This window comes from Nicotiana sylvestris, chromosome 1 (assembly GCF_000393655.2).
Source record: "Nicotiana sylvestris chromosome 1, ASM39365v2, whole genome shotgun sequence".
Lineage (NCBI taxonomy): Eukaryota > Viridiplantae > Streptophyta > Magnoliopsida > Solanales > Solanaceae > Nicotiana > Nicotiana sylvestris.
The window spans coordinates 53,744,521-53,816,609 of record NC_091057.1 but is presented as its reverse complement, the minus strand read 5'-3'; the positions used below and the strand labels follow the sequence as shown (position 1 = coordinate 53,816,609).

Genomic DNA, 72,089 nt, shown 5'->3' with positions numbered 1-72,089 from the left:
TGAAATTAGGAGGTCCTCATTTTTTGTACTCAAATATTTATAAGGCTTTAGATCTTTCAAATGAGGAATTTGCTACACTTGCAGATGCAAAAGCCTCAATTAAAATCAATGCTCAAACAATTTATAATGATTATCAACTTGCCTTAGAGCATGCTAGGCCAAATGTTCCAACCCCTACTTCGTCTAGTTCGCAATCGTCTAAAAGAGTTGCGGGTTTAAAAGCACTTAAATCTTGGACGGAGTTTAGGAGTTCTCAAGGTGATAATTATGATGAAACTTCACATCTAAATGAGCTTCAAGTTTATTTGTCGCAGGGACTTGAAAAGGAGAATCCAGACGGCACTTTTGATCTTTTGGAATGGTGGAAGGCAAGGGAAAAACATTTTCCGATTCTTGCAAGGATGGCTCGGGATATTTTATCTATTCAAGCTTCAACTGTTGCATCAGAGAGCGCTTTCAGTCAAGCAAGACTTCAAATAGGTGATCATAAAGCGTCAATGAGGGAGAGCTTGGAAAAATCTGTACTGTTCAGAGATTGGATCCGCTCGGAAAGAAGAAACTTTGGAATTGCGGAATCACAACCGGCGATAGATGAAGCTTATGAAGAAATGGAGGAACTTGCGGAGGATGCTGCTTCGCCCGGAAGTGGTGATGAACAAGCTTCTTTTCCACCACCACCAACGCAACCTCCTCCGAACCTTGAAGGATTTATGAAATTTGTTAGAGATACAATGTAGATTATGGTGTAACTTGTACTTTGGCATATCTTCTTTTAGTTTTTTCCCTTTTAATGGTGGTATTAGTACCTTGTTGTGCTCATTCCATTGGGGGAGGAAGACTAAGAAAGATATGTCATTTTTGGTAATAAAAATTATAAGACATGCCCTTGAATATCTTTTTGCAATATTTTTTTGTCTTTAACTTGCAATTATTTATAAGCTATAATATATATACATAACATACAATATATACTACAAGAAAATATATAAGGTAATATATATACATAACATAACATACTATATATATATCTATACTACAAAACATTATAAGAAATTATATTTGAAAATATATATACATAACATACTATATATAGTATACTATACTAGTATACTATATATATATATTATATATACTATACTAGTATACTATATATACTACAAAACAAGATTTTTCAAAATTCAAAATGAGGGCCCCACCCCCAATGACCACCAACTGCCATATTGCACAAATAGCCGGGGTTTTTTTCAATTTACAAAACTAACCTTCTCTAACACTATAAATACCCCCTCCCTCTTCTTCATTTCAATACTCATTTCTCAATCTAAATTTCTCTCAATCTCTCAATCTCCAATTTTCAAGACTTCAAGTCTCAATCTTAATTTTCAAGTTACATCATGTCTCGTTCGGAAAGAGTGCGCTTATTTGTTTCGCACTACTATGAAGTGCTTGAAGAAAATGAAGAAGGCCAAATATTAGAGTGCAAGAACTGTGGAAGAGTCTTAAATTTTCGTTCAGGGTGTACCACAGGCATTTTAAGGAGGTATATAACGTATTGTGTTGGTGGTATTTATCCGCAAATTCGTCTTTAAGATTTTTCAACAATGTGTTATTTTAAAATTATTAGACGTATTTATGCTTCATGTTGTACTTTCTTATTAATTTATTATGCATGGCAATTTAGTTTTACTATTGTTTTGTTATTTTACTTTTTCATCAAGCACTTTAATAATTAGATTTCTACATATATACTACATATATATTTTTTATATAGCCATGATATGGTTTACAAGAAATTGCCTTAAACAAAAAAAATTTAAAAAAAAAAGCCCGGAAATAAAAAAGCCCGTTAGGCCCGCTAAGTCCACGAGCCCGACCCGTTTAGCCCAGGACCATATGGGCCTAGGCCCGTCACGGGCTGGTTCCACCCGTTGAGCCCACGAAGTCCGGGACCGTGAGGCCCGGGACCGCCAGAGCCCAGGCTCGCTAAGCCCAGGCCCGTTAAGCCCGGCCCATTTAGGCCCGGGCCTGGCCCAGAATACAGCATTAGTACCAGATCATCCAATCGAGTCGACTACTAATGTAGTGCGTCCAAATGAATGGAGAAGCGAGCTTGAATATCCTCAAAAATTCATCATAGGGAATCCAAATGAAGGAATGAAAACCAGAGGAGCTCTCAAAAAGAAAGCAAATGTTGCATTAATCTCTCAGGTTGAACCAAAGAAGATAGAGGAAGCTCTAAAAGATTCAAGTTGGGTTCAAGCAATGCAGGAAGAGTTAGATCAGTTCGGTAAAAATCAGGTGTAGAATCTGATACCCAAGCCTGAAAATATTTCTGTAATCGGAACAAAATGGGTCTTCAAAAACAAATTGAACGAGGATGGAAAGGTCGTAAGGAATAAAGCCAGACTAGTTGCCCAGGGATATTCACAACAGGAAGGAGTCGACTATGACGAAACATTCGCTCCAGTAGCTCGCTTGGAATCCATACGAATTCTTTTGGCATACGCATCATTTAAAGGATTTAGGTTGTTTCAGATGGATGTCAAAAGTGCCTTTTTGAACAGATTTATTGAGGAAGAAGTATACGTGAAACAACCGCCTGCGTTTGTAGATTCAAAGTTTCCCTACCATGTATACAAGCTCACTAAGGCACTATATGGACTGAAGCAAGCTCCACGTGTTTGGTATGATAGACTTAGTTCTTTTCTTGTTGATCATGGCTTCACAAGAGGTAAAGTAGACACTACCTTGTTTATTAAAAGATCATCAGAATGTAATCTCATTATTCAGATTTATGTTGATGATATTATATTTGGTAGCGCTAACCCTCTTATGTGCAAGGAATTTTCAAATCTTATGCAAAGCGAATTCGAAATGAGCATGATGGGAGAGCTAACATTCTTCCTTGGACTCCAAATTCAACAATCTGAAGAAGGAACCTTTATATGTCAGACCAAATACACAAAGGAACTTATTCAAAAATTTGGCATGAGCAATGCAAAATCCATTGGCACACCAATGAGTCCTTCAACAAATCTAGACAAAGATGAACAGGGAATCCCTGTTGATGAAACTAAATATCGTGGAATGATTGGATCATTACTGTATCTGACGGCAAGTCGACCAGATATTATGTTTAGTGTGTGTAAATGTGCCAGGTTTCAGTCAGCTCCTAAGGAATCTCATCTGACTGCAGTGAAGAGAATCATTCGATATCTCATTGGGATTGTATCTCATGGACTATGGTATCCTCGCTCTAACTCTTTTAAATTAGAAAATTTTTCAGATGATAACCTTGTAGGTGATAAGGAAGATAGAAAAAGCACAAGTGGTACATGTCAATTACTTGGAAAGGCATTGATATCCTGGAATAGTAAAAAACAAGCATCAGTTGCATTATCTACTACTGAAGCTGAATACATTGCCATTGGACAATGCTACGCACAATTACTGTGGATGTCCCATCAACTGGGTGACTATGAACTTTCTTTTAAACCTATACAAATTTTTTGTGATAATTCAAGTGTTATTTGTCTTTCAAAAAATCTCATCAAGCATCACTTTATTAGAGATCATGTTCTTAAGGGAGACATAGTAATATCTTTTGTTGGAACTACTGATCAGTTAGCAGATATTTTTACTAAGCCATTATTAGAGGATAGCTTTTGTGCTTTAAGAAAATTACTTGGTATTACTTGCTTAACTAATAACCTATAGGACCTATGTGTACTGCAGATACTTTTACAGGTGTAATGATTGTCCTTTACTCATGCATTAATTACGCCTCCGTTTTTCCCTCTCTTTTTTCTTCTTTCACATCAGTTCGGCGTTCAAAGTTGGAAAGCCAATCATCGCGTCCCTTCAACTGACGCCTTTTCCTTTTCTGTACTCAACCGTCAGAAGTTTCTCTTCTTAAGGCGGAGAACCCCTTTCAGTCACTTTCATCTCTATCATCTAGAAAACCCTTCTCCAAAGCTCCGATCAAACCACTTTCCTTCAATGGCCAAACAACCCAGGAATCCCTCTGCTTCCACCAGAAAAAGTACTCGCTCCAAAGCAAAAACCCCTTCTATGCCCCCAGAACAAGTAGACCTAGGGTCCGACCACTATGAGGGTTTCGTCTCTTCACAGGGAGATTTCTCTGATCATTCTCAAAACTTAGGAGAAAAAGCCCTAGGAAAACGACCCATGGAAGACCCCCCCTGTTTCCTCTACCCCAAAGAAATCCAAGATTGATCTTTCTAGCTCTCTAGAATATGACCTAAATTTCTGGGATTCTCCAAATAGGGATTTCTTCGTTACTCTGAAGGACAAGCCCGTTGTTCATGGAAGGGTAGTCGACCTTGACGACATGGAAGCCCTCAATTGTAAAGTCAAAAACCTCTTTGTTCATCAAGGGTGGGCTAAGTTCCTCTCTATTCCTCCGCCTAAGGTCTATGAACCCCTGGTAAAGATGTTTTATGCTAATCTCCGTTCCAGTAAACCTGACAGGTCGGAATCCTTAGTGTTAGGTAAGCGCATTGTTCTTGATTGTGCCCTGTTTGATTCGCTCTTTCAGTGTCGATGTTCTGGTTTTCCTATGCTTTTCAAAAACACCTGGCCCGATGATTTTGAAATTTTTTTTGACCAAGCCAAACAGTGTATTGCTGAGTATCCCTCTGACTCCCTTCCCAACCAGTTAGGTCCCAATGATGTTAGTTTCGAAACTCGAGTTCTAGCCCACATTGTAGCAACTACTCTGCTTCCCCGCACTGGTTCCTTTTCAACCTTCTCTCAAAGAGACACTTTCTTAGTATACTACCTTGTGACCAAACTCAAAATCAAGTTATCCTCCTGAGTCATTAATTTCATGATTGAAAGTGCTGAAGATCCCACCAGTCTACCCTATGGCATGGTCATCACTCACATTCTGGAAGCGCATCAAATTTCCCTATCCAACTATCCCTTCATTACTGTTTCAAAGTCTTACAATTCTAGAGCTTTTGCAAGTATGGGATATGTGAGTGTGAAGGGCTCCTGGGTTAAGAAGCACGAAGGTGAAGCAACTGTAGAAGGAAAGCTGTAAATTTCCTCCCATCAAGGAAGAGCAACGGCAGGCAATCTTATTCTTGGAAAGAATCAATCTCTTTCCAAGGATCAAATCTCTTGGGTTGTCAAGTCTCGTCAGCAAACGGTCTTCACCAAAGTATTTATACTCAGCATCAAGCCTTAGACAAATATACTTTGATCGAACCAAAAATCCTCTCTTTATTCTACTGCAAACAAACATTGTAGTTCTCTAAGATCTGTTGTGTAACAAGTCAGAGAAAAAAGGAGAATACAACACATTGTATCAAAAGAGACGAGTGTTATAGGAATTGAGCTATCACGTCATTTCCATTGTACTCGGAGAAACGTATTTTCTAAAGAGAAATCCCTTGCAACCCAAGGGGACTAGACTAGGATTCACATTGAATCCGAACCAGTATAAAATTCCGGTGTCTTTAATTCCTGCACTTACTTTCTGTGTTTTATATTTTGCTATTATAACCGTTAGGTTATTGCATCTAGTCAACTAATTGGAGAAACTAATGTATGATGATTTCATTCTTACATTCCAAAGTATGGAAAAACAAAGGAGGTCCACCTTTTATCTCAAATCTAAGCTTTTCAATCTTATTTAGTTCTGAACTAGATCCCGCTTTATCCATTAGGGGGTAAAAGACGACTAGCTTGCCACCACAATATCATTCAAATGAAAAACATACACTATGAATTTCTAAACCAAGCCTCGAAGCTGGACAGTGATTGCAACCAAAAAGAAATCATACACTATGAATTGCTAAACCAAGCCTCGAAGCCGGACAGTGACTGCACCCATTTCATGAGGAGTTACACAATTTTTTTCCCTTTTTAATAACGGTGGTGATCGGGCCAACTTATTCGAACCTCGACTATTCCACCGGGTATGTACCTCCCACCAGCACAAGTACCGAGTAACTTTGTCCACCAAGGCTAAGACAAATGGCTAGAAACCTAGAATTTTGGTGACCGCTGGGATTTGAACCTTGGTCTCTAAGGTATGTATGTACACACTTCATTGGCCACGAGGCCACACCTCTGGGTGCATGATGAGTTACACGTGTGTAATACTAACAATCAATTTTAACCTATTTTCATGTCCATATCTTTATAGATCCAGGCTCAAAATCCAGGAACTTTAAAAAATGATACAAAGATATCTTTATATCTTTATTGGGTGGTTAGGTTCCTGGAGTGTGCATACAATACTTGAACCTAGGTTCGTGTAATTTTCTGCACCAAACTGGAGGGTGGACTACTGGTCCCTGCTTGGTACACTTTTTTTCCTCGTGGCTTATCTAAAGGATTACTTCTTGTCCAATCCATAAGGACAAACAACCCCTTGAATGTAGCCTCCTGACAATGCATAAATCCTTTTACCCTTTTGCTTTATTGCCATCCCAACTGCCCCCCCCCCCCGGAAAAAAAGAGGCTCCACACGATGAATAAATGTTTCCTTTAACCCTTTCTCGTCCACCAAACGCCTACCCCCTAGCGCCCCATCCAGTGACCCCTTCCTCCATGTCAACTTTCCTTTATGCCTGGCTAATTTGCAAAATGGACCATCATCGACAATCGATGGTCATCCGCCCCTCTTATACCCCACTTCCAACTTCCGTGGTCCAAAAATATATTAATGGAATATTTTGTAAATTAAATAGAATTCTTTTCAAATGAAGGGATTATTTTTATATTCAATAGCAGGGTTGCGAGTGTCAGTCTCACAATATTAAGTCCCTAGAGCGGTCCATCCTATTGGGTCTCACCAAATAAAATCCTTCAGCCTTCACTAGAATCCAACGATGTTATAACCCATCATCCACAAATCACCTTATTTCAGCCCAACAACATATAAACAACCTCATCACTTGACATACCGTAAGGCCCCTTAATTGACAAGTGATATCAGATGTCATTCACTTGAGAAAATGTCTCAAAGGCATCGATACATACAACAATATTGATTCCACTATCTACCTTTGAGTTCTTCTTGCAATGGGAAAAATCATCAGATAATTAAGACATTTCATAAACCCCCACCTTTTTCAGGGAGAGAGAGGGAGAGGGAAAGAAAGACAGTTGATTGTGGAATCTATTCTCAATGTCTTTGTCCCTCTCATTGCCCTTAACATATATCTAGGTTAGTAATGTAAACCCGGTCAGAAGTTTATCCAACTATACCTAACTTATTGGTGTGTATGGCCTAATACAAATCTACAAGAGGTAGCCAGCTTCTAGATTCAAACTATTATTATCACGCACCAAATCCAGCTCTGGAGAAACCATGATTTATCACCAAACAAATTTGAAAGCAAGTTATGGCTTGAAAAACTTGCTATACTACTTACGCCGCTTACTTGAGAATGTACAGTAATTTGGAATACACGTGCAACATCCATGATATCCAGTGCAGTTGTTGCAAACTTCACAATGTCAGCTCCAGATGCCTGTATTCTTGCTACTAGATTGCCGAGCTCCTCAGATGATGGTGTATTATCATAGTTGTGAGAAGAAACAATAACTTTGCATTTTGCTGATTTATTTCCATGTAGAGCAGTATTGAACTCGTCAATAGCCTAAAGGAGTGGGAGAAAAAGAAACAAAAAGCATAAGGAAAGCAGCAATTATTATTTATTGATCAAGTGTCCGTTAAAGCAAAAAGGAAGAAGCAATGAAGACTAAAAATACAAAGAATGTCAACTTAAAGCTAAGCAAAGGTTTAGATATCATATATTTAACATTTATATATAATAACCAACAGGAAGTGATCCTTAATTTGCAAAATTGATCAATGTTCCTTCATGCAAGATGCATCACAGGCCACACATTTCAACAAAGACATTCAAAGTCTCAAACAAAGCTGCACACCAATTAAGATGCTTTAAATTTTCTACTATTTAAGCCAAGTTTCTGGAGATACGAACTCAGGTAACCAGATTGATTGGCCTTGCATTCTTATTCTTCTGCTTTAACTGAACTCACATTTGAGGACAATTAGCAGCAGCTACCCAGGGACAGGCCATCATTTTATATTCTATTTTATTTTCTGGGATAAGGTGGGAAGGGCCATTTTGTTTTAGAATCAATACCTTTAGCTCAACATCAATGTAATCAGCTCCCAACTCCATTGCTACTCGAAGTGCATCCAGTCGACTCACTTCATCACCAGCATACTGACCCCCTTCCCAAGTGGGCCTAGAAATGTGGGCAACATAGAAAAATTTTAGAATGCACTTTTCAATGTCTAGAAGTAATAGAAACATTATTTGAAATGTAATAAGAGGAGAACTATAAATCAGGAAGTAGAGCTATAATTATAAAAATAAATTGCAATTATATGTCCCTTCCCCTGACCCAACATATAGCGAGAGCTTAGAGCGTTTGACTGCCCTTTATGGTAAAAGAACAAATATTTGTTATCACTTGTTTGCAACAGCTGCGAAAAATTCTATTATAAGTTTGAACTCAGAGCTAGTCAAGCACAGAATATCTTGCATGAAGACATAGAAGTGTAAGGTCGAAACTGTTTGATAGTGATTACACCAAAAAGCAGCACATGCTTATACTGTTTGTGTTATTGAAGTGTGGTTCACAAATTTCCATGTGAAAACATACATCATAAAACTGAAGAAGCACAGGTTGTTGACGAACAAGAATATCAATAAAAATAAAGAAAATGGCTCATTTAAATTATACTAAGCCAGAAAGAAAAATTAATATCTTTCTGAGTTCATGCAATTGGTGTTCTGGAAAAGCCAGTGATGAGAAAGTCAACTGGTCAAAACTTACATAGAAAAGATCCTAGTGCCATTAATGTCTTCCCGAGTGCACGGACAAATTAGATAAAGTAGCAAGCAACCATACCCCTCTGCCTTTAGGATGGTCTAAGCTAGATTTTAGTGCTCCTTATGCGTGTATCTACAGGATATGTCAGATATTACATTGCTAATACTTACCCCCTGCCTCACACCAAAAATATAGCTGCAAATTGAAGAACATACAGTGCACTAATCAAAAGTGAAGAGGGATCAACCAGGGGAAAGTATTTTCATTATTTTTCATCCTAATTTTAAGGCAAAGCTTGCAAGTGGGGGCTGGTTCTGCGCTCTAATTTGTTGCAATTCAAACTGATGACAAGTTTTAATTGAAAGAAAAGAGATCGCATCTTTTTTTTTCTTGGATAACCGAGAAATCCTCGAGGGCCCGTGGCGCACGGTTCAAAGCTCAGTAGACACTAAGCCCCCTCCCCAGCCCTTATCCACTTAAATACCAGGCTTTTGTTTGTGGCAGAGTTCAAACCCGTGACATGCACCTAACCTGCACATCATGAATTGTGCTCTTACCACTAGCCCAAAGCCCTGGGAGCAAAGATTGCATCTTAACAAATAGGGATGTAACCTTCCATAGCAACAGATAAAAAATATACATTTTCAGTATGAATTTGAACAGAAAAAGGCTTCAAAACAAACTGGAGGATGGAATGTTATAAAACTTCATTGTAAAAATTGGCTAGAGATTCGGTGGAGATTCGACATATCAGTCAATTTCTCTTTTAAACCGATGCATTACACTTCTTTATGAATACAAAATTTTGAAGCTATAGCATTTCTTCCAGCCAAAAGCTGACTACACTTGGCTAATCTTATCAACCTAAGCAGAGGTCATGCTTAAGGCCATTTCATTAAGGATCAGAGCATAATCAGGTAAGTCTCTTGTTCAGTTCCAGAGTCCTTTTCTCTCGATACGGTAAACCCCCGCCCCCCCCCAAACCCCCCAAAAGAAACTCTCCTCGGAATGGGGCGAGAATGGTTTTTCCTCCTTGTCCCCTTGGTGACTCAAACTCTCCACCTCATGATTGGAGCCTTGGAGGTGGAGAACCTTCTCCACTAGCCTATACCTCCCTTATCAAATCAAAAGTTTGCTACTGTATGCTACATATCTCTCCCCCACTCATTTTCAATTTTTCTGTTTCAGCTTGCAGTAAGAAGTCCTGAATCCTTAAAATTAATATTGCTCAAGCTTATTCTCCTAGTTATTTTTGGATTTCCAAGCAAATCAAGAGAAGAAGATAGAATCTTAATCATCACTATTCAGCTTCCAGCTATCACAAACAAAAAAGAACTACACACACGCACGCACACACACAAAGGAACAAACTTTAGCAACCCAATTCAGATATGACATTCACTAGTGTAAAAAGATAATAAAGAGACAAACTTTGGAGCTTAAATTTGGAATTAAAACCTGTAAGTGAAAAGGGTAGGCAAAGGGGACTGTTTGATAATAGTATCGATATCTGATTGAGGATTAAAGCTTTTCAAGCTATCCAATCGAACTTCCACAAGATCAGCACCACTAATTTTAGCCTTTTGCATTAGATTCAACATTTGATCCACTGTGTCTGCCATGATTGGTGCACAAATTAGTGTTTGGTTCCTCCTCATTGCCTCCCCCTCCATCTTCCTCACCCCTGAATCCACTACCTGAAAAAATAACTCAACACCAACAATTCAAGAATCTCAAAAAGAGAATTTCAACATAAAAAAATGTTCTTTTTTTTTCCTCGCCAAAAGTATAAAGGCAATGTGGGTTGGTACAAGTCTAACTAAGTTAGGTGACTGAAGGAAGGTAATCCAATTTCAAATTCTTTATTCCCCTTTTCTTTCCATTTTTTTGAAAGACCAATTTTAAAGGAAATTCAAAAATAAAGGAAGTTGTTAAAGAAAAATGAAGGACTCACCAACTCCATTAGCAACCAACTTGTAGAGCACAAAAATGGAAAGTGTGGACTCAGCAGCCAGCTTGAAAAAGTCAAGTGACAGAGGTATATCGATATATACAAGTGGAGAAAAGAGAAAGAAAAGAAGAAAAAAAAAAAAATATATATATATATATATATATATAGAAAGGGATGAAGTAGATGTAATGTGTGGTTTTTCTTTAGCTTTATATGATTATCGTGGGGATAACTGTAGAGGGTTGGTGAGGGATGAAAGGCTACTACTCTACTCTTCTATTTTTTTCTTTTTCCCATTTTTATGATTATTATATATATGACCATAAATAATCTCCTTGTCTATTACTATTTGAGAGTTGAGACCATTTAATTGAACACAAAGAGTATTTGGTAAAATTAATCTGATTATTTTGAGAAATATTTTTATTTAGATGAAATTTCAAAAAAAATACTTCTAAATAGTAGCAATTTGTAAATTACTTGAGAAACATTTTTGTCAGCATTTAGAAGCCGTTGGCGTTTGACCAATCCTCACCGAAGTACTTTTATACAAATGTGAAAAATTTATTTAAAATGGATAAATAATTTGAATTATTTATTATGAGATGCTTTAATTAAGTTCTAAATATCATATTAACTAAAATTAAAATTACAAATTAGAGAGAAGGGCATGTTTATGATACTTTGATCGTGAATGTGAGATCCATAATGCGTAAGTTTTTTTTTTCCAATATGTTGGGATAGTTTAGTAAATATAAATTTTTGTAGATGGTAAAAATTTAAAAATTAATTTTGCTTCGGGTTTTCTTTTACATAAAATATAGCTTCCGCATAATTTTAGTTACAGATTTGGCCAAATATCTTGAATTCTCCAAAGTAAATAATATAGCTTTTTTGGGTAATAAAAGACTTTAAGTGAATAAGAATGGGAGAATTACACAAAAATACAGTCCAGCTATATACATTGCAGCAGAATAACCCAGTTACAACTTTATAAATAGGAAACTATATTACTCTCAATGTTTAAGGTTTGATTTAATTACATTTAGTATACCTAATTACCAATTCTATACCATAATGTGTTTTAACTGTACAACTAATGTACCGTATATCACTCCTTAATTAACGCCACCGTATACTCCTCCAAATCCCCACCTCCCACGTTTCTCTCTCCCAAACCCACCCCCCACGTTAATGAATTTGAATATGAATATCATCAAATCATCCACTTCTTTAAATAACAAGAGCACAAAACCAAGAAAGAATGGCAGCAATATAAGTAGTACTCAAAATGCAGAGGAACAACAAAACAATTGCAGATACTTAGGCCTAAGGAGAAGGCCATGGGGTAGATATGCTGCGGAGATAAGAGATCTGAATACGAATAAATTCAAATTTGGGTTTTCAAAAATCATTATTCGTTTTGATTGGGAGTTGTTGTAAATAATTGGGAATATATTTTGGAGTTTATATCTCAATTTTGAAGGGTTTTGGCTGAATTTCAGATTGAAACTCGAAGAAGAAGAAGAAGAAGAAGAAGAAGAAGAAGAAGAAGAAGAAGAAGAAGAAGAAGAAGAAGAAGAAGAAGAAGAAGAAGAAGAAGAAGAAGAAGACATATTGCAGAAATTGTAGATAAATTGTAGATTGTTTTTTGCAGAAGATTTGTAGAAGTTTTAGTCGTTTTTGATTTGTGAAAACAGAAAACAAAGCATCTACAATCAGAATACAAATAATCTACAATTCATCTACAAAATATTTATAAACTTGGTACATTGAATTTTAATATCCTAATTCTCATTCGATTGTAATTTAACTGGGATTTTCGACATAATTGCGTTTTTTGCAGAAGATTTGTAGAAGTTTTAGTCGTTTTTGATTTGTGAAAACAGAAAACAAAGCATCTTAGAATACAAATAATCTACAATTTATCTACAAAATATCTACAAACTGGAAACATTGAATTTTTATATCCCAATTCTCATTCAATTGTAGCATAATTGTAATTTTTGACGTAATTGCGTTTTTTCAGAAGATTTTTAGCCATTTTTTATTTGCGAAAACAAAAAATAAAGCATCTACAATCAGAATACAAATAATCTACAATTTATCTACAATTTCTGCAATATGTCTTCTTCTTCTTCGAGTTTCAATCTGAAATTCAGTCAAAATCAAGTCTAATCTTCACCAAAAACCCCTCAAAATTGAGATATAAACTCCAAACCATATTCCCGATTATTTTCAACAACACCCAATCCAAACAAATAATGATTTTTGAAAACCAAAATTTGAATTCAAAGCTTTCAAGCTTTTTAATGGTTGTCAATGGTGGAAAATATCTGGAAGAATATTTACTTCCATAATTGTAGCACGCCTAAATAGGAATATCTGGAAGAACATGTAGTTCCAGATTTGTACGCACCTAATTTGGAAGGAATCAGCTCCTAATAATTGGTATTTAATGAATGGTATATATTTTGTAGAATAATTGTAAACATGGCGGGTAAATATGAAACTATGCACATTTTTGGTAATAAGGTTTCATATATGGTATAGGAAGGGAAAAATCTCTTTTTTTATTATGCAAATCTTTAAGCACGAAAATTCGATGATTTTTTATTCTTCTTCCCCAAGTTTGTATATATTCCTATTCCATCTACAAAAAATTCAAATTCATATATAGTGCAATTTGAAAACCTTAAATTTTCTTCTTTTCCAAGTTCCAAATAGCATAAATAAAAAATAAAAATTGAAAAAACTATTGCACGTTCATGATTTTGCAAATAAATCAACAAGAAAAGTCGATTTACGATTTATACATAGATTGAACATATACAATTTTAATTTTAGATTTAACTGTACATGTGCATTACATGTATAATGATGTATAACTTTGTATAAACTTGTATATACAATCTCTAATAATGTATATCAGAAAAATAAGACAAATAAGAAAAAAAGAAGAAAGTGTCAAATATCTATGGAGGCCTATTATACGCGTACAATGTATATACACACTTATACATTAAAAATATATCTAATTTATACAACGTTGTACGCATATATACACACTTATACATATTTATACAATATTGTATAAGTGTGTATAAACACTACCTATATAAATTTACAATAGAAAACACCTTATGTCCATCACCACATTATAATTTTCGGTGGTTGCTGGTGTTGAATTTTTCTGGTGAGATTTGGCATTCAAATCTAGGCTCACCAATAGCAAAGGATGAAGCAAAAATTAAGAGAACTACGAAAATATGAGACGAGGTCGCCGGAGATGCTTTTTTAGGCAAGATCTGATAGTTTTAGGCCGGATCTGATAATTTTTGGACTAATATGCCAAATTTTATTGTAGTTCCTTAACCTCCTTTTGTCAATAAGCTCAAAAATAGAAATCTAATTGATATAGAATGTGAGGATTATCACGAGTGTGTACAAAAAAGTTTTGTAATTTTTAGGGAGAACAAAGAGAGAGGTGAGTGAAGAGAGATTGAGTATGCTGGGAAAGAAGAAAGAAGAAAAGGAAAAAACCTAGAAATATGTCTTTAATAATGGGCTAAAGACTGAAAAGTTTCTTTCAAATTATATACAATCTGGGCCAAACTGGGTAAAGACTTCAAACCTAGGTCATTTTTAGTTGGGCTGATGTGCCAAGTGATTAAATATGTAATTCTTTCAATAATATATCATATAAATGAGAACGTATAGAAATAAAATGTTTTTTTTATAAAGTCCAGCGCACTGAACATTTAGATTTAGGTAAGGCTATGCATAATCCGGTGAATACCGAATTACCGTACCGAAATCAAATATTTTGGTATTTGGTATTCGGTGTGGTATTTGGTTTAAGTTTTAAAAAATAAATTGTATTAGGTATGATATTTAGTATTTTAAAATGAAATACCGAAATATCAATACCGTATCGAAATATATTATATTACACAATACACATATTTTAATTATAACATAAATATAAAATATCTAAAATTTTACTTTCCTTTATTCTCTGAGTTCATCAATTAACTCTAAGCATGTAACAAGACATTTCTAATGATTAAATTTATTCCTTTATGTACAGTTTTCTCTCTCTAGTTTGATATTTGCTGGTTTTGGACTAAACTTTTGTCAACAAGCGCTTACTTATTCGTACTTTTGAGTACTTTAATTAAGAATATTATGGCTCTATGCACTAGTTAATATTCAAATCGAATAAACCGAAGTTTTTGAACCAAATAAACTAAGATCGAAAGGAAAAAAATTGAACCATACCGAATTTAATTAGGTACGGTAGTGGTATAACATTTTAAGAACCGAATATTAAAAATATCAAACCAAAATATTTAAATACCGTACCGTACCGTACCGACCGATGAACACCCCTGATTTAAGTGGACAGTTTACTAAATCGAGAATGGGTCCGATATGGAAAAAACACACAAAGTTTGGGGACCATTGACCCAAGTAGCTGTCAACTGACCGATTAAGGCAACAAAATTCGCGCTTATTTATTGGTCAAGCCCACATCCAAAGTTGAATTGAGGGGAAAAAAGGCAGAATAGCCTAGGAGACACTTGTACTTGTTTCGGTTTGTCATTCCGATCCCTACACACCATAAAGTTTCATCCAGACACCTCAACTTAATCAAAACAAGCCTTTTAAACCCTTCTGACCGTTGACCGAACTTATGTGGCATTGATATGGCTTAAGTAGATAAAATAAGTGATTTACACGCACATTAGGTGCGTGAGCTGATGATTTTTCTTTATTAAAAAAATAAAAATTAATAGATAAATAAATAAATAAATAAAATACTAGTAGCTATTCTAGTATGAAAGAAGACTCCCCCTTCGTTCTGCCCCACCCTTTCTTTTTCGTATCCATCCCCCTTCGTTCTGCCCGCCCTCTTCTTCAGTCCCTTCCCCTTCGTTCTGACCCCCCCCTCTTCTCCTCCTCTTCTTCGCATCCCTCCCTCTTCTTTCTGCGCCACCCCATCCCTTCTTCTTCTTCAGTCCCTTCCCCCTTCGTTCTGACCCCCCGACTCCGCTTATTCTCCTCATCTTCTTCTTTAGATCCCCCTTTTCCCCCTTTTCTTCATCCCTTCTTTCATTAGATTTTCTCCTTGATGTGTATTTCTTCTTCCATCATGTCAGCTTCCCCTTCTCTATGCCTCCTCCATTTTTCCGGTGGTTTTAGCTTTCAAATTTTTTCATACCTCTTCCAAATTGGGGTAGAGGAATAAGTCAAAATTCAAAAGACTTAATTCTCTGTTCATGTATTTCTCATGGATAGATAATTTTCTTTAAAAGAGGAGTGAAGGAAGTGGTGGTACTCATGATAGAGGAGTCATGACAAGTGGGTTATTCTTTTAAGAAGGTTGAGTGGGTAGGTTTGAAGAAGGGAGGAGGGATTTTCTTTAATTTTAATTTTAATTTTTTACTTTTTAAATTTTATTTTCTGAAATTATAATTTTGTTAAATAATATTATTTTGGCATAAAATCTGATGTGGATGCTGATTTGTCATCCACGTCAAGCAAGTGAGCATCACACGATTCCGGAGGTGTTTAAAAATCTTGTTTTGATTAAGTTGAGGTGTCTGGATGAAATTTTATGGTGTGTAAGAACCATAATGACAAATCGGAACAAGTACAAATGTCTCCTAGACTATTCTGCCAACAAAAAAAAATCCAACTTTGCATTACTCATTTCGGTCTATATTATTCAAGAAGTCACGTTGTATGTATTTTTTTTAGAACCACCGTTTATATTTTGACCTAATTAAAAAAATTGATAAATCTTTGCTGCTAGAATTTTAAAGTCGCTACCAAAATTTTAAACCACGAAGCTAGAATTTTCTCATATGAAATTTTTCGGCGATTGCCATATTTTTACAAATCATAGTGATCACCGCTATGAAATATTTTGGCCATTGCCATGCAAATCCTGTCATCACAGTGTTATAAACGGCGTTCTTGGGGCGAGCCCTAGGGCAGGTACACCAAGAATACCCGAGGTGATGGAGGGAGGCGAAAGTCTCAAGAAGCATTACACCTAGCAATTCGGTGTATATACCCGGGCGTTGAGGTGCATTTTGTAGTGAGGCGTAAGCCCCAAAAACTTTTTTAAATTAAAACAAAATCTGTTGACTGAGTCCTTCATGTAATACCCAAATTCTCAAAAGTCAGCTTGTAATTACTCAAAAGTTTAAAAAAGGAACTGAAAAATTTAAAATTAAAAGTTAAGACCTTATTTATCAATAGATGCCCTAATTTATTCCAATTCTTTATCTTGTCCGCTAGTCTGTTACTATCTCACAAAAGCAACGAATATGCAATTTTTTTCTTGCAAATACTAAGAGAACTCCATTCTCTTCATAGCAGCAAGTTCAAAGTTTAAATTACAAGTTAGTCACCCTTTTTGTTCCTCTATGTAGAAAACTTTATTCTTTTCAACTCAAGTTACTTGTGCTTGTAAGTAGCTTACAATGGATTATTTTGACCAGTTTTTTGTGGGGATGGAGCACATCTATATATATTTTTTACATATTTATAATTTTCTTCAATTTTTATGCAATTTTACCTATTTGTAAATATTTACTGCAATTATATTATTTTATGAAATATTAAAAATTAAATACCCATGGGGCTTAAGCCCCGTGCCTCGGGGCTAACGCCTCGCTGAGGCATATGTAAAATGCCTCGTCTTACGCCCGTGCCTTTTAAAATAATGGTCATCACCACATGAAATTTTTTGGCCATGGTTCTGTTTTTGTGGCACCTTATCAATAATTCTGGTGATTGGAGCACTTCCCAAAATTTTGGCGAATGCTATTTTCTCAAGACTTTTTTTTATTGGGGTCAAAAAATTAATAATGACACCAAAATATCATATTTCATTCGACTATATTATCAACCCTTTAGGTCTGTGCACATCTCTTAAACAAGATTTTAATAGTCTTAATTAAAAAAAATATTTATCTAAATTATCCTTTATATTTTGTTTAAATATTTCATTTACAATTAACATTTCACTAAAATAACTTCTCATTTTTTAAAACAAAAATAGATTCAACTTGAAAGCGATTAATATGTGGAGCCGGCGGGAGTACATTTTAGGTGAAATTGCCAGGGAAACTAAGTCATTACAAAAACGAGATATTTTACATTATATATAGATGTATATAAGCTTCATAATTGGAAGAAAGTCGAATTCACGATTCTATATTAGCGGTATAAAAGACTCTTAGTAGAATATTACTGCACAAGTAATCTTTTATAGTAATATATACGAATTTACGTATAAGTATATAGTCTTTATTATTTCAAAAACAAAATAGTACCATAGTTTAAGCTGAAAACCGTTACATGAAAAGAAATTATTCGTAAACTTGACATAGCAAACTAAACTAGCGATGGAGTTCACTTTCTTTAATTAAACAACTGGTGAGAGAGCATTCTGATGCAAGAATAATGGGAATGAGTGACGTTGTTTTATAACCGGTACATAAATAATGATGTAAAAATTTAATTACCTTTCTCTTTTCATGCATTATTCGCGGAAAAAATGCCCGAAGAGTGGAGGTGGAGCACGATGGTTCCTGTATACAAGAGCAAGGGTGATATCCAAAATTGCAATAACTATCGGTGTATTAAGTTGCTTAGCCTTACTATGAAAGTTTGGGAGAGAGTGGTAGAGCCAACGGTGAGGAGGAGTGTGTCTATTTCCGAGAACCAGTTGGGGTTTATGCCGGGACGTTCGACTACATAAGCCATCCACCTTGTTAGGAGATTGATGGAACAATATATGGAGAGAAAGAAGGACTTGCATATAGTGTTCATCGACTTAGAAAAGGCGTACGATAAGGTTCCGATGGAGGTTTTGTGGAGATGTTTGGAGGCTAGAGGTGTTCTGGTTGCCTACGTTAGGTTGCTTAAGGACATGTATGAGGGAGAAAAGACCCGACTGGGGATGGTGGGTGGAGACTTAGACCATTTTTCGGTTATGATGGGGTTGCATCAGGGGTCGGCACTCAGCCCTTTTTTGTTTGCTCTGGTGATGGATGTACTGACGCTCCACAACCAAGGGCAGGTGCCGTGATGCATGTTATTTACAGATGATATTGTATTGATTGACGAGACACGAGACGGTGCGAACGCGCAATTAGAGGTATGGCGGCAGACCCTGGAATCTAAAGGTTTCAAGTTGAGCAGGACTAAGACAGAATACTTGGAATGTAAGTTCAGTGGAGAGACTCAAGGAGGGAAAGGGTAGGTGAGGCTGGACTCACAGATCATCCCTAGGACAGGGAATTTTAAGTATCTTGGGTCTACTATTCAGGGGGGTGGGGAGATTGATCAAGATGTCACCCATCATATTGGGGCGGGATGGATGAAATGGAGACTCACTTCTGGTATTTTGGGTGACAAGAAGGTGCCACCGAAATTTAAGGGTAAGTTCTACAGAGTGGTGGTCAGATCAACAATGTTGTATGGAGCTGAGTGTTGGCAGTCAAGATCACTCATGTCCAGAAGATGAAGGTAGCAAAGATGAGGATGTTGAGATGGATGTGCGGCCACACCAAATTAGATAGGATCATAAATGAGATTATTCGCGACAAGGTGGGTGTGGCCCCTGTTGGGGACAAGATGCGAGAAGCGCTATGGTCATGTAAGGAGGAGAAGCACAGACGCTTCGGTAAGGAGGTGTGAGAGGTTGACATTGGAGGGCCTACGGAGAGATAGAGGTAGGCCAAAGAAGAGGTGGAGAGAGGTGATTAGGCAAGACATGGCGCAACTTCAGCTGACCGAGGATATGACCTTTGATAGAAAGGTGTCACACCTCTTTTTTATACTCTGAAAGGGTATATGCAAGTTTTTTCAATTAAAGTGACAATAATCAAAACGAGATTATTTATTTCAAATTCAGAGTCACCACTTGGGATAATTTATGGTGTCCCAAGTCACCGATTTAAAATCCCGAATCGAGGAAGCTTGACTCTTATTTATGGTCTGCGAACACAGAAATCCAAATAAAAAATTCTGTTAACCCGGAAGAAGGTATTAGGCACTTCCGGATTCCGTGGTTTTAGCACAGTCGCTCAACTATTATTAATTGGCCCAATTATCTGATTAATTGCACATTTTAAACCTATGTGCACTTTTAACTTTCTAACCGCTTTTAATATTTTTTAGGAAAATTCATGATTGCCATACACTTGTTTGTTTTTGGAAACACATCGTAAACCACACTACATGAAATACACCCGCGGTTCACGACATATTTATTTTTATTTAACATTATTGGAAATTGAAGCTGGGTCACATGAAATGTGCACCCCGATTTGAAAATTATATATCGCAACTACGTTACGGGAACCGTACCCGTAGCTATGATGATTTATTATCGACGCGCCTCAAGCAAGCTACGATATTTATGAATTGGCGATTGTGAGCGAGAAGGCCCGAGATCATGGGATACTTTTACTAAAGAGATTCCTTGCACTTCGACCCAGCCCAATGCCTAACATGTAAGTAATTGATCGCTAATGCGCTGGACCTTTCCCAACTCCCATAGCCCAGCCAACATTCAAAATAAGTTAGTCACATTATTTTCACGCAGAGCCTATAGTCGACCACAACAAGAACATAATAACTGAACAATAAACAATGTTTTGTATGATTCCTATCTTTAACATATACACTCAATTTTCCTTCAGCTAAACAAAACTTCCACATAGCACATTTAAGTACCCCAAATCACACCTCCAGTACCAAATCGACTAGTAAGTTCAGGATAGATCACAAACGAATTTGTGCAATGCAACCCATGATATAGCTCTTTATGACACAAAAGCAAACAGGATTTCCATCAAGTAACTCAAATATATATATGCATGTTTCAATCCCAAACTCAACCCCTGCTCTCATATGGGCACAACTTAATGAAAGCATTTTTTTCCTAATGGAATGTAATGAGAAACAGTAGCCCAATTTACTTCTCTTTATCAATCAAGAGATGGAGTACATCACAAATAGAGATACTAGGCAGAGGTTTTTCTATAACAACAAACACTTAAGGTTAATTAGAAACTTGATTCATACATTTCAAATGAGCACACATTAAAATCTGATTTGAAGCAGACATAGTCAAGAATGATCCTAACACTTCAAACAGACTTCTCGTTTGAAAAAACCCAAGGAGAAGTCAGTAAAGGCAACTTCAAAAGGATTCAACTAATCACTCTCAGAATCGGCTCGCAAGCATTAAAACAAGTTGTGATGTTTTTATGGAAAGTTCTTAAAGAGAAATAATGAAAAAAAGTACTTAATGGTACTTAGTATAGTTAAGCGTCATATGACATGCTGCAGGGCTTCAACCCTTCAAAATTGGTTTTAAACAATTCAATGTTCTATTCTACTTAACAGTGAACTTATCACATTTTCAAAGACAAACTCACCCCTGCTGATTTCTTCTGACTGATCAACAATCGCAAAGCCCAGTAAAACTCAGTTAGACACACAAACTACCTAGTAAATCAGAGCTACTGCGGACCAATAAGTGCAGAATTTACACTCAAAATCGTGCAAGTATGCTGCCCAAACAATGCAAAACGGGGCAGATTTTCAGCATGCCTAGCAGCTCAAGCAATTGTCCAAACTACAGCAGGTATCAGTTCAGTTTACTGCTCAAATGGGGGCTAATTAAAGCTAAACAATCATGATAAGTCTGAAACATGCAGAGATGCGTTTGGTACAGACACACATGAATAGCAGCTTAGATTCCAGAGAAATCAGAGTGCGAAACAATGTGATTGATTAGATATCCATGCTGCCAAAGGAAGAATTCAAACAAATGAATGCAATGAACCTCATCTTAGACACTACCATTTGATTCACATTTATCAGTCAAACGAGATGGAGCATAGATTCATCATATAGTGCTACAACAGCCACAAATCCAACCAAATTCAAAATCCACTTGAACACTCGTAGAAAATCGACAGAAGAAAACGAAGAAGAAACCAACAGCCAAAATAAGATAACCAACTAAGAAGAAATCAGTAAACCCAATGGCATATATTAATTTAACTCATAATAAATCAGATTAAGTAAAGGGAGAAGAAAAGAACCTGTTAATTCGAAATTCTTTTAATAATAGTAGAAGAATACAATGTTTTGCTCCAAAATTCCACCTGAAAACAGCAATAATATCGAGCAGAAATTGCGAGCCAAATCGAAACCGTGAAACTCGGACAGAAACTCGAATCGGCACCAGAATTCCGAACCCAAACACAAACTCAAATTTAAACTTCAGTCAAACTCCATTTTTAACAAAAATTTCGAAATTGAAAAAGAAGAGACAGACCATTTTATTTTTCTGATATCGAAACAAAAGAAAAAAAACTGAAGGGATTTTTTATATTTTCCAAGAAATAGACTAGAAAATCAGAAGAAAAATCTTGAAACTCGACCTTCACCCTAGAACTTTACCTCTCCAATTTCTCTCCAAAAAATCCTTCTCCAGAACCCCTTTTTTCTTCGAAAATTCCTCTACTTGTCAGGCAAAAACCTGATGAATGAAGGGCTGAGATCAATTGAAATCGATCCTACCTCCCCATTCATCCAGCATATGCCTTCTAGAGGCTTCCAACACGTGAGAACAGAGGTGAGAATGAGGGAATATTCGGGCTCGTACAAAAACGGTTATGTGTCAGTCCACGTGGAAGGAGGGAAGGGAATATACCACGTGATTGGTAAAGGGAGGGAATTTTCCGGTGGCTTGGGGTGGTTGTTCGCGGCAGAGAGGCGGAGGAGATAGGGTGGGCGCCTTTTGGGGTTATTGTAGAGATTAGGTTTAGAGTTACCCAAAAAGGGGATTTTATATTGGGCTGGGATTTAATTAAAAGAAATGGGTCGGGTCATGGGTTGGTCCGGTTGGGTAGGGGTGTTGGGCTAAGGGTGATATGGGCGAAATATTTGGGCTTCAGAAATCTAACTTGGCCCAAATTCGGGTTTTATTCAAGGTTTCCCCCCTTTTTTTATTATTTTTTTTTATCTTTTCTTGATTTTTAAACTACTAAATTTAATTAAAAATCCTAGACTAAAATTTAATTTGTAAAATTATATTTTTTAACCTAAACATAAGTAATTAACTTAAAGTAAATGCAAGGAAATTGCTATTTTGGGATTAAAAGCTAAAAATGTGAAAAATGGCCAATTTTTTTTTTGATTTTTTGTCTATTAATGCAATTAATTAACAACTTAAGCTTACAAATGCAAATATCAACCTAAAAATGCAATGCATGAAATTTGAATATTTTAGGGTATTTTCCTAATTTTTTTAAATATTAAATATGCACCAAATGTAATTAAATGCAAACAATTACCCAACAATTACTATAAATTCCTAAAAAATAAAAAACACTTAAAAGAAAATTCATTTGTGACTTTTGTAGGAATATTATTATTCGGAAAAAAATTACGTGCTCACAAAAGGTATGGAGGTCGAAAATTAGGGTAGTAGAGTAGGTAGTCTAGAGTTTTCATAACAGTAGTATTGGCACGCAGTCTCGCTTTCCGTTGGTAGTAGATTTTTATGACTAACCATTGTTTTCTTTCATTGTTGATCATCTTACTATCCTTTGTTTTTATTCTACTTTTATATAGCTTTTTGCACTACAACAAATATAGTATTTAGTTACGAAATTATTAGCTACGACACAAAATTCGTCACTGGTTATTCATTTTTCGTGACAAAAATTATATTTCGTCTTTAAAGATATGAGCTATGCACTTTTAGTGACGAAACATAAAATTTCGTGGCGAAAGTTGCGTCCAGGAAAGTTTCCCATCAAAAAATGAGTTGGCGCCGTTTATTGTGTAGTATTAGCCACAAAAGTAAAATTATTCGTGACAAATTAGTTTTGTCATTAATGTTGCACACAATTTATGACGAAAATTTATTTGTCTTAAAATTAGTTGAACTTTCGATACAAAAAGATTTCGTCACTAAAAATGTATTGCCAAATAGTGACGATTCAAAATTTGTAATTAAATGATCTAATCTTTAGCCATAAAATTGTATACTTTTTTGTGACCTTACTTTTTGTCACTAAAAGTATAAACAATTAGTGACAATCATTTTGTTGTCTCTAATCAACCTGCAATTTAGTGACAGCAAAGTTTTATCACAAAATATACTTAAAATTTGTAGTTGAATAATATGACTACTATTAAGCAGCTTTATAGCTAAATAATAAACAAAAAATTAATATAAGTTGGAGTTGTGATCCCAAAAAGATTAATTATAGACAGCTAGCAAGCCTAGGCTTTGCAGCGGTGCTGGATGTTTTGTGGATTTTTGATGAACTATTTACTATCAAGGTGAAAATTGAAATAAATTACAATTGAAAGCATATTAATGAAGAAATTGACCAACTAGGATTTCAAATATAATATGAGAAGGCAGTAGGACAACTAATCCCTCCATGTTCCATTGTTAGTTATTGCCCAATTGACTGCCTAAACTATTTAAATAGATATTATAGTATCAGATTGAATTTTATACATTGATATGTCCAAATATCTAATGAGCCTATCGTTAGTTACGCTTTTCTAAACTTAATGAGATGCATTATGTGACGACCCGGTTAGTCGTCTCATGAGTTACCGCTTTATTTCCTCCATTTCAGCTTTTTTACGCTTCGTTATCCGTGTTTTATGGGATCGAGATGATTAGTTCGAGTTCGGAGAGGATTTGGTAAGAAATGAGACACTTAGTCTCTTTTAAGAAGGCTTAAGTTGGAAAAGTCAACCGGATGTTGACTTATGTGTTAGAGGGTTCGGATGTGAGTTCCGATGGTTCGGTTAGTTTCGGGAGGTGATTTGTGACTTAGGAGAGTGATCGGAAGTGATTTTGGAGGTACGGTGTAGAATTAGGTTTGAATTGGCGAAGTTAGTATTTTGGCGAATTCCGGTTGATAGATGAGATTTTGATCCGAGCGTCGGAATGAAATTCCGAGAGTTTCTGTAGCTTCGTTATGTCATTTTGGACTTGTCTGCAAAATTTGAGGTCATTCGGACGTGGTTTGGTTGGGTTTTTTATCAAAAATGGAATTTGGAAGTTCTTGAGATTCATAGGCTTGAATTCGATGTGATTTGATGATTTTGGTGTTAGTCAAGGTATTTTGATGATTGGAACGAGGTTGAATAATGTTTAGGATGCGTTGGTGCTTTTGGTTGAGGTCTCGGGAGCCTTGGATGTGTTTCGGGTGAGTTTTGAGCGAGTACGGACACTTCGGAACTTAGAAAAATGGAGGGAGCAGCAGTGTTGGCGCGGACTGCGCTCCTTTCCGCGCTGAGCGCGCTGGCCGCGTCAAAGTGGCCGCGGCCGTGAAGACTGCGCAGGTTGCTGGTCCTACTTCGAAAGCTCATATATTTTTATCCACAAGGAATTTTGAGGTAATTCAAACACGAAAGTTGTAGACCTTCGTGTCTAGTTTCCAGAAAGGTAAAGATATCATAATTTGGACATCTATAGCGAAAGTTATGGCCAAAATACTAAAGCCTGTCCATGCAGAGCAAGACCTGCGCGGCCGCGGTCGTTTTTGTGCGGACCCCGCTGGTTTTGCGCGGACCGCGGTCATTTTTGTGCGGTCAGCGGTGTCGGAATCCGAGGGGTACTCTATAAATACGAGGTTTTGGGTTTTATTTGATATTTTGACCTAGAGAGCTCGGATTTTGGCGATTTTTCGAAGGTTTTTCAAGAAATTGGTCGGGGTAAGTGATTCTAACTCAGATTTGGTTAGAGTACATGAATCTATCACTGAATTCATCATTTAATTCGTGATTTGAGATGGAATTTGGGAAGAAAATTGTGGAACCTTTCAAAAATGTAAAATGATGATTTGAAGGACCAAATGGTATCGGAATTGGATAATTTTGGTATGGTTAGACTCGTGAGGGTATGAGGATTCTGAAAATGTAAATTTTGCCCGATTCCGAGACGTGGGCCCGGGGCTCGGATTTTGCTAATTTCGAGATTTTTGATATTTTTCGAATGTTTTCGCTTGGGCTTTGTTCCCTTAGCATATTGTGACGTATTCGTTCTGATTTTGGATAGATTCGACGCACGTGGAGGCCAATTCAAGAGGCAAAGGCGTCGTGAGCTAGAGAATTAGCCAGTTCGAGGTGAGTAATGGTTGTAAATGATGTTCTGAGGGTTTGAAACCCTGAATTGCACATCGTAGTGCTATATTGAGGCAAGATACGCGCTGGATGATGAGCGTGGGGTTTTCACTACTGGGGATTGTGACTTGGTCCATCCCGATTGATGATTTTACCGAATATTTGACTGAAATTCATTTGTTACCATCATGATTTGGGCTGATTGCCATATTTGGGCTTCGTGCCAACTATTTGAACCCCTTCGGGGATTTTTATCACTGTTTCCTCACTACTTGACTTATTATTTGAACTCAGTCCTGTTGCTATCTACTGCTTTACAAACTCAGCCACTTTTACTCAGTTTTGAAACTAAAATGATATTTCTACATCATGTTTTGGCCTGAGGACTACTGTTTTACTAATGCTCAAGGGGCTTATGATGATTTCTGGACTGTGTGAGGTCGAGGGCCATATGTGAGGATATGCTGAGTGATATGAGGCCGAGGGTCTGAGATACTATTTATGTCATGCGGTGGCTTGAGTGATATGAGGATATGCTGAGGGATGATGCCACGAGGTGGCTTGATATAGCACTTGGGCCGTAAGGGGCTCATCCGGAGTCTGTACGCCCACAGTGAGCGCGGGTACCCATGTGATTTGAAACAGTGGTAACAATGACACTGTTTGATGAAAGTTGGTGAGGTAACAATGGCTGACCACTATGCTGAGTGATTGTGAGGTAGCCCGAGGGGCTGATACTGTACTGAGAGTGAGCCCGAGGGGCTGATATTGTACTGAGAGTGAGCTCGAGGGGCTGATACTATGCTGAGCGATTGATACTGTGCCCGAGGGACGGATTTCTACTTGTTAATTACCTGTTAAATTACCTGTTTTACTTGTTTTAAAAAGAAATATCATTTGATTTCTTCACTGATTTACTGCTTTAAGTGATTTTACTGCTTGATATGGAATTGCTTTGTGCCTTTACGTATTTTCATACTTTCAGCCATTATTTGTAATTATTACTCACTGAGTCGGAGTACTCACATTACTCCCTGCACCATGTGTGCAGATTCAGGCATAGCAGAGTCCGCACCTGAGCGTTGATTCCTTCCAGGCTAGGTAGTGATTTGGAGTTACGAGGTAGCTGTTGACGTCCACAGTCTCTTGTCTCTCTTATTCTCTATCATTTATGTTTTCTTCAGACTGTAGTATCGGATTCCGTACTTTGTAGACCTATAACAGAGTCTGTAGTAGCTTATGACTTGTGACACCCCGGTTTGGGCTGTGTCGGGATGGTTCATGCTGTTATTATCGTTAAATTCCGCAATTTATGAGCATTATATTATATGTTACTACTGTTTATGATGGTTAACTGTTTAAAAGAGGTGTTCTGTTTTGGTCTGGCTGGCCTTGTCTTCACGAGAGGCACCATTACGACCGGGTTCGGGGATTTGGGTCGTGACACATTAAGACCAATTGATAACCCTCAAAGGAGACTATATATATTCTTATAACTGAAAAATGAAATAGAACAATTTATCCTCGTTATTCTTGTTAATTATATTATCACCCAATTGATTGCTTAAACTATTTAGTTAGATATGATGCCGTCAAATTCAATTGTATATATTGATATTTTCCAGTATCTAATGAACACATGTTAATTAAGCTTCTAAAATCATAAGATGCATTAAGAACAATTGACAAACCACACGTGAGAATTTAGGAATTCTTATAATTAAAGAAAGATAAATAGATATTTTTCGGGAAATATATGTCTTTCAGAACTCTTAATTTAAAATAACAAAAAGAGCCCTTTTAAGGGAAAAATTTCACATAAGAACAACTGAGATCCTTACTTTTCCATTTTATAGCCCATATTTTAATTTACAACCAATTAGCCCAAAAATAATAGGCTAAGATTCAACATCCAACTCCAAAAGGTTCTCAAATTACTATTTAATTTTTAAAAACGATTGCTCAAGCTTTTAAGTTAATTTTCGAATCAATAGTTGTAACCCAAATATTAGTTCAACAAACCAAATCCATTTGGATGGTGAAAATTAGATTTTTAACAAGCTTAAATATTTGAGTTTAGATTCCGAATTTGATTTTGTGAGAAATTTGGAGTGGGTATTATCTAGAATTGTTAGAAACAGTATAAGGAAGTTGTATATAAAATTTGAAGTCATTTAATGGAGATTTGGACTGATTTTGAACAAGAATTGCAACTGAAAATCGTGAAAGAAATTCGTCTACAGACGCTTGTATAAAGGTGTATAAGATGTGTTTATACACTCATATACACTATTATACAAGATTATACATAATTATACAAAAAACTGACTTCATCTTCTTCATTGCGTTTTTTCTGAAATTTAACTCAAATTTACTCCAAATCACTTCAAATTTAAATTTTGAACTCTTTTTGACATTTTCATTCAATTGGAACAACACCCAATCCAAACAACTAACAAACTAAAAAAAATTATTTTTGAAAACCAAGTTTTGAATGGCCTTCAATGGTGGAATGTTGAATCTTCAATTTTCTAACATTTCAACCAGGTGACACATGGGAGAAACAGTAATGGCGGACGACTCCTTGAAGCATATGTAGAAGATGTGAGAAGAAAAGAGAGTGAAAGCAATATTTGTGAGAATATAGATTTAACTCCATAGCTCTTGGAAGCAATGGTTGTAAGAAAACAAAATTTAAATTTTCTAGTGCTTTCAAAATATGTACAATATAGGCTAGGTCAGGTAAAACTAAAAAATATGCGCCATTTTTTGTTATGGTGTGAAGCCAAATATATTTTCTTATAATTCTTTTTTTAAGATACATCAATTACTTGTAATAATATTTTTTGCATTTGAAAAAATATGGAACAGTTCAATACAACTCTAATATTAATGGCCTTTAAATAAGGAAATCTATATAAGGTAAAAGTGTTATTAGATTTTAAATGACTATTTTGTCTAGTGTAAAATCTTTTTTTAACAGGTAAAATAAGCGAATAATATTTTGCTAAGTGTATTTATACTTTTAATATAGTATAGATAGATAAATAGATAGATAGATAAATATAGATTTTAATGCTCCAATGATGAGATGTACAGTTGCCCCAATATTTTGGGACGGTTCTAGTTAAATCTATCAAAATGTTAACGTTCCATTTCAATAAACGGAGAGAGAAGAAACCAAAATTCAAAATAACAATTTGCTAAAGAATTTATTTTGCCTGTTTTTCGCTTTTGGTTATAAGTTATAAAGCAAACCAAATAAATGAACAATGAAATCAAAATAATATAATTAAGAAGTACAAATTGTTCTAATTTTATAATTGAAGAATTTAACAGGAGGACATATTTAACATCATTGAAAAGAAATTTTATGATGAGTTTCATTTTTCGATATATTATTTTAACGTGTAATCAAAGTTTCAAAGCCATACAATTTTAAAATAGTCAATATACTAATCTAATTGTGATTAATTTACATGAATTATTATTTCAAATTGAGACATAAATTTGTATGCATTTACATTAAAAGCAGTATATTGAACTTTTAGAGGTAAAAGAAGTAAATGAACAATAAAATAAAAAAGTTTGTACTAAATGAACCTCACTAATAATTTGACTCTTGAATTAAATATTTTAATTAATACTGTTCAGGTCATCTATAAAATGCCCTTAAGTTACATTATTAAATTATATTATTGGCAACAATATTATTTTTGTTTCAGCCATAAAGTGCCTTTGTGGCCAAAAATGATTTGCCAATTAAAATTCCCAAATTTTATGCAAAAGGCGGGAGGACTTCCCCCTCTTTCTTTTTGTTTTTGGGCAAACCCTTCCCCTCTTTTGTCCCAACCCTTCCCCAATTCCCCCAAACGCTCCAGCTTCCAAAGAATAAGATCTGAATGATCCTTTGGCCTTCCCTCAACCCAAAATTCCTCTCTCAACCCAAAATTAGGGCTTGAAATGGTAAGCTTCTTCCCCTCTTTTTCAAGGTTAGGTTTTTATTTGATTTTCATGTAAATTTATAGAAAATTTGTTAGATTTGCTAAACTTTGGGTACAAATGGATCCTTATACTTCCGCAACTCGAATGCTTTATCACTGGCAGAATAACTTCATGACTTACTATCAAATCCAAAAAATTTCGGTTAAAATAGAAAATACAATTACCAGAATGTATTATTTTCTATCTATGTATCAGTTTAAAAGGCACTGAAATAATTGTAGGTTGCAGCTCAATTGATGTGGAGGATTTCGAGAAAATTTATCTGCACTTCCCATATGCATTATCTCATTGTTTAATTTTCTAACTTATTAGGTTTATCTTGGTTGAGCATTCCCAACTACATACCTCTTGGCATGTTTCTTCATAAACCTTTTCAAGCACTTCCATGATTAAATTTATGAAGTTGGGATGTTTTTTGATTTGGAATTAGTCTATTAGAATATATATTATATTTTCTTTTCATTGTAATTATTTATCTAGGGACAAATATGCATCTAATTTATAGGTGTTGTATGTTTTACCAAATTTCAACTTAACAGAATTTTGTTGTTATAGCACTATAATGAAAAACCTTTCATTCCTTGTTTATGTGATTTACTTTGCATTGTTGAAGCCTTCTTTTACTTATTTGTTAAACTTTTTCTTTTTTATTGAACATATTAGCAATTTGTTAAATCTTATGTGCAGGGGTGAGGGGCTAATATTGAGGTTAGACTCTTAATGTCACTTCAATTGAATGACCTTATATCTTTAAATTTTTTGTGCATTTGTCCTATAAGCTCGTTGCAGATAAATATTCTTTTTAGTAATCTTGTATGGCTAGGGATATGGTTAAGACAGTAATAATTTTATATAACACGAAAACTCTGGCCTAAGCATCTTTTGCTTCTCTTTTAGATTGACAACTTAATATCAGCTATGCCATATACAATTTTATTCTTTTTTAGGGGGGTGGGGTTGGCAAAGTTGGGTGAAGAATAGTTAGCTGTCCGCTTAATTTTTTCTTTTATAAGTAATATTCAGTTTGTTTTCATTTTGAACTCTTAAATGATATTCATTATTCTTTTATCTTAAGAATGGTGCCTACACATAATACTATTATGTTTTTTTAAGTTTCAGAGTAACCTTTTTATATATGGTGGCTCTTTCCATATGCATCACTAGTACATGTATTCTTATATCGATATTAATTTTTGTCATTAACAAACAGATATTTGGAAACAAGAGAGGTTGCTCTAATGGTAAGAAACCTCCACTTCCAACCAAGAGGTTGTGAGTTCGAGTCTTCCCAAGAGCAAGGTGGGAAGTTCTTGGAGGGAAGGATGCCGGAGGTCTATTTGGAAGCCTCTCTACCCAATAGTAGGGGTAAAGTCAGCGTACACACTACCCTTCCCAGACCCCACTAAATAGGATTATACTTTGTTGTTGTTGTTGTTGTTGTTGTTATTGTTGTAACAAACGGATATTGTATATTTACTTTAATAAGAGATGAGAACATGTAAAATGATTACAAAATCTTTTTACCTTTGAATTTGTTAATGGTGAACTCTTCGTACTCCATAGAGGGATATGCAAAGGTATCAACATTCTGTATTAGTACTACACTTGAACTTTATTTTTTTCTTACTCTAACTTGCATCTTTTTCAGCAAATCTATTATTGCATCCTTGTGAGACTATTAGATTGTCAACTCATTTCCTTTGTATTTTATATTTTCGTATTGTTAACATTGTCCTACTTTCCCTTAGTTCCTTAAATTGTTGAACAAAACAGCATCTAGAATTCAATTGGATGCAACATTATGCTAATAAGGAGCTATTTTCTCTAACTTCAATCAAGGTATGTTCTCACTTCTTAATGCTTACTCTGTTTCATAACAAATGCAATATGTATTCAGATAGAGAATATTTTTTCTTGAATTTGGTTCCTCTAGGGAATTCAAGCATTGCTCCAGTGTATTTTTCAATTCTTCTGTGTAAAAGATAATACAAGTTATACGTCATGGTTAAAAAATTTATGGTTTGATTAGTTTCTGAAAATTTCATATCTGGTATTTCATGTCACAAATTCTGATACTATTGGAAATGTAACGAGTTATTTTGAAAAATATGATAAGTTTAAAACGGAGCAAATTTTATATGGTTACAATATAATGATGCTTGATTGTTACCCAATTGAGAATTTGTGTCTCTGTATTATGTGATTGGTAAAAGGGATTGTCACACCTCCTCTTTACTGCCTACACCCGCAAAGGGCGTAAAGGAGTTTTTCCATTTAAAGGACAATCGAAACGGGATTTAATTATTAATTATTCAGAGTCGCCACTTGGGAGATTAATGGTGTCCCAAGTCACCGGTTGGATCCCGAACCGAGGAAATTTATGACTCTGTTAACATTTCGCGAACCAGAAATCCGAGTAAGGAATTCTGTTAACCCGGGAGAAGGTGTTAGGCATTCCCGAGCTCCGTGGTTCTAGCACGGTCGCTTAACTGTTGTATTTAATTTTATCTGATTTTGATACACGCTATCTTATGTACCTGTTATTAATTTTGAACCGCTTTTATTATAATTATATTTTAGAAGAATTGCGACGTCGTGAAAATGCGTTTCGAACCGCGTCGCAATCAATGCACCTGTGGTTATCGACACATTTCGACTTCATCGAGATTTGGATTTGGGTCGCATCAATGCGCACCCGAGTTTAAGAAAGTGATTTAATTAATCGTGCCTAAAGATACTAAAGTAGTGTTACTTTGGGGAAAAGCCATGAAGTTCGCTAAACGACCATCCCAAATTCTAATTATTTCGATAATTATTTACTAAAGGCCCCACATTTATTTATTTTGTGCGGTAAAGCTCTTTTATATCATTATTATTTTATAAGAATTACGATGTCGCGAAAACGTGTTTCGAACCCCGTCGCAATCAATGCGCCCATGATTGTCAACACATTTCGACTTCATCGAGATTTGGATTTGAGTCGCATCAATGCGCACCCGAATTTAAGAAGGTCATTTTATTAATAATGCTCCTAAATGGTCTAACGAGTTGTTATCTTTAGGGAATGCCGCGATATTCACTAAACGGCCCGTCCCGAAGTCTAAAAGTCCTAATTAATTTGCACGTTTTCAGCTTCAAGTTCATGGGATTATACTAATAGCCTCAGCGCCTATGAAATTGAGGAAGGCTGCCCAAATTCCAAGCATGCAGCTAGCTGCTCTTCAAATATGAGATTCAGTATTATATTATCCCAAATCATCTCAATTGACAAATTATATGGCATAACAAAGGACCGAGGATAGATATATGCAACATACATAGTATTTAAGCTCGGACAGGATAGTAACCAATATCAACTCAAAACACAGGTTAGAAATGAACTCTTGTGTTGATGATTCAAGCTGGAGGTTTGCAATTCAACAGTCAAACCAGTGGATCAAATAGCTAAGAGAAAAGAATATGTAATCCTGCTACTACAAGAACAAAATGGATTCTGAATTGCAGATAAACCAAAAGCCAAGACAGATACCGCTAACAATGCAGAATTGGCACTCAAAATGCACAAACTTGCTGCTCAATTAATGCAAAACAAAGCAGATTTTCAGCAGACCCGCAGTTCAAACAAATAACCAAAATACTGCACGTCATCAGCTTAATCTACTGCTGAAATTGCCTTCTTCAGAAGCTCGAAAGAGCAAGACTATTACAACAGTAACAAGACAAGGAGAGCATTTAAACCTTCAGATTCGCCACTGCCTCACCAGGAAACTATTCCAAGTATATATCAGAGAAGCAACACAAAACAAACTATTTCAAACTCGAACCTGATGGAACTAAACCATGTGATATCAAGCAGAGTGTTGATTGATTTAATAGAATTAGATGCCAAGGAAATCTCAGTTCCAACAAATGATCTATGTCAATCAGAGAGCAAGAGAAGTATCAAATCTCAACAAGAGAACTAACAAATTCGAACAACTCTCACACACACGGAAGATCAGTGATATTAAAAGAAAGGTGAGACATGACTGAAGTTAGAGTTTTCTGATTAATCAAACCGAGGCAATTAGACGGACTGAAACAGAGCAGCAGTTTCAACTAAATCAACATAGCATTCAAGACATAAGCCACACAAGTTTCACTATCGATGCCACAGCTGGAAGGAAACGAAAATGCTGTCTAATCTAGACTTCAGCACTAGGCTACTACCAGTAATCTAAGAGAATGCCAACCAACAAGCAACCAAACAGCAATTTCATATTCTGCCAAACAATCTCATGAGCAGATGTTTTGCAACGAAAGGAAAACAAACGATATTCACCACGTATTCTTAGAGCATATGATCGATGTTCAACACAGATTCCAATTGATGTTGAAAGAAACACAAAAACAGATATGAAAGTCAATCGATCATACTAAATGGAAATCACAGGGAAGAAGGCAGGGGAGCTAAGATTTCATTATAGTAACCGGGAAGTATTCATGGACATACGCAGACTTCGTTTAACTTATTGCACAGGGCTATTCGACATCACTTAATTTCGAAAATGAAACTAGTACCTGAAATCAGCTCTTCAATTAACAAAGTTTGGCGATTACAGTGAATTACTCGAACCAAAACCAAATGAATCCATGACGACCAAGATACCTCGACTGGGATCCACGACGAACAACAACGACGATGAACTCAAAACAGCCTCCTCTCAATTGCGTTACACATCAGAACCAAACCCATGAAGAATGAAATTCAGGGTTCGAAAAGAAAACCAACTCAAACTAAACCCTTTGATTTTTGTATATTTTGTTTAGAAATTCCAGAAAAATAAAGAAAAAGAAGTCACCATTTACTCTCTAAAAATCTATCACTCCCCAAAAATCCTCTCCGAAAAATCACCCTTCAAAGAATCATATTCAATCCTTTTATGAAACGAACCCCGGATGAATGTAGGGCTCGGATTGAACGAAATCCATCCGATGCCTCACATTCATCCAACGTATCATCTCTAGGACCTTCTAATCGCGTCACTTCTCTCAAACTCGAGCGAGTGAACGAAAAGAGAATCTTTGGTGTGAAATCTGTTATCTGGGGTAGGAGGAGAGATAGATGAACGCGCAGGTTAGGGATTTAGGCTCACTCGCTTGGAATTTGGATGGAATTTGGGGTTGGGTTCGAGGGATTTGGAGAAGAAGAACAGGGCTGCGTTGGGTTTGGGACTTAGGGCTCATCCGCTGCTTCTTCGTGCTTTTGGGATGGGTCGGGTTACGGGGATGGGTTGGCAGACAAGGAGGGGTGATTTGGGCTGGGGTTAGAATAAGTATTGATTTTGGGCTAGGATCCGTTTGGGCTGGGGGTTTTAAGAACGGAACTTGGCCCAGATTTTGGATCTTTTTAAGACCACCTATTTTACTCTTATTTTCTTTTCTCTTTTATTTCCTTTTTCTCATTTTTAAATTTTTTTTATAATTTTTTCTAATTTTTATAAAGATGTAAAACTAACATGAAATCCTAATTATTTCAAAACAAAGACTAATTAATTCCTAAAATTGTTTTAAAAACTATTTCATGACAAATTCACAATAAAAATCATTAAAATGCAAAAGTGAACTAATTTTGTGATTTTTCATGTTTTGTCTAAACAGATTAACCCTTAATTGATACTAAAATATAAAACTAAAACCTAAATGCAAAAATGCATATTTTTGTATTTTATAAAAATTAACATGCGCAAATAAAAATGCAACCATTATCAAAAATGACACCAAAATGCACAAAAAATCATTTTACTTGAATTTTTGGGAATAATTCATATATAGGGCAAAAATCACGTGCTCACAGGGATATTTTTGGATTATAGATATGTCAATCCTCTTTCTGTTGTTGTTTAAGCATTATCGCCATTGTGAAATTTTGGCATATCTCAATTTCAACTAAATGAAGGTTCTTTTATGTAAGAGCGACATCTTATCTTTAAAATAATAAGATGTTCTTGTTGTCAGTAAGCTTATATTAGAAACACCAATATATAAGCATTAAGTAAACTCTTTAAGTAGCCTTGTTAGTATATCTCAGACTAATGCTAATCTTTGATGGGTACAGAAAATTATGTTAGTCAAATCTTAAGATCTTATTGAGTTTCTTACCAACTTCTGATTTCCATTGTATGTGCTACCTTTTTCTTCTGCATTTGATTGTCTTGATAAATTATACCTGGATTACTATTAGAATTTTTTAATTTCTTTCTTTCTTTTGATCCTTTGCTATTTTTTTAATATAGGAAGGATAAAGTTCTCCAACAACAGGAAACAAAGTCAACCACAGACTTGGAGGAAGGAATAGTTTGGAAATATTTTATATTATTTTTTGGGCCATTTATATATACAAAGAAAATGTATTATAATGTATATTAGAATACTTTATGTTGTTTGATTTTTTAGCAATAAAGAATTCTTATATATTTCTATTTCTCATAATTGCCTTATTTACTATAAATTATTTTTTATTTTATGATAATTGCAATTGACGTGAATCATGATAATTTATAGGGACAATTTTATTTTGTCAGTAAAAACGATGTTTTTAGTGATGAAATGATTGTCTTAGCTACAAAATTTACGCCAATTTTATTAAAGCAAATTTGTCACTAATATTTATATTTAGGGACGAAATATCTTTTTATGTATGATAGGTAATTTTTAGTGACAAAATTACATTTGTTCAACTACGAAATACATATAACTTTAGAGACAATTAATGTTGTCACTAATTAAACTAAATAGTTAGTGACGAGGTAGTTTCGTGGCTATTAATTGCCTATTTAGTGACGAAAATGTACTATCAACTACAAAAATTTTATACTTTTTGACAAATAAGTTCGTCACAAATACTATATGTTTGGGGACGAAAATCAATTTTGTAGTTAAAATAACTTTATTTAGTGACGAATCACTAAGTTGTCTTTGTATACCTTTAGTGACGCACATTTAAGGACGAAAGATTGACGATTTTTTTTCGTCAAGAAAAGTTTTTTGTGACGAAATATTAATTTTAGGTGACAAAATAATTTGTCACTGATAATCGAATTTGTTGTAGTGTTGGTATTGTCCCTTCTTGTCTATATTTTCATTAATGTAGTGCTTATGCTTTCCTGAGCCGAGGGTCTATTGGAAATAACCTCTCTATCCTTACAAGGTAGGGGTAAGGTCTGCGTACACACTACTCTTCCCAGACCCCATGGTGTGAGATAATATTGGGTATGTTGTTGTTATTGTTGTCGTCGGTGGTGGTGATGGTGGTTTATCGGTTAATTAGTGCCCCTTCATTGTAGTATTATCATTTTTGGTCATTTTGTTCAATCTCTTAACTAGTCGAAAAAATTCATGAACCAGAAAGTTAAATGGGCTATTTTCATAACTCCAAAAATTGATGGAAATTAATTGGGATAAAGTAGAGATTACATGTCACATTTCAGGTAAATATTCAAATTGTTAATCAGAAAAAATAATTTAGTTTTACGAAAACAAATTAAAGGTGATATGATGTACTTGAGTTTTTCCCGATATAATTAATTGAATGTTATGATAAATATCATATTATGGTGGATGTCTACTCTTCCTCCATGATCTTCATCTCAAATGCTTAATGACATATTCAATGACATAATTTGTATGTTCAATGACATATTTCATGACATATTTTCTTCACTATTTATGCCTATATAAAGGCCTTGCAATAGATAGGAAAATACACACAATTGAAGAAGAAAATCTCTTCCTTCTCTCTATCTCTATTTCTTGTTCATGTTTTATTAAATTGCTTTTATTTCATAACACGTTATCAGCACAAGTCTCTAACCAATTGTATATATATCTACAAAATTTTTCCTACATCCGAAAAGATTACAATTAGAAGCTATACGTATCATCACATGGTTAAATGTAAAGAGAAACTACATATGGTAGGTAATGAAACGTAAGAAGGTATGATTATCTTATACTTGTCATTCCTTTAAAATCTCATATGCACACAACTTCGTACTACACCTATATTGCATAAGCACATATAAATATTACATCTTTTATATTACATGAATGGAATAAAATTTTCGAAGTTCTATATATGAAAATCATAGTAGTAGTTAATTGTTAATATGCTGCATGTCATGGTAACCAAGGATATTTTTATATAAATTGTCTTATACATATTTGTGTGTTAACTATCTTCAATCTGTCCTGCCGCTTTTAACATTTTCTTTTACTTGGATGAATATTTTTTCCTTTTGGGTTTTTACACTTGCATATAGTACCAAAAAAAAGGAATAAAAAAAAATTAAAAATAAAATAAAATTGGTCATAATGATTAGAAGCATAAATCATCTTGAAGAAAACAAGAAATATTTCACATCTTTATCTAGGTTGATTAATTACTTCTTTGAAATTTGGAAAACAAACCAGCTATTGAGAAAGTATACTTCATAATTTATGGTCGCATCATTTGAAAGCAAACAATGATTAGTATGACTACTAGAAGAGGTATTTTCGAGTATTCATGATCTACTTGATGCTTGCTACTGACTTACCATTTTCAAGTATTTTATATGAATGATCCATAAGCTACAACTGGTAAGTTGTTACCTATAATGTCACTTTTCAGGTAATATAAATGCTGAATTTATGTATTAGTACTATATATGTGTTGTTACCTATATGTTGTACTTTTGATAAATTTATTCACTAATTGCTTGGTTGAATTGAGTGAAGGAAAGTCATGGCGTTAAAGCAAATCCAATAGGTAGGATATACCCCGGAAATAACAATATTTTTGAGAGAGGCTCAATAAATATTATGATAATTATTTTATGATCCATTTAAACTCTAATACAATTTAGAAGAAATATTCTGATTACAAACAGTTGTATTTCATATAGATGCTACAAATAATTGATAAAGCTTTTACACTGATTTGAGATTTGTACACTTATTTAAGAAAGCAAATTTGATTTGCTAAGTTGCAAATTAACTGTGTACAACTTTTTTGGCATGTGATTGAAATTAAGGCTTGAGAATGAATCTCAATATTGTTTAGCCTATTATGCCATTGATTGAGGGTAAGACATCGAGATCAAGTCCTGATGCTCAATAATGATAAGAGTTGGGTTTGAGTCCCAATTTATTATGGCCTAACATGCCTTTATATTGGTAAGACATTGAGTTTGAGTCCCAATGTACCATATTGATGATATAATGATGACTAAAGAAAAAAAAAATATTTTTCATGAAAAGGCATGAAGATTGTCCCACTTGATTAGCTCCATTCTTGAAGTGAACGTGGTAGCAGTGCATAATAAGTCTAAATGAAGACAAGTGGTTGAACAATGAACGCGAGCGTTCCAAATAATAATAATCATTACAATGATTATAAAAGGAGAACAACAAGGGTTCTCAAAATAGTCCTTCAAAATGTGAAGGCGATATTTATCATCAAATTGGTATGAAACACATCGCTGATTATGATCCATTCTTTGAAGAGAATGTGACTTGTGATAAACATTGAGAATGCAAACTCATTCCTAAAGGTGAATGTAGTAATATGTGATAAAAGTAATGAATAAAGACATGCAAGGCATGATTGGATGAATACCACACAACTCACCTTTGAGGGAGGTTTGAGAGAAATAAAGAGAATAAATATTAATGTGTGGTTACATGAATATATCATTGGTCTCGTACATGTGATACCCCAAAATATTTTGGCATTCCTTATAAAAGTTATTAAAGGCAAAATTAAGCAAAAAATGACGTTGCTTATGATGATTTTGACCATCACAATTTATTATGATATAATTTTGTTCGTGAAGGAATCATTTATCATATGAATGGTGTGGAAAAAGATCTTGTAGTGCAAAAATTATTAAGAGCTCCGGAAAACTAATTTTTACTATCTGGATGAATAAAATTATTCATGACATTGATATTGTAAAGTCTCAAAACAAAAACTTTTTGAGTTTCAAATGTATAAGTCAAAGTAGTTGGCATATTGAGACTATAAATGAAAGGAAGATTGAATATCTTCATATTTCTATAATTATACCAGGTAAATATGAAAGGTTACTCGATCTTCTTTCTATTTGTAATACACAAATATAAGCATGATGCTGGAATCATAGCCACAAGTAAACTAGAGGTTTACCAAAACAAATATTAGTTGGCATGACCAGTTGACCATCCCGGTTCAATTATGATGCGGAAAATTAATTGAAAATTACATTGGCATATATTGAAGTAATAGAAGATTCTTCAAGAATTCTCTTGCGCTACGTATTCTCATGATATACCAGTTAAAAGTTGGGATTGAATCCCTTGATTTCTGGAACGAATAAAAGGTGATAAATATATGGGCCCAGTCACCTGCCATGTGGACCGTTTACTATTATATGATTTTAATAGGTGCATCTATTCTATGGTGACATGTGCATTTGTTATCAACTTGCAGTTTGGCTTTTACAAGATTGCTTGCTCAAATTATTAGAGCACAGCTCCAGAATATAAATTATGATGATTTATCTTGATAATACTGGTTTAAATCCAAGTTGGTTTAGCGGAAATTGTATGCCTCCAATTATAGCTAAATTATTGGTTATGAGAACAAAACTCCCAAAAATAAAATTTGATATGAGATGTATTATGTAATATACACCAGCACTTGTACGCATCTAGTCATGTTATGAAAATTTCTCCCTTTCACAATCGGTTCAGGGTCAGGAACCAAATAATTTCTATATAGAAATATGAATGTGCTATATGATTTAATTATGCCACCACAATGCACAAATATGAGTTCCCAAAGAAGGTTGAGAAATGTGTTGGTGATCCCAACAATATGGGGAGAAAATGGATAGCTGAGAAAGTTATATGTAAAATGAATTATTATGAATACATATAGATCCTCGTACAAGAAAATATGAATTTGAAGTTCAAGTGATAATTAATTTATAAATTATTGCCAGACGCATTTGCTGACCCAAAGCTAAATGTCATATTTCAGCTGCTAATGCTCCAAATAGAATAAAGTCCATGAGGGACATAGTGAGGGACATAGTCTATGGCACGCATGAAGCGTAATAGACCAATCGGTTCCAAAGATAAAACTCCTTGAAGAATGAGAGGGGCAAATGTTCAAGATGGTCATAATAAGGAGGCAAGTGATATAGAAGAGCACCACGACATAACACTTCGTAAGACCTCATGTGAGAGGCTCAGTTACCTGAAAATAATGAGATAAATAGATCTCAATAAGTTATGTTTTTATTAGGTAATAATGGAACCGACGTAAAGTGATCTTCGACGATATCGTTAATATAATGTAGCGCTCAATATTATTAATATTGACGAGGATCTTGAGCTCAAATCTATCATGAAATTTGGACAGATAAATGATTGGTCAAAATAAAATAAAATAAAAAATACGCAATCAAGATTGATTTCACCTGAAAAAATGTGAAGTTGGACGGATAGTCCAAACACCTGAAAGTATAAAGCCAGTGAAGGTATAAATGTGTTCTTGTGCGAAGAAAGACAAGTCGATAGACATAACGACGACTTGTGTCACAAGAAGATTTGTAAATATCCTGGCATTCCAGGTTTTAATCTGGCAATATATGAAAAACTTGATATGCGTATAATGGAAATTATTGAAGGATTTAAATTATTCTGAAGCATATTATGGTTTCCAAGAAATTTATTAAATAAAGCTTCAATAATCCTTATACGGATTGAAACAATCAGCGCGCATGTGGTATAATCGCCCAAGAGAGTACTTGTTGAAAGAATGGTACAAGAATAATTCAATTTGTCCTTGTGTCTTTATAAAAAGGATCTGGATTTGAATTTGTTATAATCGTCGTGTATGTTGATGATTCAAATATCATTAGAACTCCCAGGGAGCTTCCTGAAGCAGTAGACTGTTTAAAGAAAGAATTTGAAATGAATAATTTTGTAAAGACAAAAAATAAAATTTTGTCTCGGCCTACAAATTGAGTATATGAAAGATGAAATTTTTGTCCATTAATCAACATACACTGAAAAGATTTTAAAGTGATTCTATATGGATAAAGCACATCCATAGAGTACCCTGATGGTTGTGAGATCACTCGATATAAATAAAGATCCATTCAGACCTCATGAAGATAATGAAGAACTTCTTGGTCGTGAAGTACCATATCTTAGTGCAATTGATGTACTAATATATCTTGCTAACATTACAAGGCGTGACAAAACTTTTTCAGTTAATGTTTTAGCAAGATATAGCTCTACTCCTACAAGGAAACAATGAAATTAAACATATATTGCGTTATCTAAAAGGGACTACCGATGTGGGTTTATTTTATGGCAATGATTGCAATTCCGGTCTTGTTGGTTATATCGATGCGGGGTATTTATCTGACACACACAAGGCTTGATCTCAAACATGCTATATGTTTACATGTGGAGGCACTGCCATATCTTGGCGATCGACTAAGCAATCAATCGTGGCTACTTCATCTAATTATGCTGAGATAATTGCTATTCATGAAAAAAGTCGAGAATGTGTACGGTTGAGGTCTATAATACATATTATTCGAGACAAATGTGGTTTGAAGTGTTGCAAACTACCCACAATTTGGTATGAATACAATATAGCATGCATAGCCCAAATTGAAGGGAGGATTCATAAAAGGAGCTAGGACAAAGAACATTTCACCAAAGTTATTTTTCATGATCTTCAAAATAATGGTGATATCAATGTGCAACAGATTCGTTCAAGTGATAATATGGCTGATTGGTTCACCAAATCTCTACCAACGTCAACTTTCAAGAAACTAGTGTACAAGATTGAGATGTGAATGATCAAGGATGTGAATTGATGCACTCATTAGGGGGAGTTGATACGCGTCGTACTCTTTTTCCCTTACAAGGTTTTGTCCCACTAGGTTTTCCTTGCAAGGTTTTTAACGAGGCAACCAAATTGCGTATTTCTAAACATGTGTACTCTTTTTCCTTCACTATGATTTTTTTCCATAAGGTTTTTTCCTAGTAAGGTTTTAACGAGGCACATTATCTATGGACATCCAATGGGGAGTGTTATGATAAATATCATATTATGGTGGATGTCTACTCTTCCTCCATGATCTTCATCTCAAATGCTTAATGACATATTCAATGACATAATTTGTATGTTCAATGACATATTCCATGACATATTTTTTTTTTTTACTTTTTATGCCTATATAAAGGCCTTGTAATAGATAAGAAAATACACACAATTGAAGAAGAAAATCTCTTCCTTCTCTATCTCTATTTCTTGTTCATGTTTTATTAAATTGCTTTTATTTCATAACAAATGTGAATTTTTTGTCCATTTTTCTTGGATTTGTTTCATTGTGTCTTGAGATTTATTTTCTGCCTTTTTCTTATTTTTTGGCGGAGGCGTAGGCCCTTAGCTTGAAGATGGGAAGAGGAAGGACGAAGAATCCTGCGCTTAAACGTATATGTAAAACTAAAAATGTACAATTCTAAAATCACGCTGTCTATTTTTTATTTCAAAATAGTATCTACATGTGTTAAATGAATATAACTACTAGTCTACTTCCATTAAGTTAGAATGAATAATACCAAGAAAAATCTAAACGTGGTTGGTGAAATATGCCTGCCTCTTAGTACAATGGACCAAGTTTTTGGACCTAACGTATACATTTGACAGGATTACACTCTCCCATGTAACCCCTAACGTGAGATTGTACGAAAAACAAAGTACTAACTGTATGGTTCGAAATCTGATCAAACAAGAATTTATGTGAAGAGGAGCGGCAAAAAGTCACTTGGGCCGAAGTCGTATTCGTACAACGCTATAGCGACAAGCACCTCGGCCATGGCCGAGGTCGTATACTCAGAATGCTTGTACGGTGAATTGAATGTTACGACATTTCAGAGGGTCAATCTGTAATACAGTTAAATGACTTAGGTACTCTGGTTAATGACCATTGTATAAAGGAGAATAGCTAGTATATATACTAGGTGAGAGAACGAAGAACAGGAGGGATTGACAAATCACACACTTCTTCACTAACAAGGGATGGAAACTGGAGAATCCATCTCGAAAATGAGAGAAGGTTCAGAACCAAGTTATTCATTTGTTGTAGCCATCGTTATGGAATAAAAAAAGACATATATACCCCATGGTCATTAATGATGAATTCTTTCTTTCTTCTTTATTTTACATTGTGGAGTAACGATGTCGAGGATGAATGTAAGCTCATCATATATATTAAATTATTTCCATTATCTAAATGAGTTCATGAGTTTAACCTTACTCAACTTTTCTTACTTATCATTTCTTAATCTAGAGTTAATAATCTTTGGTTAGGATTTATCCCTTATCTACTCATTATATTGGTTTAACTAAAAAGGGCTTAACACTTTTTGGTCAAACAATTTTGCACCATCCGTGAAAATTTTCTAGCCAAAGCCTTAGTTCCCTCTAGATCCAAACATGGTCTTAGCTCTATTTCCCATTCGATGAAGTTTCACCCTTTCTTTACGAATGTCGACTTGCGAAACCAGAGTTATGCCTGGTTTACACATGAAAACTGCGCTGCGCCACAACAACAACCCTGATGCATTATGAACGTGAGCCATCATAGTGGGACTATGACTGTGCATACCAAACACATCCATAATCCTATTTCCAGGTTAGTACCCAACACCTCTTACATCCTGCGCATATCGCCTTCCCTCCTACTATATAAGACGATGCTTGTTGTGTAATTTACTCACTAAAATACTCCTCGTCTGTATGTTTGTGGTATGACTTACATTTCTGCCATCTTTGCTCGCCCGGGACTAAGACGAATTGGGACTTGAACTCGAGACCCTAATGGGGGGAGTGGATCGTCCACCCACGAGATGCCAAAGCTCAACTAGTGGCGAGGCTGAGTGCAAAGCTGAAGACGACATCAGGCCGAAAACTAGTACTAGAATATAGAACATGGCGAGCCGCCCTGCGGCGCGATCCCTAGTTCATTGTCGAACGAGGGAACTTCCCAAGTCCATAGAGCGCAACCGCCGAGGGAAATGTGGCCAATCCCCTAGTTCATCAGCTAAACAACTGACCTCGCTCGAACTCATTGTGAGTACGTGATTTTTGCCCTATGAGAACTACTCCCAAAAATTCAAAATAAAATGGTTTTGTGTTGTTTGTGATTTATTTGTATTTTGTCTGTGCATGTTTATTTCTACTTTAATTTAGAAAAATACAAAAATATGTGTTGCATGTGCATTTAGGATTTAATTTTACAATTTAGGACTTAATTAAACAATCAAGTTTGTTTTACAAAACGGAAAAGTCAAAAAAATATGTACTTTGCATTTTTAGCATTTAATGTCCAAATTGTGTGATTGTCTTTGTATTTAATTTTGGGTGATAATTATTATTAAGGGTTAATTAGTATTCTTTAAAGTTAATTTTGAGTTTTGGTAATTAGAAATCAAAAAGAAAATAAAAGAAAAGAAGGAATAAGAGAAGAAGAGTTAAAATTGGATTGGGCTGGTTATTAAAAGGGAAATCAGGCCCAAAATAACCCCTTACCAGCCCAATGCTCGCCTGAAACCCAGTCCGCCCCAACCTCACCCCAAACGACGACGTGTTGGTCGTGACAATCTGAACCATCGATCTCATTAGATCGAACGGTTCAGTCCGTCTCCAGCACCAACCAAACAACGCCGTTTAAATCATCTCCACCAAAGCCGTTGATCTTCGTTGATCACACGGTCACAAATCCCTAACAACCCGACCCGTCCATCCCAATAACCGATCCAACCCCAGCACTGAACCAAACGACCTCGTTTGCCTTCCCCAAGTTGATCTGAATCCTCCATCACCCTTGATCCAACGGCCAGGATTAAACCACCCATCAGTATATAAATCCAACCTCTCACCTCGCACCCCCTAAGTCATACCCCCTGTTCATCGTCTCTTTCAAAGACAAACTAAATGACCCTCAAAACCCTAGCCACCCTGAAACCCTTTCGCCTGAAAGCCGGCGGCAACAACGCCGATGACCATGAAACTAACACCCCTAGAGCACCTAACCACCCTCTCCACGAATCCCTTACCCGTTTTGCTCGAATCGGCCTGTAGCTTCTCGAATCTTTAATCAAAGATTCTAACAAAACTTGAAACCCACCCCAACCAGTCCCAAACTCACACCAAGGCACCCCCTGACCACCCTCGTTACGGATCTGTTAACCGTTTGCCTCGAATCAGCCTGTAGTTTCTCGAATCTTCAATCAAAGATTCGAGCAGAACCTAAATCTACCCCAACCGGTCCCAAACTCATACCAAGGCACCCCCTGACCTCCCTTGTCACCAAACCACCGTTGGTTTGGTTCGAATCAGACCGGAACCGTTCGAACCCCAAATCAAACCCCAAGAACCCTAGAAAACCAAAGGCCGGAGTTGGTCCGAATGAGAGGAATTTGGGTGTCCAATGGACCTTAGTCGAAGTGTTCTCAGTTGAGAACACTCGATTAAGGTCCGTTTGACCTCAAAAAGTTCGAGTCAAGGGTTCGACCTGGGTTCATCTAGTTTCTGTTTTGTTAAGGTACCTTTTTCTCCTTTCTTGTTCTATTTTGTTATGGTTAATTGTGTTTAGTTAGTTATAATCCAGTTTTGTTCGTTGTTATTTCTTCTTCTCCATCAAACCTTTTATTTGGTCCAATTTTATCATTTCTTCGGTTTGTTGTCGATTGTTATATGTTATAATTTGTGTAATCGATTGAATAAGTGTCGTCGATTAGTCTGGTATGCTTGAATGTTAGATTAGCATGATAATAGTCTAATTTGTGGTTCATTCTTGTCTGTTTCCCTCCTGCCTCGTTTGTGTTTTAAAGTTTGTATTAAAATGAGCTCGTTGGTATATTTGAACTTAGAACTGGGCATGTTGGTATATTCAGTTCATTGAACTGAATTTATTGGTCATTTGTTATCCTGAATCTGTCAATCCCCTTAAGGCTCTTCTGGCTATTTTCTCTTATGTATTCCAATCTGACTAAGGCATACACTCGTCTAATTGATTTCAGTTCATCTGTTGCTGAGCTAAATATGATTGGTTCCTCAACATAGTTAGTTCAATATGTGTTGCCCTGAACCCTTAGTCTTCATTTTAATGCCATTTGATTTAATATCTTGAATTACTAACTGATTTGAATTGGTTATAGCTGTTGTAGTTTGTTGGATTCAGCTTAGTTAGTTGGTAGGTTTGAATAGGTTAGAGTTGAAAGGTTCAATGCAGAGTGAAAGGGGTTGGGTAGGATAGTAATTTCAGGGGCTTTAGGAGGGTAATTTAGGAATTGAAAAGTTTAAAAATGGCTAGTTTAATTGGGATGTCAGTAAAGCACTTAAGTAACATTAAACTAATCATTTATTAGTGCTAATGTGGAACAAAACATAATGGTATGAAAGGCTTTAAAGGGAATGGATTAAGAAATAGGTGTCCATACCTATTTGAATTTAAATAAAGAAAAGACAAGGGTAGTGGAGAACAAGGGAATTAAAAAGAGAACAAAACATATACTAGTGGAATTGAAGAGGAGATGATGGGCAGAATTAGTTTAAAAATTCTACCTAAAGTGCTTTTGAGAGTTGGGGGGGGGGGTGGTCTGTTTTGGTGATAAATAGGGTCACTCGAGACCAGAAAAGGGGCTGGTTTTTGGAGCAAAAAAAAATCAGTTTCTCTTAATCTTCTTTTAGTCGAGTCTGGGCTTGGTTCTTCTTCTGGGTCAGAACTGGAAGGTAGAAAAGAGAGAGTTAAAAGAGAGGAAGACAATTTAGGGGCTGGCTTTTCTTTTGGGCAGACCTTAAGAGGAGGACATTCTGAAAAACTAGAAGAGTCTTAAGAGTGAGCCTAGTTCAACTAGTACTATTCCATTGAGACTGAAAAGAGCTTCAGCTTAACTGTGCAGTTGTATTTTCGAGTTTTCTCTTGATTACTGAATTCTAGGGGGTGTTTCTGCTTGTGTTTTGATTGGTATTTGGTTGCTATCAAGCTGTTTTGGGGTCAGTTACTGGGTGTTTGTGTTGCTGTTGGTATTGCTGGAATTCTGCTGGTTCCTTTTAAATCTGTTACTGGTTTATTTCTACTGGTTGTTGCTGGTTATTGTTGCTGTTGCTGGGTTACATACTACTCTGCTGATCTTCTTCTTCTTGTATTCCAATACCAGGTACACTACCCTGAACCACATTGATGTAAGCTCGTTGAAGTTTGAAAGGAAATGTTCGAACACATTTATTGTTCAACTGAGGACTGCCTGCATTTTAATTGATGTTAGTTTAGATGTTTTCCTATTATATAGATGGTAGTTATGTGTATAATCAAAACTGTTTCTTAAGGTGGGTTATCTGTTAAGCATTGTATAACATTGAACTGTTAAATTGAATCCTTGGAATGGCATGAAGTGTAGTCAGTTTAATAGGTTCGTGAAATGGGATTGTTGAATCAGTTGGGAGGAACTCGATTGTCATCAGTAATAGGCGGGTCTAGATTAATGTCAGGTTAAAAGAGTAATGAACTTGTAATAAGATTCCAATTCATGAGCTGATCTAGTAATATTCACCCTACTCGCTAGTAATTTTATCATTAATCATGCTAGTGTATTAGGATGTCTTCGTTGAATAACAGTTTCTGAATTCAATAGTAAGCAAAACCTGAATTGTTGTTGGTAGATTAGTGCTGAAAACAGTTAAAAGTCAGGAAAAGAAAGGTTCATTTACACTAAATCGGTTCATTAAAACCCATAGTTCGTAATAGTTAATGGGTATGATAAATTGATTTAGGAATTTTGGGAGTTCATGTCTGTCAATTAAAATGAAGGTATGCATTGTCGTTGAGGTGCGTCATCGTTAAGTTGTTGGTTCGAACAACAAAAACTGGAACATTGCACGCTTGTAATTAATTAGGCCTTTTTTCTATCTTTAGAGACAAAGGTAAATAGAGAACCATAGTCGCTTTAGGATATCCTAAAAAATAAACGAGGCGTGCCTCACATAATAACTTGCAAACTGCGGGGCCCTCGATAATTGTATATATTATAATTCCTTAGACTTCGGGATGGGCCATTTAGCAAAAGTTCACGACCTTCCCCAAAATGATAATACGCTAGTCGCTTTAGGCGCGCCTTTAATAATTTACTTTCTTAAACTCGGGTGCACATTTATGTGACCCAAATCCAAATCTCAAAGGAGTCGAAATGTGTCGATAACCACGGGTACATTGATGTGACGTGGTTCGAGATACGTTTTCACAATGTTGCAATTCTCTGTTAAAATAATAATGATAATAATAAAAGCGGTTAAAAGTTAAAATTTGCACATAGGTTCATAATTGTATAAAAATCAGATAATTAAGCCGAATATGACAGTTGAGCGGCCGTGCTAGAACCACGAAACTCGGGAATGCCTAACACCTTCTCCCGGTTTAACAGAATTCCTTATCCGGATTTCTGGTTCACGGACTGTAATACAGAGTCATTCTTTTCCTCGATTCGGGATTAAATCGGTGATTTGGGACACCACAAATCTCCCAAGTGGCGACTCTGAATTTCTTATTATAAATCCCGTTTCGATTGTCCTTTAATTGGAAAAACTCCCTTATACCCTTATAGGGGTGTAGGTGAAAAAGGAGGTGTGACACTCATAACGGGTTACAATTCGACCTCGCTCGAATTTACACCATACGACCCCCCGCCAAGCGAGAGTAAAATGCGACTTTCATTCAAGTTAATGAAGTTCAACCTCACTCGAACTAACAAAGTAAGGTTCGACCTCGCTCGAATTAAAAAAGTAAGGTTCGACCCGGTTCGAACTAACGAGGTGAGATCCGACCTCGCTCGAATCAGCAAGCTAAGTTCGACCTCATTCGAATTTCCAACTAAAAATTGTAGACATGTAATTTTTGACCCTCCCCGAGATTTTATACTTTTTAGCGTTTAAATATTTAGTTTAGGTCTAATATCACTATTTTAAACTAGTTTTGAATCTTTTGTTTTATTTTATCACAAAAATAAAAATTACAAAATATTTTCCCTATTTAGTTGATATTTTGTTTAGTTAGTTTTATTTTTGAAAAAAAATACAAAAGCTATTTTGATATTTTATTTTTCAAAGATAAAAAGAAAAGTTTAAAAAAAATAATAATATACTTTTACTAAGTTTAATTTTAAAATTGTAGATTTTAGTGAAGATTGGATAGTAGTTAAAGTTTTGATATAACTATCTTGTTTTTCCTTTTAATATCTTCTACCGTTTTGAATAATTAGAGTTTTTGATTCATATTTAGAAGAAAAGAAGAAAAGAAAGAAAAAAGAAAAAAAAAACGAAACAAAGATTGGAAAGAAAGAAGGTGAAAAGCAAAATAAATGAAAAGTGGTCCCCTCCCTTATTTTTTTGCACCATCACGTGCAACCTTCCCATTAAACTCTTGGAATTGTCCTCTAATTTTGGGTGGGATTCTTATCCCAACAAACTTGGTCCCACACATACACAAGCACAAGCAAAAGAATATTTTCTGATTTCATTTTAATGGGAGGGGTCCACACGTTTTGGACCTTTTCTTTTCCTCCAAGCTGAGACATTTTTTCTCAATGGGATATATATCCAAAAGAGTAAAAAAGGCATAGGAGAGGAACCCCACTCCCACAGGAACACGATCCACAGCCAACATTCCTCATCTTCTCCACCCCCGCCTCTATCCTCAGTCCACCAGCCGCCTACAACAACCAAAAACAACTGCCACCAAACTCCCTCACCTAGCCTCACCAGTCCGCCAGCCACTCTACTCACCAAGACAAAGCAACCGCCCCTATTCACTCTAAGAGCTCCGGCGAACTTCTGCCGGAATTCGGCGATTGTGAAAGCGACGACCCCCTTTCCTAATTTTTCGTTCCAATTGTCTATCCATGGGCCAATATTATGTTTGGATACATACTTTCTTGATTCCGTAGTTGCTCACTGGCTAGATTTTGTCTGTTGGAAATGTTTGGATGCAAACGTTTGTTTCATAAATGGTCAAAATAGCACTTGAACGTTCGTATGCCGAGATTCTTAGGCGAAAATTGAAAGAAATTGAAAGGGGTAACATATTGATACTCGACCACATTCGGCTAGGCATGCCTTAGCATTTTATTTGGATTTTGAGGCAAGAGATTGTTTCTTTTTAGTTTATTATTCGGGGAATTATTTTCATTTTTTTTATTAGGTGGGAACGACTTCGAGCCTCTTGTGTGTTTGTTTTTCTTTTCTGTGTTTGTTTTAGCTCAATCTGAATATTTTAAAAGCCAACTAGATCGAGTACGCAACTGTGATTCTCACGGGACTTGGGAGTGCCTAACACCTTCTTCCCGAGTCAAATGAACCCTCTTACCCGAATCTCTGGTGCGGACTTAGTTTGGAGTCCAAAGTGTTTTAAAAGGAAAATTATTTTTAAAAAAACGGTGACCTGACACATCGAAACACATGTCAGGTGTCGACTCTGAATTATTTCCTTTTGAACATAATTTTGTCACTTTTTAATTAAAAACCCTTTTGAGTTTTACAATTTTATTTTTATTTTTAAGAGGGTTTAGTGAAAGTGTAAAAAAGGGATGTGACAAAAATTAGGGACTCATCACGGAAAATCTAAAGATCTTTTAAAAAAAAAAAGGAAAAAGAAAGTCAGAGGTATGCAACAAAGGCAAACCAACTATCTTATTCAAAAGATATACATAAGCAACAACATCTTACAAAAGGCCAAAAGCGAGCCCCCATAAAAAGAAAAACAAGCAGCAACAAAAGAACAAAAAAAAAAGCTAAGTACAAAAAACTACAAAAACTTCACTCGGTCTCATCTCTATCACCGTCCTTGCCAGCGCTGTCATCATTAGAAGAAAGCCCATCTTCAATCTCAGCACCCCCACCGGCCTCCGATGTCACATGGTCATAACCGCAGGCAAGACGAGCCTCGTGTGCCTTAACCCAAGCATCTTAAAAAATGACCTCAGGAATGCTCCCCGCTGCCCACAAATCCCTATATATATATCTCGTTGAGCCTCAGCATGGACCCATATCTCGTACAAATGGTGGGGGACAACAACTGAGGCAGATTCTTGAGGGGGGGGGGGGGCTTGGAGACAACAGCTACGCCTTCTCGGCCTCGAAAGCCACAACTCGGTCTCCCAGGTTCGAGGCATCCCGCTCGAGCTCAGCGATCTGCTCCTCGAGCCTTGCCTCCCTCAGTGCGGCCATCGCCCTCTCTACCCCCCACTCAAACCTGATGACGCAGATAGTGTCTTCCAGTGCCGCTGCCCTCGCAAAAGCCACCACTTGAGCTCCCTCGGCCCTCTCTAACTCGGCCACCTTCCTTTCTAACTCATCCACCTTCTCCGTCCACTCAACACTTAGATTGGCAACTCTAGTGGAATTCTGCTCAAGCTTGGCTCCCAAAGACAACACTTTCGCCTGAAGATCCTCGCATTCCGCCGCAACCTCTTTGCCCACCTCGAGCTCTTCGTCTTTGGCCCTAAGCAGCCCCTCGAACTCGCTACATTTGTGAATAGACCGAACCAGATCCTCATCCTTCATCTCCAACTCCTCCTTGAGGGACTGAGTACTACTATGCGCCCTAAGCTGCACGTGCATCTCACGGCACCTATTGTGATGCTGGCGATACTTCATGGCCATTTTCAGAAAGACATCAGCCCGTGTCTCAGCCCAACGAGCACTCTAGATCTCCAGCATGTAACTCTGAAGAGGAATAAAAGAAGAATCAGCGAAAGCAAATGGCACAAAATAAAAAAACTCACCCTCAAGGCCATCCCAGTCACACCGCGTGACAAACCGGCATCATTGATCTCCCGAAGAGACCTACTTTCGGCGACGGACCACAGAAGGCCAAATTGGGGCACCAAGTCCACTATGTCCTCCAACAGGTTAAAGTCCAATGGAATTTCGAGCACACTGGAAGGGCCTTCCGCCCTCACATCGACCCTGGTAAAACCTTCCTCGAACATCCTCATGTCCACAAGATTGATATCAGAATCAGATTCATAATCATCTACCACTGTGCCCTTCAACCTCTACGCCCCCTCCGACATTATCCTCCGCCTCTTTGACGGGGCCTCTTTGCCACAATCATGAGAAGGTCCGTTCGTTGAATGAACTGTGGGGATCAGAGTGTCTAACTGAAGAGTAGCCTCCGAACGAACAGGTTCGGACGCGGACGCAGTCCGCGGAATAGCCAAACTTTGGACACCCTCATTCGTAACTATCATTGGTACGGGCTTGGCAGAAGAAGCCGGCTGACGAAAAGCAAGGATAGGAGCCCTCGCCCCTTCTTGCTCCTCTCCGACCTGCCAATGAGAGAAATTCGACCAAACGAAGATATAAGGTAAAGAAAAATACGAAGCGAAGAACATAGCGATTAATGCCGAAACAAGCCGACTCACCAGCGGAAGGTTTGCGCCCAAACCTCTTGTGGAAAGGTGCCCATTCACAAATCCCCATCATGTGGGGCAGAATCGAGCTTACCCACCCGCGAATATCAGAAACTTACGGAGCAGGTAACCTCTCGATTGCAAAAACAAAAAACACTCGACGAGATCACTAAAAGGAGAAGACCAACAACCATTAAAAAAAATAATAAAAAGAAAGACCTACGGGCGAAATTCCACACCTCAGGAAACCCCGCAGGGTTCAATACCACGTGCTTTGTTCGGACACAAAAGAAGTTCTCCCAGAAGCGGCGATTGGCCTTATCATCCATCTTCACCACCAAACCCTTGGTTCCTCGATGATAAAGGTGAATCATCGTGCCCCTATAAAAATGGAGACGAAGAGGTTAAACATGTGTTGTAGAGAAATTCCCCGATCGGCCAGCTCCGCGTATTTGATCAGCATAAGGAAGAGTTTGTACACGTACGGAGAGAGTTGAGCCGGACACATCTCATAGAAGCGGCAGAAGTCCACCGCCGAGGAAGGGAGGGGAAGCGTGTATCCGATGATAAATGGATATGCGTAAAACACGCAGTAGCCCGGGTGGTGTATATGCACTATATCATGACCCGCCGAAACCAACTCAATGTGATCAAAGATTCTCCATTTGGCTTTAAATGCCGTGAGTGCCGCGTCATCCATCGTAGAAATAACAGGTTCAAACTCATCCTCAGTAGGGCTCTTGAAGTCAGTCCTTGCCTTTCCTGGGCAGGGGACCACTTCATCCACCGTCGAAAAACTTTCATCCTCCACCATAGCCACTCCGTATTCGAGTGGAGGTATATCATTTTCTGGTACCGGGGCACCAACGCCTCTATCAGGGTTGGAAGATGCACTAGCCATCTCCTTGGTTGATTGCATAGATCGGAAATGTAAAGAAAGAAAGGTAATAGCCACGAGAACTGTTAGCAGATAAGGAAATACGAGGGACTGAAGAAGAAGAAGGAATTCCTTAAGGTTTTCTTGTGAACGATTGAGGGACACTACATTCTAATGGGGAACTTTTCCCTATTTATCGGGATACGAGTATTCTGGGCCAGCTCGCCAAAAGATGACCCCAATAGGCGGAGGGACTAACTGTATGGGTCAAAATCTGACCAAACAAGAAGCTGCGTGAAGAGGAACGGAAAAAAGCCACTTGGGTCGAAGTCGTATTCGTACAACGCTATAGCGACAAGCATCTCGGCCATGGCCGATGTCGTGTACTCAGAATGCTTGTACGGTGAATTGGATGTTACGACATTTCAGAGGGTCGATCTATAATACAGTTAAATAACTTAGGTACTCTGGTTAATGACCGTTGTGTAAAGGAGAATACCTAGTATATATACTAGCTGAGAGAACGAAGAATAGGGGGGATTTGCAAATCACACACTTCTTCACTAACAGGGGATGGGAACTAGAGAATCCATCTAGAAAATGAGAGAAGGTTCAGAACCAAGTTATTCATTTTCTGTAGCCATCGTTATGGAATAAATAAAGACATACCCCGTGGTCATTAATGGTGAATTCTTTCTTTCTTCTTAATTTTACATTGTGGAGTAACGATGTCGAGGATGAATGTAAGCTCATCATATACATTAAATTTTTTCCATTATCTTAATGAGTTCATGAGTTTAACCTTACTCAACCTTTCTTACTTATCATTCATTAACCTAGAGTTAATTATCTTTGGCTAGGATTTACCCCTTATCCATTCATTATATTGGTTTAACTAAAAAGGGCTTAATATTTTTTGGTCAAACAATAACTCTTTTAATAATGACTATTTTAGTCCAACTTAATCCATGACATAAACACCCCTGCTAATAGCCTCATACATACATTCTCATATTATAACTTGGGAATGCAAAACGCGCGGTGGAACAATGTATAGAAGGACTAACTACATTCAGATCAATATATATGATGAATATATTGTATACGGTCAAAATCAAGGAGTTGATTTTGGAGTCTTTAATCGGTCTATAGGCTCGAGTCCGGGAGACTCGAGGTGTGGGAAGATCCAGCTGAGGGACACCTACCTCGAGGAAGCTGATCAAAGGCCTGACACGGCCTGCATCGAGGACGGCATAATCTCAAAGTTAATCATGAAAGAGTGGGAATTTCTCAAGGACACGTGAATCTGGGCATTAATTAAAGGATAAGGGTTGTACAAAATAGTACAAGTCCGTACTAGACCGTTATACACCTGTACCAATAGGATTCTTTACCTTTATGAGCAAAGTACTATATTGGGCTTTCTCCTCCTATATAAAGGTACCCCAATCATTTTGTAAAGATCAGATCATTTTACAGCAATAAAATATTCTTATTCTTCTCTTGTTTAACGTGCTCAGCAATTACTCTTCAACTTTATTGCCTTTACTTTATTGTTCATACTTTATTGGTCTTAGCTGACCTCGAGGTCCCTGGATAGACGAGCTCGAGGCCCCTACTGTTTCAACAACATTGATTTGGTTTATTATTTCTTCTTACATAAGCTCAACATTACTTGTTCAATCACTAGTTTTAAAATATATCACAAAACTTTAAAACGACAAGATTATCTTTAATTGTTACTCATATTTTTCGAGGTAAACAGTTTGGCGCCCACCGTAGGGCTAAAGATAATATTGATTATTTTAGTGTTAGTTTTCTAATAACACACGTTATTCTTCACACTTTTTCTTGTCAAAGTTTTCTTGATTTCAGGACAAAATATGCCTAGCACACAAAATGCACCTGCTCATGACAATGAGGGACTTGGAAAAAACAATGGCATAGGGCTCGGTGTACCACCCGTAAACCTAGAGGGAGTGCATAACGTGTAGCCAGTTGATATCAGCTCCCACAATGACCTAAACATGGAAGCAGGCACAGACCCCGTAGGGAACGGATGCAGGGAAGCCCAGGCTGGAGGCCAGGAAACACGAGGACCGGAAGAAGGAGAAGTCAGCCTCCAGGTGATATTCGAGATGTTACAAGCTCAGCAAGTCGCTATCGCTCAGCTTCAGAGTCAGAATAGGACTCCTAACACCGCCAAACCAGTAAACACACAACACGAACCTGTGCTTGAAAGGCCCGATGAAAGCGGCACGGGGACTGACCCCACAATCATGAAAATGCTCGAGGAACTGACTAAAAGAATCGAGTCAGGAGAAAAGAGGATAGAAGACAACGATAAAAAGGTGGAAACTTACAACTCCCGGGTGGACCAAATACCGGGAGCACCTCCAGTTTTGAAGGGCCTAGATGCCAAAAAATTCATACAAAAACCTTTCCCCTCGAGTACGGCTCCAATGCCCATTCCCAAGAAGTTTCGCATGCCCGATATACCGAAGTACAACGGGACAACGAACCCTAACAAACATATTACTTCTTACACTTGTGGAATCAAAGGAAATGACTTGAACAATGATGAAATCGAGTCAGTATTGCTAAAGAAGTTTGGGGAAATATTATCAAAAGGAGCTATGATTTGGTATCACAACTTACCCCCTAACTCCATTGATTCATTTGTGATATTGGCGGATGCCTTCGTAAAAGCGCATGCCGGGGCCATAAAGGTGGCCATAATAAAATCGAATGTATTCAAGATAAAACAAAGGGACGACGAAATGCTAAGAGAGTTCGTGTCCTGATTTCATATGGAAAGGATGGAATTACTCTCGGTCTCCGATGACTGGGCAGTTCAAGCCTTCATGCATGGTTTGAATGAAAGAAGCTCGATAGCATCTCGATAGCTGAAGCAGAACTTGATCGAGTATCCAACTATGACATGGTCGGATGTGCACAATTGGTATCAATCAAAAATTAGGGTCAAGGATGACCAGTTGGGAGCCCCCTCGGTCTTAGTTCACCCAAACAGGTTTGCAGCCAAGCCCCCAAGGGACACAGACCGAGGATCAAGATTCAACAAGGAAAGGTATCAACCGTACGTCGAAGACAGAAGGAACATTTCAAGGCATAGTGCACCTCAGATTGATCGAAGAGTAGATCGAGGCCAAAGCTCCCATGGATTCATGGGAAAAATCGGGTCCGACAAGCGCTCGGGACCAGTGGAGGCCCCCCAATTATCAGAATACAACTTCAGTGTCGACGTCTCAAGTATCGTCTCGGCCATTGGCAAAATTAAAGACACTAGATGGCCCAAGCCCATACAGACAGATCCTTCTCAGAGAAACCCCGACGTAATGTGTAAGTACCATAGTACTAACGGGCATAAGGCCGAGGATTGCAGACAACTTAGAGATGAGGTAGCTCGATTATTCAGCGAAGGACACCTTCGTGAATTTCTCAGTGACCGGGCCAAAAACCATTTCCGAGAAAAAGACGCAAACTAGAAGAATGAACCCGAAAAACCTTAACATGTCATTCACAAGATCATTGGTGGAGCCGACGTCCCACATGGGCCTACATTCAAATGCACTAAAGTTTCTATCACAAAGGAAAATGGACTCGGAGCTATGTGCCCAAGGATGCCAATCATTCTCCGACAAAGAAGTAGAAAACGTGTCCCAGCCTCACAACGATGCCCTGATAATATTTATCCTTTTTAATAAAATTCAAATTAAACGTGTTTTAGTGGATCCAGGTAGCTCGGCGAACATAGTCAGATCGAGGGTCGTAAAATTACTCGACCTACAAGATCAGATTATACCTGCATCCCGGGTGCTGAATGGCTTCAACATGGCAGGTGAAACAATAAGGGGAGAAATTATCTTGCCTGTAAACATAGCCGGGACCATACAAGACACCAGGTTCCACGTTGTCGAAGGTGACATGAGGTATAACTCACTCCTCGGAAGGCCATGGATACATAATATGAGGGTAGTACCTTCAACTCTCCATCAGATGATGAAGTTCCCGACGGAAGAAGGAGTGAAAACAGTTCACGGAGAACAACATGCTGCAAAAGAAATGTTCGTAATCAAGGAAGTGGTACCGATACCGAAACTCCTGACCTCGGAGATATCGACCTCCAAAGGTAAGCAGGTGGCTAAGTAACAGCCACAGCTCCGAGCCTCGACAGAAGTGGAACAACAGGTTATCGAAGGCAAAGAAAGGAATTCCCTAGATCCTCGAACCCTCGTTGTTCCCCAAAAGCCTGGTGCTACCAAGCCAACCGCCAAAAAAAAGGTACACCTAGGAACAAGATTAATCCCTACTCTCAGGATAAAACTCATTTAGTTTTGTGTTGATAATATATATCGCACTGCTTCGCCCATTTAAATATGATAGGGATTCCGCTCGAAGGATAAACATGTAAAATAATTAAAGTTTATATTGATGATATGACTGGATAAGTCCCTGTGCGCAGAGGACCACTTTAATTCATTTGCAGGAAATAATCAACATTTTGGGGCAATACGACACGGAGTTTTGAACTAGAGAAGTGTTCCCTCAGAGTTGACGCGGCTGAGTTTCTCGGCCTTTGTAGTATCAAAGCGGGGCATCAAAATCATCCCCGACTAGGTCAAGGTTCTTGGAGAATCCATGGTCGCGGATAGCAAGACCTCAAAATCATTGATAAAGGATCCGACGGCTCGGCACGATGGAAGCTCTCAAAGGCTCGTGTTCTCGACAATACCCCTTCCTGCACAAAGGTCGTAGGTTGTAAAGAATGCACTGCACTCTTTTTCCCTTAGCTCGGATTTTGTCCCAAATGGATTTTACCGGCAAGGTTTTTAACGAGGCAACACTTATATGCAACCCGAGGAACGACTAACAAATATTCAAGGCTTCTTTTCAATCAACCTCGAATACTGGGGGCATCACCATCGGAGGTCACGTTTTTGAAAGATATTTCACGCCTAAGAGGGCCTCGATAGGAGAAATTTGTAATGGGCCAAACGGTCAAACGAACCGTGTCCATATAGAATAATCGAAGCCCCGGCAGCAGAACATGTACGCATGTATCGACTATTCGAAGAAGCACTCAGGTTATATCAAAAATACTTTGTGTCTCATACAAGATCTACACTTACAATCCTACGGGAAACGACTTAAAAGCCAAAACATAGAAGCACCCCGAATACTCGGAACTGCCATCGAAATTCAAATTAATAAGACCTCAAAGAGGCACCCGAAATTCGAATTAACAAGACCTCAAAGAGGCACCCCTTCGAAACAAAGGCCAAGGCTAATATTCTCGGGGTTTAACTTCTCGAACAAGTTCGGAAAGTTATCGGGGAACAAGTCCAAGTGATATACCCAAAGGCTACGGCCATACAAAAGACTACGGTCATATAAAGGTTATGGCCAAATAGTGCAGCTCAGAAACATCCAACTTCTGCTATAAATTAAAAGGCCTTCAAACACTTTGTAAAAACCGGTTAAATCAGGCTACCCTCGGCAAAAGCAAAATGCAAAAGGCTTCGATAAATTCAGCCCTCGAAAATTCCAAAGGTTTAAATAACATCAGCCCTTGGAAACACCTCAAGAGGTGTTCGATTATGTTTACACAAACAAATCACTAATAAGGTTCCAATATGTTGAACCCTCAAAAAACCTACGGGTGCGAAAAACACATGCTAAGGCATAATCAAATTTTCACCAAGTCTTTTAAGCCGAAATGAGGGAAAAATTATATAGCCTTTCTAAGAGGCCGAATCGGCCCAACTTAAAGAGCACAAGGCGCCGATATATAAGAGCCTAAAGGCCAATCTTAAAAGAGCCTAAGTGCCGATATATAAGAGCCTAAGGGCCAATTTTAAAAGAGCCTAAGGGCCAACCTCGAAAGGCTTAAGGGCCAAAAACTTGTAGTTCAAGACTCCACTTTCATTTCTATTCTGACTCGAGATTCATAATATCCCGAGCCCACAACGAGTTAATTTAAGCTCGGCTCAAAAATTATTGTAAAGATCTAAAGGTTTATAATACCCCGAACCAATCCTCGAACCAGTCATTCAAATGAAGTTTTCCATAAATAAAGGCAATGTTAAATTGTCATGACCCGAATTTTCCACCCTCGGGGGTCGTGCTGGCGCCTACTAGTGAAAGCTAGGCAAGCCAATGTTGATACCTAATTTTTCCCTATGTATTTTTATATACAAACAACTTTCAAAATAACATATACATACATATATAAGCATGCCCAATAGTTTTTCTATTTTTTTCTTCTAATTTTTAAGATTTTAAAATCAATTTATTGTCTATTTTTAGCAGTACAAAATCCAATAATTATTCCCAAGATTATCATTTTGGTGAATAACTCATTTTATTCTCATATTTATACCAAAATATAATTAAGGTGATTTTTTTATATTTTTTTACAAATCTATTTGGTATTTTTAAGCTAAACTGCATGTAATTGCAATTTTAGCCTATTTCATGATTAGTAGCATTTTATAATTATAAAATTATTTCCAGTATTTTTAAATTAATATTTATATAGTATTTGTTGGTTCAGTATTTTAATTTACTTTTAAAATTATTATTACTATTTTTATAAAATAAAAAGGGAAAATAGGCTATTTAACACTTAGCCCATTTCTATTTTAATTACAGCCCTTTCACCTTTCAATTTTGGCCCTCAATTTGACCCAATTCCGCCCTCAAATTAAACCAGCCCAATCCCCAAAATTATCCGACCCCTGACCCGATTTAAAAACCCACCCGACCCCCTTTTGATCCAGGCCGTTGATCATTTTGATCAACGACCATAAACTCCCATTTCCTTTTTTAGTTCCCAAACCACCCTTAACCTAATTTATTTCCCCTAAGACGTTGCCTTTGAACCCTCTTCGTCTCTCAAACTCTCTCGAACCTCTCCGAAACCCTAATCGTTTCCCACCTTATCTCACCATATTTCCACCAGAATCCATGGAGTCTCCGGCCATGGACGGTCTGTACTCATCCTTTCTCACCATCAGACTTAAGATATTCAAGGTTTGAAGCCCGACTTCAATGGCCTTCTTCAGATCCTTCTCAGATCTGTAGATCTATGGCTTCTCCGGCCATTATTCTGGCATGTTCCAGCAATATGAGTCTTTTCGACTCAGGATCTGACTTTCCTCAAGACCTTTCTCATTGCTAGGGTTTTCTCTGCAACTCTAAGCTGTCTAAGGTTCTGTACCCGCCTATTTTCTTAGATATATGATATGTTTGGGCTTTATTTGACATTTTAAAGGTTTTCCCCAAACTTTCTTTTTAAAATCGTTCAATTTCGATTTTAGGGTTTCTGAAAAAGTTTCTTCAAATATCTTTCTAATTCTTTCCGTTTTTTCTTTATGTGTGTTTATCTATGTTAGGCTCGTATGTTTTCTTTTCTACTACGCATGAGTTTGCTCTCTTGTTTCTTTTCTATTATGCGAGACTCTTCTATTTTTGCTGTCACTCTTATGCTCTCATGTTACTCCGTGCTGTTAATCCTTATTCTTTGCTATATGGTTTTATGGTTGAGTTCTTTGATTTTGTTCACTTTGCTGAGTTCTGTTTGTGTTCCTGCTAAGCATATTTCATCTACTTTTGTTTAAAGCTCGTATCATCTCTTTCTTCTGAACTTGTTTAAATTCCAAGTTTTCTCGAGCATGTTCTCATGTTCTCGAGCATATTATTTGTAAACCTAGGACCCCCTTTCCTTTATTTATTTATTTTATTCTCAAACTATTTCTTTAAAATTTCTGCTTTCTTTACTTTCGTCAAACTCTCAACTTGCTTGCAATATTATGTGAAAACCCCCTTCTACTTGAGACTTCTATTTTCTTACTTGTCATTCAAAGTCACAATTGTAGCATGGCCGGGAACCACACTAGTGGATCTTGGGGGGTGCCTAACACCTTCCCCTCGAGATAATTTCTAGCCACTTACCCGAACTCTGGTTTTCCAACTCGAACTCTTCTTTAGTGTCCTAATGCACTTTAATCATTAGGTGGCGACTCTTCAACCCAAAAAACTCAATTTCCAAGAGGGAACGAGTTGTCCTCCCAAATGTCATGAACCCGATTTCGCCTTTAGAAAAAGGGGGCGCGATAGCCAACTATTCCGATTAATTTACCCTTTTCATTTTTAACCTCTTAACAAGTGCAAGTTAACACATAATAAACAGCGGAACAACAAAATTTAACAATTAAGCTAATACCAATACGAATCCATAAACATAAACCACCCAGAACTGGTGTCACAATCTCACAGACTATCTAAGACAAACTACAAATAGGGTCTGAACAAGAAAGTACATGTCTGTATCTAAAATAGAAAAGAACATAAAGAAACTAGATAGAAAGGGGACGCCAAGGCCTGCGGATGCCTGCAGGACTACCTCGGGTCTCCCGATGGACTAAAGGCATCAACCCCTAGCTAAGGTCCGTATGCTCCAGTACCGAGATCTGCACAAAAGAGTGCAGAGTGTAGTATTAGTACAACCGACCCCATGTACTAAGTAAGTGTCGAGCCTAACCTCGGCGAAGTAGTGATGAGGCTAGGACACAACAACAAAAAACCTGCAGTTAAACGGTGTCTAGCAGAATAACAGTAATAGAAGCAATTCAAAAGTAGTGGGGGAGGGGTAACATGCTATGGGGGAAATACCCACGTAAAGAATCACAATAATAATGGAATAAGACAATTAAGGTAATTGAACTAAAAGCAGCAAAAACCATAACAAACAGGCAATAAGTGCACGACATCACCCTTCGTGATTTTACTCTCAATGCTCACCAATGCACTCAAGTAATGAAAATGTGCGCGACATCACCCTTCGTGCTTTATCTCTCTTCCTCACCATGTAAATATTATAAATGTGCACGGCATCACCCTTCGTGCTTTATCTCCCTTCCTCACCATATGCATCAATATTAATAAAAATGTACACGGTATCATCCTTCGTGCTTTATCACTCTTTCCTCACCATATGCATAAATATGAATGTGCATGGCATCAGCCTTCATGCTTTATCTCTCTTTCCTCACCCAAAAATAGTAAGAACAACATCCCGGCAAGGGAATCAACAACAAGAATAAACACATCCCGGCAAGGGAATCAACAGTAAGAAATAAATGCGTCCCGGCAAGGGAATCAACTATAACCAAACTTGTACCAACAATTAACTTCACAAATAAACCTCAACTGGAGCCAATGCTCAACAAGAAGATAATCATACGTCTTGCTCAACATGGATATCAACAGTTTAGGAAATTGTAGTACTTATTAAGAAAACACAACGATCACAATTTAAGACTCACGGGCACGCTTGACACCAACGTATAGATGCTCGTCATCACACCTATACGTCGTACACTACACTAGTACATAGCAAATAAAGCACAATACCTATTCCCTCAAGCTAAGGTTAGACTAAACACTTACCTCGAACTTCCACGACCAACTCAAGCCTCAAACAACGCTGTTCCTTTAGAATTCGCCTCCAATTTACTTGTATCTAACCCAAATTAATTTAACAACATCAATAAATGCTAAAGAATTCATACCCAATGCTTAATTATAAGTTTTCTATAATTTTCCCCAAAAAGTCAAAAATCGACCCTGGGCCCGCTTGGTCAAAACTCGAGGTTCGAACCAAAACCCGATCACCCATTCACCCACGAGCCCGAATATGTAATTAGTTTCAAAATCCGACCCCAAAACGAGGTCTAAATTCCAATTATTCAAAAAGCCCTAACTCTACCCAAATTCCCAATTTTCTACCATAAAAACCCTAGATTTTTGGATGAAGATTGATGAAATGCAAAGGGAAATCGAAAGAAAAAGGTTTAGGATCATATACCAATACTTTTGGGAAGAACTTGCTTCTTGAAAATCGCCTCAATGCTCTCTAATTTTGAAAATATGAAAATGTGGGCTAAATCCCGGCTTTGCTACTATTTTAAGTGCTGGGCGATAGTGTTCATCGTGTTCGCAAAGAGCTGGCAGTGGTGGATTTACTCGATCGCGGGAGAAGATTCGCGTTCGCGAAGGCTTAGCCCAGCCCTGCCTTCGCTTTCGCGTAGTTCTCCCTAAGTTCCTGACCAGCCCATCCTAAGGCTACGTGTTCGCGATTGATCGGTCGCGTAGAGCAAGCTACCCAATGCTCCGCGTTCGCTACCTGAGTCTCACATTTGCGTAGGGTAAAATCCTCCCCATCCCCGTTTCCCTTTCGCGATCGCGAGAATGGCTCTGCGACCGCTAATCACAAATTGTCTGTGCACCTGAAGCATCAAAACCTGCAACTTTTCTAAGTATAAAAGCATCCCGTGGCCTATCCGAAACTCACCCGAGCCCTCGGGGTTCCAAGAAAAACATGCACACAACCCTAAAAACATCATATGGACTTACTCCTGCGATCAAATCGCCAAAATAACACCTAGAACTTCAAGTTTAGCATCAAAATCAAGGAAAAATCTCAATAACTCTTAAGTTCAAATTTTTACAATCGAGGGACCGATTCACGTCATATGAAGTCCGTTTCTTACCAAATTTTACAAGCTCAACTTAAATACTATATAAGACTTGTATCAGGCTCCGAAACCAAAATACGGGCCCGATACCATCAAATTCAAACACATTTAAATTTCCAAAAACTCTTATAGTTTTAGTTAAACAATTTTCTTTAAAAATTTATTTCCGAGCTTAGGACCTCGGAATTCAATTCCGAGCATATGCCCAAGTCCCTTTTTTTTCTACGGACCCTCCGAGACCGTAAAATCACGAATCCAGATCCGTTTACCCAAAATATTGACCGAAGTCAACTTATATTCAATTTTAAAGGCAAAATTAGCATTTTTATAAAATTTTCACATAAAAGTTTTCCAGATATACGCCTTGACTGCACACACAAATCGAGGTGAGATAAAAGGAGGTTTTAAGGCCTTGGACATAGAATTGACTTGTAAATCAAGTGATGACCTTTTGGGTCATCTCATCTTCCACCTCTAAAATAACCGTTCGTCCTCGAATGGACATAGAAAAGAAGTACCTAAGTCGGGGAAAAGATGGGGATATCGGAAATCAAGGAAATTTAAGGGTCGATTACAGCTCGAATCGCAACGCGACTCGGAGACTGGACCCAGAAGCTGCAATATGCCTAAGGGCATGGCATAAGTGCCACTATCGCCGGCCGAGTAAACCTTCGGGCCACACACCCGTACGCTCACATCGACCCAGAGCACAAAGGGCCATCATCATCTGCCCATGCAGATAGGAAAGAGCTTGAGGGTCAATTGAAGCTCGAGTCACAATGCGACTCAGAGATTGGACCCAAAATAGTTGGAACGACAAATTACCAAGGGCAAGAGATGAAAACGACTACTACATGCCCGCACGGGCACAAAAAATTCGAGGACAAGAAGGCTTGAGTTGGAGCCCGACTCGAAAACTAAGCCTAAATAGCCGGGCCAAGCACGGAGGCCCCAGCACCTGCTCGCGCCAAGGATCGCACTTAAAGATCCCCCGGGACTGACCGATCTGTTTTGGACCTATGAAGATCTCGCCAAACACCAAAACTAGCCTGCCCTATCAAAAGCGACAATAGAAAAAAAGGTACTAGAGAAATAAAGCTTCACGTTTCTTCTTATATATTACATGCGCGAAAAAGCGCATTCTCCACCTACAGGCATGCCCTACGTATATCAGAGACAAAAAGACAAAACGGCAAAATCTACACTCTGCACTAAAGGTCTACAACTTGACAAATTTTCCCTCCGCAACGTCAACAAGAAGTGACCGAGCGTCATGCTCGTCCACCCTTGCTCGAGCCAATTCCTTCGAGAGAACGAAGCCCCTTGCACTGACCTCCTCGAGTACCTCTCTTTGGGATCTACAACAAAAATATATTCCTCGATCCTCTTCTCCCGGTCCAGGGCTCGCTTTAGCTCAGCTTGGGCATCAGCAGCATATTTTGTACGAATCGCCATCTCATGATCAGCCCTAGTTCGGCTTAATGCCGCTTCTGCTCGGGCATCAATTATCTCGGCTCTGACCTTCGAGAGATCAGACTCGAGTTTCTCAAGCATATCCGCTTGAACTTTGGCGTTATCATGAGTCAAACTGAGTTTGACCTCGAAGGCAAGGACCTTAGCCGAGGCGCTCATCTCCTCTAAAGCTCGAGCCTGCACTTGAGCCCTTAGCTCCTCACAAGCAACTCTAACGCGATTGACGTCGCCTTTGAGGCACTCTAAGGCCTCCACCTTTTTTTGCAACTGATACGGCAAAAAGGGAGTTAGCCTTGAGGTTATAAATGAGCGAAGCATGTACTACGGGAAGTTATCAGCTCCATCAAATAACTCTCATAGTTCGAGCTCCGATACGCCTCATATCGCCAATGCTACAGCTCAACTTCCTTCTCCTTGCTAAGGAGCCTAAGGGATTCGCCCTCATCCAGAATTTTCTGGAGCTTGGCCCTTTGACGGAGCAGCTCAGACCTAATCCTATCACAGGCCTGCACAAGAAAGGTTCAATAGAGGGAGGAGGACACGGGATACAGGGAAACTATGCATAAACTCACAACAAAGTGAAGCCGACGGACTTCCTTGAAGTCAGAACACACTCTTGTTGATCCTGCCCCTGCGGCCCCAGAAGAACTGACCTCGAGCACGACATGTTCGCTCAAAGGAACCACCGGCCGGGAGTCAGGCACTCCGGGAGCAGCAGACTCGGGCGACGCCCCTTCCTCGGAAGTGTGAGCCCGACCAGCACTGCTAAAGGCTCCATCACACCGCGGGTGCCGATCCCTCTTATTGACGTCGTCCCTCGGCCCGGAGGCCAATGACTACTCCCCTTCTTCAGAAAAACATTGCCTCATCCCATGGGACTGCCTGATATCTGCAAACGGTGAATCCAATGCAAATGAAAGGGGAAAGTATTACCTCAGGTATACGAAGGCAAGGCAAAGGCATCATACGCATATACCTTGGTATTATGCTCCCCATTTGGTATGAAGCACATCTCACCACCTGTGTTCGTCGCAGGACGAGTAGGTCACCAGCCTCTGGACCCAGCCGGGCAGATCATGGACTTCACCCGACGTCCACAAAGTTGCTTTAACAAGGGAGACAACATTATTACTTAGCTGATTTTCGCCATATGCAGAATCTGAAAAAGTGCCAAACGCCTCACTCACATGCATGATTCCACCCCTCGGGAAATGGCAAAAACTCCACAGGGATAATATCAGTCGTCCGGACCCAGATAAACCAACTGGACCAGTCTCAATCCCCGCCTTCCTCATTATCAACAACAAAGGGCATGGACGAACGACACCTCAGAGTTAGCAGGCCTCGATGATGAAAGTGCCGATATAGACTGACAAGATGGTCAAGCGTGAATTCAAGCCCGGCTTTCTCCGCGAAGAATCTCATCATCAACGTCGTTCGCCAAAACTACGGATGAATCTGTGCCAGTAACCCGATACTTCGAGCAAAAATCATGCACAACCCTATCAGGGGGGCTAAATGCGAAAAGGTATAGGTATACGCTCAAAAATCCATCAGTGGAGTCCGCGATGCCCTCATCTAGGGAAAACACCTGTAGTGTTATCCCCTCACTCCACCCACAGTACCTCCTCTCCATCTCCAGGTGTTCCTCTCTTATCAAGGACGCCGTCTCTAGAGCAAAATCCCTCGGTTCCTGAGCATCAGGAGCAGCGCCCCCCATCCTCTACCGGATTGGCCCAGAAGTGGTTTCCATGGCTATGGTGAAACTAACAAGTCAAGTAAAGGGCGCGCACTAACACTTTTTGCGCCTAAAGAGATGAAGTACCCCGTGCCAAAACAAAAAGGCGGTTATCTAAAAATAGTGAAGTCTTGCGAAGGAGCTGATGTCGCCCTACATATATGCGATAAGTAGCAACGATTCGCCTGTCCGAGGCAAGCCCTGGGAAGCCAACAACCTCGAAACAGATTGACGGATCGATACCCGATCCAGAAAGCACCCTTCAACTAGGAGTCAAGACTCGAGGGGCCGTTCATATTATCTCCAAGCTCGAGGCAGCACTCTACATCAAGAACCCCCGGCCCAAATAAGTCGGACCTCGGTAAGCTTTAAATGCCGACACTCGACGCAAGGCAAGCACCTGGTCTTGTGATCCCCTCTTTCTGAAAAGAGGAATAAACACAGGAAGCTCCGATCGTGAAAGCTTCACGAAGGTTCGAGAAAGCGCCCAAATATAAGTAAACTCCTTAGCAGAAGTCAATCCTATAGATTTTAAAAGGGTTATCTACATCAAGATCAATAGGGACCCCCGGGTACCCAAAGATGACCTTAATCCAGGATAACATTCCCGAATGCCCCGAAATTTGACGCATGATCTCCGAACAACTCGAAGGGCCTCGATAGCCCGGACCTATCAGATCAATCCAAGATTGGTCCGAAGCACTACGATGGGTTCGGAGGAGAGCCATGTCGATCAGCAGAAGATCAGAGTGAACGCTTGCGCTCAAGTCAGATATGTCACGACCCAAACTAGAGGGCCATGACTAGCACCCGACCATACTTGTCTAACACCAATGTACATTTCATCTAACCTTCATTATTATCTTTTAGGGCTGACGAGATCAATATAAATGGTAGACCTGGATCATGGACAACCAACAATAAAATATGACGGCATGAACATACATAGCAGGGGATGACCAGACAATCAAGAAACTACATATAAGGTATGAGCTACCACGCTACCATGAAAGACTATATAACAAAAACCAGCCAACAAGGCATACCAAACTATACATGAGTCGACACTTGTCTATGAGCCTCTAAATGAACATAAGTGCTGCAACATAGCCGGAACAGGGCCCTGACATACCCATAATGTCTATAACAAAAATGCATACCAAGGCAAGTCTGGAGAAGGGATCTCGCCAATCACCGCTGAACTGGACAGCCTACTATGGTGGGGGAGCTGCACCTGCCTGTCTATCAGGAACTGTAGCACGACATGCATCATCCACAAATAAAAGGACGTCAGTATGAATAAAGTACTGAGTATGTAAGGTAGGGAACCATAAATACGATCAGTAATGTAAGCAATGATAGAGAATATACAACCTGTAACATCTTAGTACCTCTGAAGGCTACTGGCATGAAATGCATGATACATATGTATAAATACATAAACCTTTAAAACATTCGCCTATGTGGGCATCATCATCATCATATCGTACCCGGCCATAATAGGCTCGGTAAAAAACGTACCCGGCCATCATAAGGCTCGGTAAAATCGTATCTGGCCACGTGAAGCTCGGTAAAACCCAACTAATCAGTGGTTGCACAATAGGTGTCGTACCCGACCAACTATAGCGTGGCTCGGTAGAGTAAAATAGATACATATATATAATGCATGCTCGACTCATGGAATCACATTCTAAACCTTTTGGAGTGACGTAAGGTCGGTATCCTTTGTACACGTTATTAGGACTAACTTTTCACTATGAACCTTATAAGAATCAAGAAGTACCAACAACATTGATAACATAAGAATAAGAGAAGTAACATTAACATCAATCGTTCCATAAGAGGGAAAACAATGTAAGTACTGCTAGCTTCTAAGAGTAGAGTATCTTGGAAGCTCATTCATTACATTATGTACAATCATAGTCGTGCAAAAGAAGGAAAGGGATAGCCTCACATACCTTGTATATACTGCCCCAATCTCAAGCTCTGCAATTGTCAAAACTCCTTAGTCTACAATAACAGAAACGATACTATCATTATCATTTAAGCGTCATAACTATTATGTATCGACCACAACCTATTTTACGATGAAACAGACAGCACCTCCCCTATATATATGACTTCACACCATTCAAAACAGTCGCCAAACAGCCCAAACAACATCAATAATAAACATATTGAGCCTCCCAAATGTTACAACCCATATCCACATGTGTTAGTTCATGCCATATATTAGTTAACATAAATCCAATAAGGAATTATCTTTGAGATGATAAGAAGTCAATCCTATTGGTCTTAAGTGATACAAGAGTGTATAAGGGTGATTAACCAGTATTAGAAGTTAAACGAATCAAGGATGTTGTAACTCGTATTTTTAGGTAATCTAGCGGTGCTTAATACACTCAAGAGGTCATTTATTAAGGTATTTTAATCATATAATATCCGTATCATAAGTCTTGAAGTCAAACGAGTTATGAAACAAAAGTCGACAAAAGTTGTCGCAACTTAGGTTCATAATTTTACTTAAACATTAGGTCAAATGTTTCTAATCTTTTCTCATAATTTACAAGGAATTACGGGGTGATCTACCCACCAAATTAAATATCTATGAGTCTAGTTTCCAACGCATTAAACCGTTCATCGATACGATCTCGGAGTAGAGAGATATTCGCGTTTTCGCGAGACTGCGCCAAGCACCTCTCTATGGGGCCCACTAAGTCGGTTTAAGATATTTGGACCTATATAGGATGCCTCCAACCCGTTTTAAGTCATTTATTTTCACTATTTTCAGACCTTAGAACCCTAGGAACATCCTCTCAAGGTTCTCTCAAGATTCAAGACCCAAAAAAGGGCAAACAACACAAATCAAGTGTCGGGAATTCCGTGGCGCTAGTAAGTCTCTTGTTCTTCTTGTTGTTGCTCATTTTTGTGTCGTTCCAGCTCGTGTGGGAGGTTGTTTTAAAGGGTTTATGTTCTGTAAATACTCCCTCATGTTCTTAATATCAATCCTAGGTGATTTCAAGCCTTCTAAAGTGATTCTAGTGCCGAAAAACACTAATTGATCGCTAGTTTCGTTTTTTTTGTTGTGTGGCAGCATTGGAGGGATATTTCATGGAAATTTAAGGTCAAATTGGAGTTGTTCTTTCTGTATAAAGGTAAGGAACCTCTTACTCTATATGTATTTAAGATTATCCAAGTTGCGGCTAAGCCATTGAAGCTAGAACTTGTGAGATATATATCGAAAGGCTTGGTAGTAATGTTATTGTTTTGTGGACTGTTTTGCGTTGTTGTTGGGCTGCGTATTTTACTACTATCTTGTGGAGTTTTGGAGGAGGAAGGGTGTGGAGAAACACCATATATATGTAGGTTTATGGGCTGATAGTTATTCGTAACATTTCCAGGTTGTTTGACACGACTACGGTGGTCGTCGTATGTATGGAGTGATTAGGCTGTGTGTGGACTATTTTGGGAGGCTCAATATGTTTATTATTGATGATGTTTGGGCTGTTTGGTGATTGTTTTGAATGGTGTGAGGTCATATATATAGGGGAGGTGCTGTCCGTTTCATCGTAAAATAGGTTGTGGTCGATACATAATAGTTATGACGCTTAAATGATAACGATAGTATCGTTTCTCTTATTGTAGACTAAGGAGTTTTGACAATTGCATAGCTTGAGATTGGGGAAGTATATACAAGGTATGTGAGGCTATCCCTTTCCTTCTTTTGCACGACTCCGATTGTACATAATGTAATGAACGAGCTTCCAAAGATACTCTACTCTTAGAAGCTAGCAGTACTTACATTGTTTTCCCTCTTATGGAACGATTGATGTTAATGTTGCTTCTCTTAGTCTTATGTTATCAATGTTGTTGGTACTTCCTAATTCTTATAAGGTTCATAGTGAAGAGTTAGTCCTAATAACGTGTACAGAGGATACCGACCTTACG

General features: G+C 37.6%; 2 protein-coding genes and 2 long non-coding RNA genes across 6 annotated transcripts in view; 3 read left to right on the top strand and 1 right to left on the bottom strand.

Moving 5' to 3' along the window:
- Positions 1 to 22,036, bottom strand: part of LOC104212098 (bifunctional 3-dehydroquinate dehydratase/shikimate dehydrogenase, chloroplastic-like) — a 32,630-nt gene extending 10,594 nt beyond the window's left edge. Inside the window, exons 1-4 of one of the 3 annotated variants that reach the window (XM_070154561.1) lie at positions 21,937 to 22,036; positions 10,306 to 10,544; positions 8,151 to 8,256; positions 7,410 to 7,637 (exon numbers count right to left, since the gene is read on the bottom strand). In XM_070154561.1, coding sequence (XP_070010662.1) covers positions 7,410 to 7,637; positions 8,151 to 8,256; positions 10,306 to 10,520 — 549 coding nt within the window. In that variant the 5' untranslated portion in view covers positions 10,521 to 10,544; positions 21,937 to 22,036. Of the gene's footprint in view, positions 1 to 7,409; positions 7,638 to 8,150; positions 8,257 to 10,305; positions 10,545 to 10,801; positions 10,978 to 21,936 lie in introns of those variants that run through there. The other 2 variants (XM_070154529.1, XM_070154491.1) reach the window with 2 other exon arrangements.
- Positions 22,037 to 29,794: 7,758 nt separating this feature from the next.
- On the top strand, positions 29,795 to 31,617 carry LOC104214293 (uncharacterized). The gene is made up of 2 exons (XR_707875.2): positions 29,795 to 29,959; positions 31,209 to 31,617. It is a non-coding gene; the product is annotated as an uncharacterized lncRNA (long non-coding RNA).
- A 6,153-nt stretch (positions 31,618 to 37,770) lies between these two features.
- On the top strand, positions 37,771 to 41,342 carry LOC138879569 (uncharacterized). Its single transcript, XR_011402703.1, has 2 exons — positions 37,771 to 37,975; positions 41,040 to 41,342. It is a non-coding gene; the product is annotated as an uncharacterized lncRNA (long non-coding RNA).
- A 15,056-nt stretch (positions 41,343 to 56,398) lies between these two features.
- Positions 56,399 to 57,175, top strand: LOC138870101 (uncharacterized). Its single transcript, XM_070147711.1, has one exon. The coding sequence runs from the start codon at positions 56,399 to 56,401 to the stop codon at positions 57,173 to 57,175; it is 777 nt and encodes a 258-aa protein (XP_070003812.1).
- Positions 57,176 to 72,089: the final 14,914 nt, after the last annotated feature.

What these genes read in the sequence shown, in the direction of transcription:
- LOC138870101 (XM_070147711.1), top strand. Translation starts at nt 56,399, where the DNA reads ATGGAAGCAGGCACAGACCCCGTAGGGAACGGATGCAGGGAAGCCCAG.